The 66746-nt window shown below is 33.8% G+C and overlaps 2 protein-coding genes across 2 annotated transcripts; one reads left to right on the top strand and one right to left on the bottom strand.

Moving 5' to 3' along the window:
• Positions 1-35610: 35610 nt before the first annotated feature.
• LOC105327984 (A disintegrin and metalloproteinase with thrombospondin motifs adt-1) lies at positions 35611-51611 on the bottom strand. Its single transcript, XM_066087823.1, has 20 exons — positions 51590-51611; positions 51290-51373; positions 49657-49809; positions 48803-48982; positions 47796-47966; positions 47436-47606; positions 47058-47228; positions 46373-46543; positions 45756-45926; positions 45272-45442; positions 44679-44849; positions 41725-41895; positions 41131-41301; positions 40072-40242; positions 39693-39863; positions 39127-39297; positions 36879-37049; positions 36223-36393; positions 35903-35970; positions 35611-35706 (listed from the first exon to the last, which is right to left on the bottom strand). The coding sequence occupies exons 2-20, from the start codon at positions 51369-51371 to the stop codon at positions 35653-35655; spliced, it is 2931 nt and encodes a 976-aa protein (XP_065943895.1). The 5' UTR covers positions 51372-51373; positions 51590-51611; the 3' UTR covers positions 35611-35652.
• An 11981-nt stretch (positions 51612-63592) lies between these two features.
• LOC105341891 (uncharacterized) lies at positions 63593-64981 on the top strand. Its single transcript, XM_011448646.4, has 2 exons — positions 63593-63753; positions 64372-64981. The coding sequence occupies exons 1-2, from the start codon at positions 63652-63654 to the stop codon at positions 64852-64854; spliced, it is 585 nt and encodes a 194-aa protein (XP_011446948.2). The 5' UTR covers positions 63593-63651; the 3' UTR covers positions 64855-64981.
• Positions 64982-66746: the final 1765 nt, after the last annotated feature.

The following is a 66746-nucleotide window of genomic DNA, read 5'->3' as shown; positions in this document are numbered from 1 at the left end:
GTTATAAACGTATAGCGAATTACGGCTATAACGAAGTTTTTTCTAGGGTCTCTTGAAATTCTTTATAAACGAGTTTTGCTGTACAGTGAAATACGACTTTATTAAAAACGTAATTTGTTATAGTTGGTAGCCTTATAGCACAGCTTAGAGACATTATATATACTGATTTTTAGGTCACCTGAGTCACTCAGGTGACCTATTGCAATTGGTCTTCGTCCGTCGTCGTGCGTCGTGCGTTAACAATTTTACATTTTTAACTTCTTCTTGGAAACTACCAGGCCAATCGTTACCATTTTTGGTGTGAAGCATCTCTATGGTAAGAAGAATCTAAATTGTGAAATTTATGGCTCTACCACCCCTGGGGTGCCACGGGCGGGGCCAAACATGCAAAAAAAGCCAAATTTTCAAAAATCTTCTTCTCTACTTCCACACATGTGAGGAAAAAACTGAATGCATGGTTATGATGTCCATGAGGCCCTCTACCAAAATTGTGAAATTAATGGCCCCTGGGTCAGGGGTTCTGGCTCTAGGGTGGGGCCAATATGGCCATATAGTAAAAATGTATTAAAATCTTAGAAAATCTTCTTCTCTACTCCCATATATATTTGTTGAAAACTAAATGCATGGTTATGATGTCCATGAAGCCCTCTACCTTAGTTGTGAAATTCATGACCCCTGGGTCAGGGGTTCATGCTCTAGGGTGGGGCCAATATGGCCAAATAGTAAAAATGTATGAAATCTTAGAAAATCTTCTTCTCTACTCCCATATATATTTGTTAAAAACTAAATGCATGGTTATGATGTCCATGAAGCCCTCAACCTAAATTGTGAAATTCATGACCCCTTTGTTAGGTGTTCATGCTCTAGGGTGGGGCCAATATGGCCATATAGTAAAAATGTATTAAATCTTAGAAAATCTTCTTCTCTACTCTCATATATATTTGTTAAATACTAAATGCATGATTATGATGTCCATGAAGCCCTCTACCTAAATTGTGAAATTCATGACCCCTGGGTCAGGGGTTCTGGCTCTAGGGTGGGGCCAATATGGCCATATAGTAAAAATGTATTAAAATCTTAGAAAATCTTCTTCTCTACTCCCATATATATTTGTTAAAAACTAAATGCATGGTTATGATGTCCATGAAGCCCTCTACCTTAGTTGTGAAATTCATGACCCCTGGGTCAGGGGTTCATGCTCTAGGCTCAATAATTTACAAACGTATTCTTACAATAAAAGAACACTAGTACATTCAAATAATTTTCCTATTTTTAGAGAAGTTGCCTTGCGTTGATCGAATCATTTATTGTCACGAATTTGATGAGAGGATTTGTATCGAAGAAAGATACGTGGAATACATAAAGGAAAACTCAAAAGAAGAACTTGCAATCTTTTTAACAGGTTGGGTACACTACCTTATATGGATAGCATTATTTAACACGTGACAGTATTTTCGTCAAACAGATTCTCCAATCCAGTGAATGAGTTGCAATGCATGACGGTCTACAACGTGTTAACGATTCAACAGACGCACGTGGTTTTTGTCTGTTTTATTCACAATGTTTAATTGCTTGCCGGAATGTTTGTACATCTTGATTTTTACTTTAGAAGGTAAAAAAGGAAAGATTACGTACCATTAACTTTGTTCCATGCTCACATTGAAAAATACTGTTGTTTTAGTTGATCAATTGTTGCTTCAAAAATGATCAGTATCAAACGACTGACAAACATACGCATACAAGTACAAACAGGTTTTGATAAGAAAAAACTGCACAGTTGTGTATTGGTGACTTTATCATTGTGCACTAGAAATAAATACAGGTAACTGTACATTTTTAACATACGTGAATAGCCACGGTAGTAGAAATGCACAAATATACAAACACAGAAGCGCAAGCTGTGCAGCATTTAGTATTTTGTCCGTTAATTAAGCATTCTGATGAATGTCCCTGAAGAAAATATCAACGCGCATTCTAATAATGTTGTCTTAAATATGGGATATCACGTGAAAAAACGGTACTCGCTGCTTCTAATTCTATAGGACGTACCTCTCTTTTGAACATTGACAATGGGGTATTTAAATAAGTTGATATAAGTCCTCATATGCAATTTTTTTTAAATGTGAGCATAGAAATTAAAGTTTAGACATAATTGTCCATATTAATTTCATAAATTCTGAAAAGACAATTCAAAATGGTATATATTTTCAATACGCTTTGTATACACTGAAACTTGTAGTAGCCCACAATGCCTTCCATCTCATTCACCTGATTGGTTTGTCTATAAAAGTAAACAGATGGCTAATTTAGTATGCAAATTTATGCCGACGTCACAAAATATAGTGGTCTCGACCTGTTTAAGAGTATTTTTGAAAAGACATTTCCTAATAAATTAAACTAAATACCAAAAATAATTATTCAATAATTTAATGGAGGTGGGTATCATGTTACAAAAACTTCCTTGCAGCTCCAACTGAGTATCTAACATATCCAGAAACTGTTGCAACAACAGTACGTACGTATGAAATTATCTTATTTATAAGTAAACATTGAAAGTTTTTTTTTATTGACTACAGTTTAGCAGGAATTGCATTGGTAACATTTACTTGAGTACATGGCAACTACTTAACGGCAGGTGATCTTTGTGGACAATGTTATTTTCTTTATTCCTGGAAGTGCGTGTTGGAAATGGGTGCGGTTAATGTCCAAATAAAAGGTGCTAAAGAATCTTGTGCATATACCCCACATGCGTACAATACTAACAGTTCGGCATTTTCTATCTTTAAGTTTCCAGTTGGTGTTTCGACAACCTTACTTCCGCTTCCTGTTGGTACTATGGAGACCATCAGTGCATTGGCATCTACGAATCGTGGGCCCGTGAGTGTCGTCCATACCGCTGCGGATATTTCCAAGGTATAACGTGTCACATTACTCATTAATTTATAACAATAATATTTTTTTAACAATTATTTTTGGACCATGATGATTTACAAATAACGCAATCCTTCCAAATTGACTTTTCATGAACATTTTGCAAGTGAGAACAATTTCAAATTTTTTGCCTCCATGTGAGGATGTATAATCATATTGCAGCAATTTCGATCGTTCTCTGTGTACAATTTCATCATACGCTGCGTATATGAGAGAAAATTGCAGAAAGACTTGTCAGTTTTGTACATGTGCGTATGACCATTTTTTTTAAATGATGATTTTTAGAATTTGACTCCAATTTGTCAAAAACAAACGAAAAATACTAAATTAAATCTGAATGTCTCTATACGTTAAGAAATGTTCAGCCAAGATAGTTCATTTGAATGCTCAATAGATATACATATGCCTGTTTTGATTTAAACTTGTTTAAGCCACTTTCACAATTGGCGCACGAGGAATTTACAACACTTTGCGACCAAATTTTCTTTAGATTCGCACGAGCTCTCTCATACGTTGCACGAGCTCTTGCATACGCTGCGCGAGCTCTCGCATTAATTGCATGCGTTTTAGTGCTTGCATCAAGTCTCCTCAAAATAGTGGACATGCACACTATTCAGACGCGACCGAATGCGATCCAAATCATCGCAGTGCAACGCACGAACATTAGTACGAACGTTTTATAATGATTTGTGTACTCGCAAGAGTGATGCGCGATTTTTAAAGGTCGTAAGATGAATCGCAGTTGTTAAGGTGGCTCTATGCACCCACAGTTTATTTCAATTTTCAATAGAAGACCACAAAACATATACTTATCAAATATTAAAATGATGATAGGGATACTATAGGTATTTTTAAAGAATCTTTTAATGTTTTTTTTTAGTTTCTGTAAAATAATTTTTACAAACTTAACTACTATAGTATTAACAAACTGAGAGAATTTTTTTGGTCAGATAATGTATATTTCCTTCGGACACCTAAACAAAATACAACACTTCTTAACATTCAAAAATGTTATTATTGCATTTTTTTTAGAATTTCACCAAAACATAATTTTTCATATTTTCTTACTCTGTAGACAAATCATCTGAAAAAGCTGCTTGATATTATAAGAAAATGTATTTCAATAAATGTGACATAAAAAATTGAATGAAATAATTGCAAATAAACACAAAAAAATATTTTAGATTTTATTTGGTGTAAAAGTTCCTCAGTTAAGTGTTATCCTTCCTAAGTCCCAAGGCCCAAACACCTTGGGGACTTTTCATTTCTGAGTTGAAGAAAATTTCTTAAATATCATGTTGGAATAATAAATACCTATTTATTTCATTATAGGCCTATATAAGTGAATATATTCGCTTTAATGCAAAACTAAGTCAAAAAAATAAAGGGGAAAATCAACTAATAGGATTTATGTATCCCAACCTGAGATTTAAAGCCACCCTCGCATCCCCTTGAGGCGGTAAGGAAAATCTGTCGATATTAATGTGGATTAAAGTGTATCATAATTGAAATACTTTCACCGGTTTAGAATTTTCCTTCACAGTATTCAACCAAAAAATACGTTTTATAAAATTTTGGAAAGTAAAAAAATTTATTGTCCTCAACGGGATTCGAACTCATGACCTCCAGAATTTTAGTGAACCCACTTCCCCACTGCTCTATGCTGTAAGACATCGGTAATGGGAAAGAAACTACTATTTTAAAAACTATACTTGATTTTATTGTTTACTTCGATAAATAATACGACACAACGTGAAGGTGTCACATACCACATTACTTGTTAAGTAATGAATTTTCCAATTAAATTAATCTATTCATTTAACAAATTTTCAAAAGAGCGGTCCCCATATAATTCGCCTCAGTTTAAATCAGCCAGTACCGGAATTGCATTCTTCCAGATTTACTTTTTTGCATACTGCGTCATCAAAAAGTGGTGTGTAGAGCCACCTTAATGCGTGTATTGTGCGACCATGAGACTGTAAATGTTGCTCAAGAAGTCTCGTGTTATCATGCAACATTTTACTATCGTTGCACGACTAATCAGTAATATGCCATGCTTTGCAACTTATATATACCCTTTATTAGCATCTCTGTTTTAGACCACAATTCAAAAATATACATTTGTTGCATGATGGTGAGGGAAATATGAAGATTTATTTCATAAGAGGGCATCGCCCGCGGGAAATATGATTTTTCTTGGGAAATAAATCTTCATATTTCCTGAACATTAATGCAATAAACGAACAACATATGATTATACAAAATACGTTGATTTCTAAAAATTGGTTGATTGTTTGATGTCCTCTGTTACTCTCACCTTTCTTTCATAATTTCAAATCATGGATAGTTAAGTTGGTTTTGTGATATATAGTTATAGAGAATCATAATGATTAAATATTTTTGATTTAATCATACTTGTATACATCATGTGCTCATAACTATGAAATCGCCCTGTCACGTGACTTTCTAGACCAATCAAATATAATGGAATAATCATATGAAGTATAATATTTTTTTTTCTTTTTTATTATTATCATTATTATTCACAAGAGTAAACAAATATACAAAAACTTCAATTATTAGCGTACATACATCTTGTATAATTCCTTAATTTTTTATATTAATGCTATATAAATAAATGTACAAGTTTTCATTGAGAAGACATTTAAAAGTATCTTACTGGTTGTCTTAAAACATGTGTAATAATACATGTTTTATATATATATAAATATTTATACATAGAAATAATGTGTTTAATTTTGGTATATAATTGTTTATGTAATATATATGTAGAGATACATGTACGTCGATAATCTATAGATATGCATAACTATGACTTACAATATTTGCGTCTAATATACATGTGTGCACACACACAAAAAATTGTGTATAAAAATATGAAACAACTGGTACAAAGTAAGCTATCTTAGTAAGACGTAGAAATATATTTTAAGTAAATGTACATGTAATACCCTGGCTAACCCGGAGGACAAACAAATCTACATACAGTCCATCACATGGTCCCCGGGTTTAGCACATATACACATAAGCAGACACTAAGTGTCTAGGGTATACAATAGTAATAACTATATTTTTATTAATGTTAAAAGTTTAGATGAATATTTCGATGATTTTAAGTACATTGTTATGTAATTCATATCTCTTATTAATTCTTTACAAATTCGTTCAGACTTTGAGAGTTTTCATTTTTTCTTCAAATCTACATAACATCTTAAATTTGTAAATTCTATAAGCAACATAAGATATAATATTAATCAAAAATTGTACATTGAGGTAATTTTCATAATAGAGGCCTATGATTACATGTTTCCACATAATATCTAAATGCAAAATCGTAAACAGTTTTGACAATATTTCTTTGACATTGTCACATTCAAAAATAAGCTGTTCAACGTTTTCTGTTGCGTCTTGACAAAAATCACAACACTTGCTTGGTCTTAAAGGCCCTGTCACACCAAGCTGCGTCCCCACGGCGTGTTCACGGCGTTGTAAAATTCATGGAATCGCCGTAGGATCGCAAGGAAAATTCAGAAAAATGTACCGTTTTATTTGAAAATTTTACAAGTGGAGTCGTCACGGCGTCCTTACGGCGACCGAGGCGTTCTTACGGAGCTCCCACGGCGTGTAACTGCGTTTCCACGGAGTTCTACTTGGCGATTAACCGCGCTCTCATGGCGTGCTAGGAGATTTTATCGCGCGTCCACGGCGTGCTCTGCGCGCTGACTGCGTGCACAAGACGTTCTCTACTTCTTGGTAGGCTAATATTAATTTGTACAATTGTATGGGAAACAAACAAGAATTTACAACTAGTAAACAAATGATTAAAAAATTGTTTTGATTTTATGAAAAGGTACATTGTAATGTTGAAACATAGTTAATTCTTAAAAATTTGTGAAGGACTAGGATAAAACTTTTAGTAGTCAGGTCTACAAAAAAATCCGTTATTAGTTGTTAGAAAACATAGAAAAGATGTGAAAACATCAGAACCAAATGGCATGATTTCCATCGACGTCCATTGATAGGTCTTGGAATATTAGCAAATTCTACTTTTTACATAGTCATCTACATCCAGTTTGATAAATATTACATCGCTTGCTATTGTACAACAGCCATTTTTCGAGTTTTCGTGGTCTTGATGACAACGCAGTAGAAACGCCGTGGGAGCGCGGTATAAACGCAGAAGAAACGTCACGAGAGCGAGATGAACGCAGCAACAGCTCTTTGGGTTCGATGTGTGAACGCAGCCAAATGGAAAGCAACTTGTTTAAACGCTGTGGATGCGCAGTGAGAGCGCGATAGAGACGCAGTGAGATCCCAAAGTACTCAATGGGGTCTCCGTGCAAGCGCAATTGACTTATCACTGCGTCTACACTGCGATTAGCTGCGTTCCTTGAGCGCGCCGACGGAGCTCTCGTGGCGCTGTTGGAGATCTTACGGCGCTGTCACAGCGACCTCACTACGGCGTGTTAATCAGAACGCCGAGCCACGGCGCGTACTTTGTGCATGTTCAAAGTGCGCGCCGTCGCATGGCGTTCTTCAATGTTCAAGGCGATCCCACCGCGATGGACGAAGATGCCGTTGCGTTCTTACGGCGCTCTAGGAGACTCTACTGCGTTTACCTTGGCGTTTTACATTATTTAAGGACGCAGCGGGATCGCCGTGAGGACGCAGCTCCGGTGTGACAGGGGTTTAACTTACATTGATGTAAAAAAAAAATTGCAACTTAATATATTATTCAATAATTTGTAATTAAATTCACATATGTTCTTATCATAAATGTTTTTGATTTTGTTAATGTATATTCTTTTTCATTTTTTTTTAACGTTAAACATGTTCTTATAATAGGATTTATAAATGGGTTTTTGGAACTTAGTAGTCAGCAAATTTTCATAAAAGAATTTACATTTTTTGTCTGTTATTGTATGCCATCCTAAATGAAATGTATAACTTTTCTCAACATTACTTTTTGTGTATTGACTACATGTCATTTCAAAATTCACACATTGTTGTCTTATTACGTTTCGTAAAATATTATATTCACATAGCCAATTACATTTTTTCAACAAAATATCAGATAATTAATCTAGTGTTTCTATTTTGCCATCTTTCTTGAAAAAGATCTTTTACATATAATATACCACTTTTTATCCATCTTATAAAAACACAACGTTTTGCCTTTATACTTAAACAGTTCGTTGTTCCATAGGGTTTGCTGTACAAATGTTACTTTTGACATGTTAAGAATATTATTTTGGTTTTTTTACAACCATTAAAACAACAAAATATTTCTTGATAAAATTTAGGAATATGATTAATAACTGTAAAATTTTCTATATTTCTCTCAGTCGTTGATAATATGTAGTTCAAATTAAGGTTGACACTTTTCAAATAGGTATTAATGATCCATTAATCAAGCATGAGTCTGATAATCTATTAACCCAAGATGCTTTAAGTGCTTTTAACTTGAGTTCTATGTCTATTACACCGATCCCGCCTTCTTCTATTTTTCCTATTAAAGTATTTCGTTTAATTCTGTCATGTTTGTTCCAAATAAAATTCAAAATGGCTCTGTTGACTTTCTTAATAAAATTATTTTCGGGAAGTGGGAGAATAGATGCAATGTAAATTAATTTTGACACAGCTATTAACTACACACGATTTGCCAAATATAGTTAGTTTTCTCTTTTTCCATGACTCAAAAAAAAATTTCCATGTCGTTGTAAGTTTACATCCAATTTAACTCATTACATTTATTTTTATCATGACCGATGTGAATTCCTAAGCATCGCACTGCACTGTTTGTTCCTTTTACTCCTTCTAAAATTTCATGTTTATCTTTTGAATTGCCCATGAGTATACATTGGGATTTATTCAAATTAATTTTTGATCCTGCATGGCAGCAAAATAATTCAACAGTCTGTAATGCCTTTTTTAGAGATGAGGTGTTTTTTTAAAATAAGCTTTAAGAGTTATATCGTCTGCGTATTGCAAATATTTAATCTCTTTATGTGGATCTTTAAATTGAAAACCATTCATTGTATTAATTTTAAAGCTAAAATTTCTGCTATAAAAATGTAAAGCATTGCTGAAATTGGACATCCCTGTCTTATTCCTCTTGACATTTTACATGACTTGGATATCAATCCATTATTTTTTCACTTTAAAGACTGGATTTGTGTACATAATCTAAACCCAGTTAATAAAATTATCCCCAAAGTTATATTTTTTAAGACATTAAAGAGAAAATTCCACTCAACAGAGTCGAAAGCTTTTTCAAAGTCTAGAAATAATAGAATTCCATCATTATTATTTTCTGTACAATATTCATATATGTCCAATATTAATCTCGCATTAACGCCAATATAACGACCCTTAATGTAAGCCGATTGCTCGTTTCCGATTAATTTATTAATAATCTTTTGTAATCGTTTAGCAAATATGAATGCTATAATTTTGTAATCATATTAATTAAACTTAAAGGTCTATAGTTTTTTTTAGACTTTTTCTGTCGCCACTATTAAATAGAACTGTGATTAGTGCTAATCGTTGAGCTCTTTTTTTTTTTCATATACGCTTATAAGTAAATCAAAAAATATTGGTGAAATATACTCCCAAAAACATTTATAAAATTCACAGGGGAGCAGGCATGTTCACGAAACTTTCCTAAGTTATTACCTAAGTGTGGTCCTAAGATATGACTTAAGAAAAAAGTTAGGAACATCCTAAGATCAACTTAGGACACGTCTTAAGATGTAGCTCGACGGTTACTTAGGAACATCTTTAATCTGCAATATATAGAATACACGAACATGTTAAATAAGGAATAAGTTGTAATATATCTCGATAATATATAGTTTACTTTTTATAGCAAAGGACATTTAAATAATTGTTATCAAAAATTATTATAATCAAAACAATGAATGTAACTCATTTAGTGTACAATGTAGATAAAAAAAAATAAGTGAATATATTTCATTTGTCAAACAGACATAGTATTTGCGGAAAAAAATCTTAATTTGTCAACTCCAAGGCAAGCATGTAGCAACGGGGAAGTGGTGAGAGTTCGGGTCCCCCTTCACATCATTTTGTTAAAATGAACATACATGATATAATAATTGACTATGCCCCCCCCCCTCCCGGATTAGGAATTTGATGTTTGTCGAAAATGCTGGAACTGTGGAAAATATTGCTTTATTCTACCGGTCTTAAGAAAAGGCTTCACAACATCCCAATATCCCTAAAAACATGATTTTATAGCTTTAGGATGGTCTTAGGACAAGGTAGGTGATGTCTTGAAGTTAGGACAAAGTTATGGCGGTTCCTAAATTTAGGAGAGCTTAAAGAAACAGACTTAAGAATAAGACGTATCCTAAGACGTACTTAGGACACGCCATATTCCTAAGATAGCTTCGTGAACATGCCTGCAGGTGTGGTCGCTGTTTTGCTAACATGGGGCATTAGAGACTTGTATAGTTAGTACATTGTGGCCCTTCATGTTAGCATAGGCAATATCTTGCTGTACTAAAAGTGAAATATACATGTATGTTTGAACAATTCTGAAACCATTTTTCATTACTTTTTTGTCAATCATATTTTATGGGGGGTTTTTTGTGTTTTTTTTCAAATACTTTTTTTTTTACTTATAAGACTTATGTCGAATAATCTGTATGAAATTGTGCATGTCTACTTATATTCAAAGATCCTATACATCTATGTTGAAAAATTATGTAGTAAGTACTTTTGCTATTGTTTTGAAAACAAATGTCAAAAAAAAAAAAGAAACTATGTCTACTGAAGAGCGTCGGAAATGGGCGATATTATATAAATAGTGCCTGTTTGGGAGGGTAACAGTTGAAATTGACACCCCGAGAAAACCATTGTCAACCGACGCGAAGCGGAGGTTGACAATGGTTTTCTCGGGGTGTCAATTTCAACTGTTACCCTCCCAAACAGGCACTATTTATTTTGTTATACTGAATGTCTTAATTTTTAAGAAAATTTTACTGCTTTTATATAGGAATAACGTGAATTCTACAGCGAACCGTACGCGCATAATTTTCGCGCATGTAACAATTTTTAATGTTACCCGTTGCTAAGTGCGTTGCTAACGCTGTGGATAATAGAAAGGATTATGAACTGCGTCTTAACCAATCAGATTTCAGTAGTTAACATGAAAGTATAAAAAAAATAATTATCCCCTCTGACTCGCACGAGCATTCGTACCATGGAACGCATTATTGCACCTCCAATCGCATTGGCGCACGTTCGATCGTCCGATCACCTGGTCTCTCGCCCGATCCTATCGCATTATCTTTCAACAGTCGCTTTCATTGTACAACAGTCGCATATAGACGCAAGATATATCGCAAGATTTAAGGCGTTTACATCGCACAACGCTCGTGCGAATTTTGTACAAATATTTTTTTTCAAATGCGATTATTTCGGCAACAGTTTACGATTCATATCTCATTTTATCGGTCGCACAGATATTCAGTCGCTTCTGCTCATGCGCCAATTGTGAAAGGGGCTTTAGATCCTGGGCAGTCTCTTCCACCAAACAGTTTGCCTGATAACTTAATGACCCCTGTATCAGTCATGAACGGTCACATTCCGCAAACACTGGGATAGCTCCACTAGCCATCAATAGGCGTTTTATAATTTGTAAAATAAATAAATAATTACACCAGTACCCTATTTCTAAAATTGTGTTTACATTTGAATACTGATAAATATGCCGATAAAGTTTAAACATTGTACTTTATTTTTGATAGATAATAAATGACATAATATGTAACGATTAAAGTCCATCAATATTCTTTCCACTTATCAAAAACGCAGAAGGGAAGATGTTAATGAAAGAAAAAACTTGAAAAGAGTGGTCACGTTTATAACGGAAAAGGTAAGTATTTTTTAAATCGGTATAAACGATTATCTAATTACTACGTGACAATGACAATTGATAATGACAATTTCTTTATTCTCTGAACTGCATAAATTACGGTGTAGAGAAAAATCACCAAAAAAAATTGAACAATAATACATACATTGCATGCATTGGAGTGACAATACAAAAGTGAAAAAAAGGAAAAAGGAAAAAAGTATGATTAGCAATTAACCTAGAGAGCTAACTCTCTCAATTATAACTTTAATGAATTTACACAGATTAATCAACAATTTTTTATTATTAGTATTAAAGAGTTGTTGATATGTGTAAACATTTGGTTGTGTGTAGAAGTATGAAGGTATGTATAGAACTCTCTTATCTTTAATTGCTATATCTGTACAATGAAATAAATAATGAAATTCATCTCCTATCTCAATACAGTTACATGTACATACACGTATGGTACATATACGGTTTTCACGAGGTATATCGTACCATCTTCCTCGTTCTATAGACAATTTAGCATTACTTGTTCTAAAAGTACAAACAGATTTCTGATATTTGGAAGGCAGGTCTAGTAAGACTTAGTATTTTTCCAAGGATAATGTAGTTTTGAAAATTCTATAGTTAATACCTTTTGATGAATTATACATTTCACTATTCCATGACTGCTTGAATTGGTCTAGAAGTATATAAAAAAACAGTTTTTTAAGCCACTGGATATTTACATATTGTTGATACAAAATAAAAGATAGACCACAATTATCACGTGAGAAGAGTTTGTTTTAAAAAAAATGATAAGCATTTTATTGGAAATAATTATGTTGTTAAAACATAAAGAGTAATTTATCTCCATATACAGATAGCTAGTCACATCTACATGTAATTAGCAAGGAACTTCATTTCATAATAGATGCTTTTTTGTAGTTTTTTAGTGTTGATAAAAAAAATTACAAATGTGACATTTTCAATCGTTTGTAACCAAATCACTGGCAAATAATGGATCTCTATGCAATCAAAAACAGATATGGAATTATTTATCATTTGATTGCTCAATGGAACAAAAGATGGCTCAGTACTGTATGGTATGATATTTGAAAAGACATAACCTGCATACCGTAACACGTTAGGGTGGTTTACAGAAACGTACAACCAAATTGTAGATCGTTAATCATTAAAACGATTTGGTTATCTTATTATGACAAAGGAGCTGTAGATATATGATTATAACATGATAATCGCTCCTTTTCAAGGAGTTGCAAGGCTAGATATATCGTCATTTCGCTAAAATAACCTTCATAATCTGTATTGCACATTCATTCCATTTTTTTTATACCAACTTAACATTTCATTTGTATATTTACTACAAAGCCTCTTAGGACTAAAAAGAACCTGCTAAAAAAGAAATTACATAACACAGTTTCTCATCTGATGTAAATCAGATAATATGCTATCTAGGTGTCTTGAATAGTTAATGCTAGACTATGACCCGTGCGTGCAAGGGTTGACAAATATGATATCGGGCATTTACGAAATAGATAATCGACACACCGTATTGTTGACATTTACATAACCAAGCTTTAAAGGGGCATGGTCACGATTTTGGTCAAATTTTATTTTTCTGTTTTTATTATTTATAATGCTTTAGGAATGTATTTCTAGTGATCAAGGGGAATTTGAGGGCCAGTTGTAGAGTTATTAGCAAAATACAGGGCTCATAATTTCTTGTAATGTAAACAAGGCTCGTGCCCTGTTTTTGTTTACATAGGTTCATTATATCAATCAAATTTCCTTTTCAAGTTGATTTGTTTGTCTGCTTACTCATTTTAAGCATTAATAAACAGTTCCTAACGTTTAACATATTCATTTTAGGTCTACAACTGGAATTTTTACTTCAACATTCCAAACGTAAACAAAAGCTTTGTTTACATAGCAAAGAATTGTAAGTGTCATATACAACGCATGTGTGTGTGTATACTGTTTATTATATTCAGCTTCAATAACATGTTTTACATAATGTAGTACATTTTACCATATAATAAAACATTTGGTTGACAATGATTATGTAATTAACTTGTACTTTAAATATGTCACAGTAAGCTCTGTAACTCGCTTATAACTAAACGAATGGCACTCAAATTTGAAATGACCATTAAAAATGCCTTAGTGAAGCATTGTAAACATTGGAAAATGAATTTTGACCAAAATCGTGACCATGCCCCTTTAAGCCTACAATAATTCTATTAATTTCACTACACTCTGCTTAGTTAAAATAATCTAACTGCCTCAGGACAGGCCATCACCACAGTTAAAATGCCTGCCATATATCCGAAATGTAACAACTAATTGCAGAATCGCTCCTATTTTGGAGAAAATTAATGAAGATGCATTTAAAATAACTCAAATTATAATTTATATTGATGAAGAATTTAACACTATTGCATTAACGTATTTTTTCCTCGCTTCAAACTTACACACTATGTTGACACTCGGAACTCTCGGGATTTTTCTTATTAAATGCACTAAGTTAGAGTTAACTCCCGAATTTTCTTTGATAAACAGAATATAGCAAATTTCCAATGAAAATTTAAAGTATTTATACTATCGTTTCTGAGTTTATCCATGTATATATGATATTGTGGAAACAAAAACTAAAGAGCATCCCGTGAATTAGCGATAATGTAATGCGCATGCGCAAAATTATAAAATCCAGATTTCCGGATTTTTAAAAGGAATTTTCATTGATTATTAATTAGCGAAGCTTTTTTGAGAAAAAAAAAACAATTGGTAATCTGCAAGTACCAATGATGTTTAAAATATATAAAGCAAAAAACAGTACTTTTCCGATTTCTCGGTATTAAAGCCCAAAAATTCGAGTCTTTTATTTTAATATAGTTACTGCAGTATAGATGTCTTTGAAACGAATCTTTATCCTATTATGAGATGCTTAACGTTTGTCCAAGAGAACGAGACAACTTTCTCGTTATAAATTTATAGTTTAAATGAGATGATTTTGAGACAGAAAAGCGGGGGGAAAAGAAAGAGTGCATTTATCAGATAAGAAGTCTACAAATGTCAATCACACAATAAAATGCTGTCATTAAACCGGTATTATGTGCACAATTTAAAAACAATAAAAACAGCAATTTTTGTTTATAGAAATATGAAGGTGGAAAAAATTTAAATACTGTTGTTCCAACTTTGACACATATCACAGATAGTTAAAGTGCTACTTTTTTCTCCGAGATAATTGAACCAGTAGTTAGAGAATCAAAGAGAGAAAGGAGAAACTAAAAGCTGCAGGCGTGAAAAGGATAACAAGCTATTAATATCAACATTGTTTTGGAGAGAAGCAAGTCATATATTGATAAAGAGTGTGGAATGAATTCAAATTCAATTTTATTTATATTACACTTGATTGTGTATACATAAAAAGTCTTGTAGCCTTTTTAAAGACGTCTGAGTGAATGACAAAATGAACGTCGTTACCTTTGAACACAGTGGCCCATAATACTGATATGGTACCATTTTCTTTGTAAACAACTGTTGATAAATAGAATTTAATAAGAGAAAATAAATGATATAAATTTTAATTCAGCAAACTTCACAAACATTCGTAGGTAATTTACAAATTGAGCGATGTTTATAAAAACATAATACATTTAGAGAGAGTGGGTAAATTGACGTCCATTTTTAGACGGGGTCACGTGACCCCGTCTATAGCTATTGGTTTATTGTCAGCCGAAGTATTAAACCGGAAGGCACGCGTAGAACACATGAATTGAGTCTGCGCGTAATTATAAGAAAATAGTGCAGAATGTTTTCATGCATTTCAGTAAATATATATTATAAAAACACGCATTAAATCTTTTTACGTCCTCTGTGTATAAACCAAATTTTATTTAGAAAATAAACAAATAGTTATATTGATCAAAATATTCTTGCTCGGGTTCAAATGTGGAATGACTTATGTAACTGAATGCACAACGCCGTTGACGATTCAGTTGGTGTACAAGCTCATTAATCAATAGAAGAGGTTGAAGATTGAATCGAAAGAAAAGTTCCCCAACGCAATGTGCCATTTTTGAAAAGTCGTGAATTTTATTTTGACAATCTTTCACCTGAAAACTACCGAACGTCATGCGCAAGCCGAAGTTAAAATCAGTACGGATTATACAAAGGTGTCTTATATATGAAATGGGTGTTTTATTGGCTTCCAGTCTACTTGCGGTATGACTGCTGTTCGTCTTTGAAGGAATTTTGTACATAGAAATAAAAACAAGTTTGAATTTGCCTACTCGTTCGTTGGCTCTTTAATTAATTAAACTGGATTTAAATTTTGAACAATGGACTGTAAGCAAAATCTATATACATGTAGATTATACATTTTAGGTGACCAATACATCAAATAATATATACAATCTAATCGATTGAAGAACCAAGTTGAATGTTAATGTCCATGTCCGGTTTCGTTGGAATCAGGCTTGGGGTGAATTACATTGTAAAGTCATGCATTACATTACCATTTTTCATGAATTAGGACATTAAATCACTATTACCGTTATTCCATTTTCTTGAAGTAATGCATTACATTACCATTACATGAGTAAAGTAATGCATTACCAATACCACTGATTACTTTGTGAAAAGTAAGTAAGTTTCAAAAAAGTAATTTAAAAGCTAAAAAAAATTTTTGTAGATGTTTCATAAATAAAACATGCTTAGATAAACATATTGACAGGTTCATGTTCAATATCAGGTTCAAATTTAATGACTTAATTATACAAGATTACTGATGCACTTGTAGTGCCCAAAGTAAGGTTGGTCCCGTAACATTTACACGCTAATTGCGGAGTTGCCAATCTCTTTTATTTATGTCACTGATTTTCGGATTTTTAGACGGGGTCACGTGACCCCGTCTATTGGTTTACTGTCAGCCGAAGTCTTAAACCGGAAGGCACGCGTAGAACACATGAATTGAGTCTACGCGTAAGAAAATAGTGCAAAAAGTGTTCATGCATTTCAGTAAATGTGTATTATAAAAACACGCATTAAATCTTTTAAGTCCTCTGTGTACAAACAAAATTATATTTAAAAAATAAACAAATAGTTTCATTGATCAAAATATTCTTGCTCGGGTTCAAATGTAGAATGAGTTACGTAACTGAATGCACAGCGCCGCTGACGATTCAGTTGGTGTACGAGCTCATTAATCAATAGAAGAAGTTGATAGTGGAATCGAAATTAAAGTTCTCAAACGCAATGTGCCATTTTTGAAAAGTTGTGAGTTTTATTTTGACAATCTTTCACCTTAATACTACCAAACTTCATGCGCAAGCCGAAGTTAAAATCGGGACGGGTTATACACAGATGTTTTACAAATTGAATAGGTGTTTCATTGGCTTCCAGTCTACTTGCGGTATAACTGCCGTTCGTCTCTAAAGGAATTTTGTACAAAGAAAATAAAAACACGTCTGAATTTGCCTTCTCGCTCGTTGGCTCTTTAGTTGATTAAACTGAATTTAAATTATATTCACTGCATTGTAAGCAAAATCTATAATAGATAATGCATTTTGGAAGACTTCTATATGATTGGGAGTTTCATTTTGAAGTGTGATCAGGTTTCAGATTTTTTTTATTACGGGGATTGGTGGGCAACAAAAAATGACGTTTAAAAAAAAAAGGTATGGCCCACAAAACTCCTCTTACAACTTTTCAAGTCGCTACGTCATCTCTTTGGATATGATAGGGGCTGTCCTACAGATGTACAATAGGGTTTTGAAAATTAAAATTTCATCCCCGGAGTAAAATAATAGAAAAAAATTGACGTTTATCGCTAACAAAAAAACCTACATCCCAGAACTTATCTAATGATTAAATGAATAGACACACCATATCTTGGGATATAATAGGGGGTGTCCTATAAATGTGCAAAAAGGTTTTTAAGATTTAGATTTCATCTAAGGAGTCAAATAGTAGCAGAACATTGACCTTTATCACTCATATTTTATTATTTCCAGTTCTAAAATATCAGGATGTTTCCAAGGGGGCTCAACCATTATACCATTAGATGCGCAATGACACAATTCAAAGAGCCAGAATAAATACGGTTTGGGGATGGGGATCTCAAAATTTATCAAAATATATAGTGTATCATCATTTCCTATTTTAGAAGGGGAGGGGCTGACCCCATGAAACAGGAAAATACAAAATATCTTCTAATGTCATTATGATGCATCAAATGGTGTAAAGTACATGACTTCCAGGTGTTGTCTTTAACCCTTCCCCCCACCCCCACCCCCTTACCTTTATGAAATAGGAAATGATGACACACTGTATATTTTGTTAACTTCTGAGATCTTCATCCCTAAACCATATAACTTATTTTTGCTCTTTGTGTCATTGCGCATCGAATTGTATATAGGTTATGTCCCCTCGGAGACACTCTGATATTCTAGACTTAGAAATAATGAAGTATTTTATCTTATTCATTTCTTTTTTAATTTTTTTTATTTGGTGTTGAACAATCAAATACATTTGTATACAATAAGTGATTATAACAGCTTTGAGAAAATTTACTTCAAAACAAAATTTTTCCTTGGAAGAGAGAGAGAGGGAGAGAGAGAGAATATCGGTGAGAGAGAGAGAGAGAGAGAGAGAACTGGTTGTTGAACATGAGTTAGAAATTGATATATAGTTTTATATCATCTCTACTCTATACAGTCAGATAATTGTTCAGTCAAGTCTATTAAGAAGAAAAAGCCAAGTTTCCCATCTCTTATAAAAATCATCTAATCTGCAATTTCGTGTAGCTATATATTTTAGAGTCGATATCTGTGTTTTAATATCTATAAGTAATTCATGAATTGTTACTGCTTCATTAATACATCTTTTTCTATAGATATAGAATTTCATAACCAAGACGATAGAATAAATGTCTGTAGAAATAGGGTCAGGGTGTTGCCCGAATATAAAAATGAAAGGATCTCTTTGGATTGTAATTTTCTTTGATTAACAGAATTGAAAAAATTGCTGAAAGAGTTCTTGAACATTAGGACATTCCCTTAGTACATGAAAATTTGTCTCATCGTGTTGTTTACAAAAGTTGCACAACTTACTACATTCCTTTCCTATTTTAAATAGATATTTATTAGTTGTTAAAATGTGGTGGTTAATTCTGAATTGCAGCAATTGAAATTTGGTACTTTTAGTGTTGACAAAAGGTAATTGATATATGGTTTTCCACTGTAAATCTGACAACATAAATGTAACATTTTCCATGTTTAGAATATTATACATGATATTAGATCCTTTTCGAGGTGAGCAAAATAGTTTAATGTAAAAAGGTATAAAAGGCCTTGGTTTATCATATTTTTTGAGATTCCATGATAATGTAAACTAGTTAAAATAAATTTCTGTAGACCAAGATAAGTAATGAAGTTTGACTTGACATCAAACTTACTTTGAAGGTCTTGTAAACTTAAAAAGGGCCCCTTATCTAATGCATATGTAGTGTTTGATCCATGTGGGTAATTCCTAGCCTAATTATGACACTGCTTTGTTTAGGAGACTTTACAATTGCCCTAAATAGGCGAATACACATGCATATAAGATTTTGTTTATAAATTTGCTACTGTACACATGTAAAAATGTAAAAAGACTGAATCTTTAGAACCAGGTTTGATTGGTGGGGTGTGGGGAGGGGTTGATATGGAGTAATTTCAATCATTTAAATCATTTATTGTTATTAATATTAACTTGTCAATAAATATTAGTTATTGATCCCAGGATAGAAATATGACTTTGATCATATCTCAATAGATCATTTGTCAATTATGCAAGGTGTAATATAATTTTTTAAAATAACATTTTTTACCAGATTATAAAACTTTTTAGACCCCAAATTATATTATGATTTTAATAGACTATTCGACAATTAAGGGGGGGGGGGGCTACAGTTTATATTTGTTTATACACCAATTTTGTAATATAATTTAAAATAAAACTAAGCCATACTACAGTCATGAACACCAATAGTATGAACAAAACACAAACTAATACATGTATATATACATAGGAAGTATTACAAAACATAGATGATTGATCTATATCTGGGTTCTTAAATTGAATCACATATCATGTACATATATTATTGTTTCTTTGTACAAGGCATTTCAGGTGGTGTGTAGGTCATGATCCGAAGTGCTCTTCCTGAAATTATCAAATATCATAAAAACCATTGAGATCCCCACCTTAATCCAAAGATATTCATGGCGCATCAGACCATTATGGTATGAAAGTCATGACCCCCTTAAAATCAGAAAATATCAATTATCTTTAAATTATTGATGTTTGATGATCCTATCGTTATTTAATCTTTATTCTTGAGTCTCCCGAATGAAATCTGGAGACTTATTGTTTTTGTACGGTTCTTATTACATGTATTTTTATTAAGGTCTTCCGCTTCCTACGGAAGACCTTATTGTTTTTGCTTTGATTTTTTTTCGTCTATTATTATTAAGGTCTTCCGTTGGAAACGGCAGACCTTATTGTTTTTGCTTTGTTTCTTTTCCTCTATTATTATTATTATTAAGGTCTTCCGTTTCAAACGTAAGACCTTTTTGTTTTTGCTTTGATTCTTTTCCTTTATTGTTATTTTTTTCTCCCACGTTTTCTCAAAAATGCTTCAGCCGATTTTCATGACATTTTCAGATCTTATATAAGACAAAATTTCTGAGAAAATTATTTGAGCTTTTTTGTGATCATCACTTCCGGTACTGAGATATCAAAGATTTAATGTTTTTGCTTGTTCACAATTTTTCTCAAGTATTTAAGATAGAACCTTCAAATTTTCAGAGATGTTAGAGAGTGAACGGCCGCAGTGCCCTTTGCATATCCGAACATCCACCGTCACTTACGGTCGTTACCGGAAGGATATGAAAAACCTTAATTTTCAAGTTTTTTGGACTTGAATTTTTTTAATGTTACTATTCGATAGAGACGCTCTCAAAATTTCTGAATATGAAATCTGTTTTAAAATCGATCCATGCATTTCCAAGATTTTGGGCTCCAAAGCTCTGAAGCGAGAGTATCCGTAGCTCAGTCGTCAGAGTGGTTGACTTGTGCCCAGGCGACCCGGGTTCAGTCCCCGAGTGCCGATTATTTTTTCTTGCTTAATTGTGTTTTGTGTAAGTAAACGATTTTATCTTTATAATGATGGATTTGAATGTTTTCCGTTTTCTTTTTATCATAAAAAAAATAATAGTGGTTTTTTTCAGTACATATATAGAGCTCTTTTCTGTCAGCAGCTCGCTAAATTCGGACGCTTGTCGCATTGCCGGCATCAAAGACATGCCGCCGAATCACCCCTGCAGTTCGACCGCATTAGAGTTCACTGGATCGCTTTGCCGGCATCAAAGAAATGCTGCCATCTCAATGATTGTATACACACAACATTTAGCAATGCACCAACGTTTTTAGTATTTTACATGGCTTTAAAAGAAGGGCTGTTTTGTATTTATTCAAACATTTAGATATGTATGCATGTATACACGCGTTTATTGACAAATGTTGCGTTTATATTGAATTCCTGAACACTAAGAAATCTCTCTCTTTCTCTCTCTCTCTCTCTCTCTCTCTCTCTCTCTCTCTCTCTCTCATCAAACACATGCAGTTTTTAGCGTATGGCGTTTTATATATCTTATTTATGAAATTGTGACCGCGTAGATATTACGGTGCTAGAGAATTCTTCTGGATCTGCATCGGTCGTTTGCAGTACGAACCGGGTGAGGGAATGTTGGCGTAAAGGGTATAAGGTTGTGGCGCGCTGTGGGCCGTAAGGTAAAAACGAAGGGTAGGTTTGCCGTATTCCCGAAGGTCCACCAGTATACAGTTCCAGAGAAATAAACCAAGTGATGAAGGATTCCGTATTTATTGGACGAGATTCAACGATGGCAACATTATAACATTTTAACAGACAGACATTTTACAAACAAGTCGGATATGGCCAGTAGTGGCCTCCGGACTCAAGACTTTGGGTGAGTCGGACGTGGCCGAGGCTGGCCGCCGTATTCCAGACTGCCGATTGACAATTGTACATAACTATTTATAAGAATCTGAACAATAAGTATAAATTGACAAGTGATGACATAAGTAAGCTGAGTGAAAGGTTTACAGATATAGAATAATTAAATAAACTCAATGAGTCTTTGATGTCCAAGAAATGAAAAACTGATAATTGCACAATGTTGTTTTAAGAGATTAACAGTCCTTGAGACATGACACTCTGTCTCTTTGAAATCACATTAAGAGTCCGAAAAGTGTCAATCACTAAATAAATAACTTTGTAAGAAATAAAATGTGAGAAAATATTACGAAACAGATGTTGAATTTAAAAAGAAAAGTCCAAAATAAAGTTATAATTAAACAGTGAATTTTGCACGGTGATAAAACCTTTAGAAGTGAAAAATAAATCCATAATTTAACGATCATTCCTTGATTTCGATCCGGTTTTTTTTGTGGAAATTACGCAAAAAATTACGCCGCTTAATATAATCACTGATAATGTTTAAAATTCTTAATGTATACTGCTGTAGGTGTTATTATATTAAATTGAAACACGACATTTACAATGTATTATCAAGACTGCAGAACGTTAACTGGCAAGATAAGATTTGAAATATACACATTGATTTCACCGGTTACAGTCAAATGCAAAACATTTGAATTGGGCGTGAACAAATTGATGCGGACGTCTGGGAAAACATTGGATTGGAACTGTAGCTACAGAAAGTGTATTAGTGGCGACTGATTCTCTGAAGTCATCGGACAATGTTTTGCCTTGCGATTTTCTCATATTTGCTGATTATATACCTATTGATGAAATTAAATGTTTTTCCATCGGTTTGTTGATACAAAATAAATTGTATTTTGATCGCATAACTTATATACTTGTAGCAAGTAAGGAACGCTGAGGTGAATTGAAAGTACACTTCTTATAACAACAGTTTCAATCCAACGTTTTCTCAGACGTCCGCTCAATTAGTTCCCGTCCATATCAAATGTCTTGACTGTAACAGGTTAAACTGACATAAATTGTATATTTCCAATCTTGCCAGAAGTAACTATATAGCTTTAGGTGTATTCAAACGGAAGACATCTTGTTGCTCGCAACGAGGTCTTAAGTTCTTCTTCTTGTTCTTCTTTCCCGCTCTGAACTTGTTTATCAGAAATCGTTGAACAGAATTGTACAAAACTCTAGGATACAATAGGCCTGCATATCTAGTTGTACACCCTAGTTTGATTTTTTGGAAAAGGTTTTTAAAATAACTAGAATTTTTTAAACATGCATTTCGTGTGCTTATCACAGGAGTTGCTACAACCTGAATTCAGTTTTTGTAAGAGAGACCCCATTATAATTTATTTGAAATGTCTGAGTCTGTTCATTTTAAAATGAACTGAAATTGGTATTCTATTTATTAACTATCAAGAAAGTAATAATGTGTTCCGTTTAGAAAGTCCCTTTTACATCGTAGTCCATGATAAACGTAGTCGGGAGAAGATTTTGTTGTTTTCAGACGACTTTGATGCATACTTTAAAAGATATGGTGTACTTGTACCAAAATAATCATCTCATTTTTTATTTTCTTTCAGATGCTCAAAGTAATTGTTTTCAAAAATTTCGTCCATTTTAAAGACAAAACTTTCATTTCACTTGATGTTGCAAAGAGAGGACAAGCTAGGGACTCGAATGTAGGTGGAAATCCAACAACTGGTAATAATTTTCTAAATATATTTGTTGGAGCTAACTTTAGTGGGAAAAGTACCGTGTTAGAGTTGATAAGAAGATGCATGTCAGAGAAAATAAATACATCTGTAACAAGCTCTTGTGATGATAATCTGGTTGCATATGCATTCTGCAACTTTGATATGGATTCAGATCAGAATATCATATCTGGAATTATCAAAGATCCAAACACAGATAAAGTTTTCAAAATTATTTTTTTATCAGAAAAGCTTTATGTTATAGTCTTCTCCAACTCAAATCCAAAATTATGCGATTTCTATAGATGTCAACCTCGAGTAGATGCTGACATTACGGCGATTTTTAAGGAAGAATACGACGATATTAGTGTAAATCAACTTCTCAAAAGCATTAAATATGAATACCAAGAAAATAATAGAGTATCGAGAAAATGTACTGCATCAAAATGGAAATATATTACGAAAAAATATGTCACAACGTTTCCCCTCAGAGGCATTGGGAGCTTACAGTGGTCGAGAAGTATAAATATTGCAGAAGATCGCAGGGAAAATAACTATAAAGCGGCGTATAAACGAGCAGAAATTATTTCAGAATTACTTTCAAAGAAGCAAAAGCAGTTTGTCAACCCAGAGGAAGAGAAGAGAATATTTAAACATCTCACAGATTCAGAAGATTTTGAATTTCAGAAAAAGGATGATACAGGTATGATTGAGGTAAAGCATAATGGAAAACCGTTTCCTTTGTTGAAGATATCTGAAGGAATATTTGAGGCAAAATCAACGTCCTTGCTCCTTGCACACACACAATTTAAAACTCTTTGTCTGGAAGACCCTGATAGAGGGATGCACCCTCAAATGATTGAACGGTTGAAATCAGTTTTATACGACAGTGGCTTTAAAAAAACAATCATTGTTGTTACACACAGTCCGTATTTTATTGACAGCATGACCATTGATCAAACGCATGTTTTCTTTCGAATAAAAAATGATCCTGTTGCTTGTTCTGTATTAAACATTGGAAAAAGCAACGAACTCTTAAAAGTAGCCGATATTGAAATAAAACGAACGTTGCTGTTTGCAACTAGAGTTTTGTTTGTAGAAGGAGTGACAGACAAAGAAGTAGTTCAAGGCATTCTAACTGAAAATAAATGCCAAAAATTAGAAGAGAATAAAAGCAGTCTAGAAGAATTTACTGATATATCCATCCATCAAATTATCCCTGTTGGTGGTTGTAGCAACGCTGCAAAAATGCGAAAGTTTTGCAATGATATCAATTTGCCGTGCTTATGTTTATTGGATCTTGACGCAGCTGTTAAATTTAATTTCGAACAAATAAAAAAATTTGAAGACTTTGATATGGAATGGCGAGAAATGTTTAAACAAACCCTCAAAAGCTACGAAAAAGAGTCTAAGCAATTCTTTGAGAAATTACAGTCACAGCTGAAAGTATTTATTTGGAAACACGGTGCGTTAGAACATGCCATTTTGAGTTCTGCCAATTGTAAAGAAGGAATCGCCAAAGCACTCGGTGAATCTGTAAGTGAATTAAATCCAAAACGCCTCAAAACAAAATTGAAAGAACGAATTGATGACGAAAAAAGAAAAAATTTTTACACTGAACTCATGAAAGTCGGTGAAATAAAAAGATTTATCAAATTTATGGAAGATAATACATGTACAATTAAACCAACTGGGGCGGGCGTAAACACCCAATGAAATCAATATACAGATGTCCCTTGAACTCTCAAAAGTCGTGTTTTACAAAAGAACATACAGAAGTGTGAAGCGAAATATTGCGACCAAAACACCTCCTGATTTGATCATGTTACTCTCCTTTTTTATTCGAAATCAATTTGATATTTATGTGCATCATTATTATACGTCACACAAGCAATTAGATATATCATATTATAATCATAATATTTATGTTCACATGTAAACTTTTAACATTCTGTATCCTTCTATTTTAAATAATTGCCTATAATGTAGTAAATTACATTTCTAATATCATCAGACTTATTTAGAACGGTGTTTTGAAAAATGAGACATTTATCTTAACATGTGTAATAGGTAGATCTTTCTCCGAAGTTTTCTAATCGTGCAATCTATATTTCATACGTTTTAATTTGTACATGTACGTATAAAACTGATATTAAAATCTAAACAATAAAATTGAAATTAATTATTTTATAAAGTTTAGATACAATCCATGTAAACTACTGTATCATTATTGTCTTCCTTGGAAGACGGTATACAGAAATAGAGTTGAATAATATCTTTAGAGTCTCCGGATTGTGTAGTTCCTTTCTTTTGTGATTGGTAAAAACATCATGTGAAAATGACATTAATTTTATTGGTTGAAATGTTGTTTGAAGTTCTGATGATCTAATTTTTGTAAAACTAAACAAGTCGTCAATTTCCAATCCTAAAAAAGAGAATTTTCTTCCATAACTTCTGTTATTCTAATTAAATTAACGTGTAATTCTTATTCGATAATCATGTGATTCCTATTCGAAAATCATGTGATTCTTGTTAAGGTCTTCCGTTTCTAACGGAAGACCTTATAGTTTTCGTACTGTTTCTTATTAAGGTCTTCCGTTTCCAACGGAAGACCTTATTGTTTTTCTTAGGTTTCTTTTACCCTATTATTAAGGTCTTCCGTTTCCAACGGAAGACCTTATTGTTTTTCTTAGGTTTCTTTTTCCCTATTATTATTATTATTTTTTTTTTTCTTACCGATTTTGTGCACGCGATTTCTCGGAAACGGCTCAACTGATTTACGTCAAATTTTCAGTTCTGATAGGTATTGATCTGAACCTTGTTGGAAATTTTTTTTGTTTATGACGTCACTTCCTGTCTTGAGATATCATGGATTTATCGGTTTTTATAGGGGTATTTTGTCACGAGAACTCCTCTTTTACCATTTAAGATATGATGTTGAACTTTTCAGGGCTGATAGACGAAAGACTGAAATAGTGTCTAATGGTCATTAATCATCTTTATCTGAAAGAGCGCCGAAGCTCGCCCGAGCTTGAAAATTAGGATAAAAAAGGTGTCGTGATTTTTCTTGGTTTTCTTTGAATATCTCTTTTCATGAAAACATTTTGTTAAAACATGTAGAACAAATAAACTTAATTAAATCAAGAGCTTTCATTTGAGATCATGAAAAAGGGGCTGGCCCTTCAAATAAGGGGCTGAGGGGGCTCTAAAGTATTTTAATAATAACTTTTTACCGTGAAATATTTTTTGATACGTTATAGAAGCAATTATGTTTATTCTTAGGTTATTTACCTATACATGGCAATCATTTACTTCTATGTTACGTAATTAGGGATTTTAAGGGGCCAGAAGTCCAAAACTTTGATGCTCAATATCTCAAAATGAAGAAACATTTGGATAAGCAATATTTAACAAAAGATGCTCAAAATATAGAGCTTAACAACCTGAAACCATAATTTCCTTGTTATGCGGTCCCTAAAAGGAGTTACAGGGTCGGCCCCTAAAACGACCCTCTCAAGATATCTCGAGAACGGTACATAATTTGTAAACACTTTTTGAACAAAATGTGTTTGAATTGACAAAAGCTTTCGTTTGAAATCAAGAAAAAGGGGCTGGCCCTTCAAATTAGGGGCTGAGGGAGCTCTGAAGTCTTTTAATGATAACCTTTTACCGTGAAATATTTTGTGATGCGTTATAGAAGCAATTATGTTCATTCTAAGGTTATTTACCTATACATGGCAATCATTTACTCCTATGTTACGTAATTAGTAATTTTTAAGGGGCCAGAAGTCCAAAACTTTAATGCATAATATCTCAAAATGAAGAAACATTTGGATAAGCAATTTTTAACAAAAGATGCTCAAAATATAGAGCTTAACAATAATCAACTATAATTTCTTTGTTATGCGGTCCCTAAAAGGAGATACAGGGTTGGCCCCTAACACGACCCTCTCAAGATATCTCGAGAACGGTACAAAATTTGAAATTACTTGTTGAACAAAAAGTGTTAGAATTGACAGTAGCTTTCATTTGAAATCATAAAAAAGGTGCTGGCCCTTCTATAAAGGGGCTGAGGGGGCTCTTAAGTCTATTAATGATAACTTTTTACTGTTAAATATTTGGTGATACGTTATAGAAGCAATTATGTTCATTCTAATGTTATGTACCTGTACATGGCAATCATTTACACTTATGTTACGTAATTAGGGACAAGAGGTCTAAAGCTTTGATGTTTAATATCTCGAAATAGAGGAAAACTTTGGAAAGCAATATTTAACAAAAGATGCTCAAAATATTGAGCTTAACAATGTACAAACATATATATTGTTTTTATCTGGACCCTAAAAGGAGTTTTAGGACCGGATATCAAAACGATTTTTCCCAGATATCTCAAAAACGGTAACCAATTTCTAAATACTTATTAGTGGTACACAAAAATACCTTTTGACTAAAATAAATGAAAAGGAGCTGATCCCGCAAATAAGGGACACCAAAGGGATAGATAGTCTTTCACCCATTACTCATAGATCCCGCCTCCTTTTCCGACTACGTTTCGTTGATGAAGGTCAAGAGTAAGGTCATTGCATATTCTAAAAATCGGACGGAAGACCTCCTCGTTGCTCGCAACGAGATCGTGTCTAGTTATTATTATTATTATTATTATTTTTCTTACCGATTTTGTGCACGCGATATCTCGGAAACGGCTGAACTGATTTACGTCAAATTTTCAGTTCTGATAGGGTATGATCTGAACCTTGTTGAAAATTTTTTTTGTTGATGACGTCACTTCCTGTCTTGAGATATCGTGGATTTAACTGTTTTTATAGGGGTATTTTGTGCGGAGAACTCCTCTTTTATCATTTAAGATATGATGTTGAACTTTTCAGGGCTGATAGACGAAAGATTGAAATAGTGTCTAATGGTAATTAATCATCTTAATCTCAAAGAGCGCCGAAGCTCGCCCGAGCTTGAAAATTAAGATTAAAAAGGCGTCGTGATTTTTCTTGGTTTTCTTTGAATATCTCTTTTCTCGAAAGCATTTTGTTAAAACAAGTAGAACAAAAAAACTTAATTAAATCAAGAGCTTTCATTTGAGATCAAGAAAAAGGGGCTGACCCTTAAAATTAGGGGCTGAGGGGGCTCTAAAGTCTTTTAATGATAACTTTTTACCGTGAAATATTTTGTGATGCATTGTAGAATCAATTATGTTTATTCTTAGGTCATTAACCTAATCATGGCAATCATTTACTCCTATGTTACGTAATTAGGGATTTTAAGGGGCCAGAAGTCCAAAACTTTGATGCTCAATATCTCAAAATGAAGAAACATTTGGATAAGCAATATTGAACAAAAGATGCACAAAATATTAAGCTTAACAATCTGAAACCATAATTTTCTTGTTATGTGCTCCCTTAAAGGAGTTACAGGGTCGGCCCCTAAAACGACCGTCTCCAGATATCTCGAGAACGGTACAAAATTTGTAAACACTTTTTGAACAAAATGTGTTTGAATTGACAAGAGCTTTCATTTGAAATCATGAAAAAGGGGCTGGCCCTTCAAATTAGGGGCTGAGGGGGCTCTAAAGTCTTTTAATGATAACTTTTTACCGTGAAATATTTTGTGATGCGTTATAGAAGCAATTACAGCAAAACTCGAATATAACGAACACGGATATAGCGAATTTACGGCTATAACGAATTATTATTCATGTCCCGGCAAATTTCTTATATAAACCTATAGAAAATTGATGTATATAACGAACACGGCTATAACGAATTTACGGCTATAGCGAAGTAATTTTAAGACCTCCGCTGGCAAAATTTTAACGTATTTTATCATTTTTATAACGAATTTTTTCCATTTCAAATTTCATTGAAGAAACATACAATTTTCAGATACATATATAGAATACTCAAATTCAAAAAGTATACGAAATTTTTTTTAAAAATTAAAATGAAATGGTTATATTGACATTTTTTGTAAATGACAGTAATACTAATTTTATAAATTACGATAGTTTAGAAAACTGTTAGCCGGAAAACCCTTAATCATTTTATAACGAATTCGCAATAATATTTTTTTACGAATTCGTTATAAACGTATAGCGAATTACGGCTATAACGAAGTTTTTTCTAGGGTCTCTTGAAATTCTTTATAAACGAGTTTTGCTGTATGTTTATTCTTAGGTCATTAACCTAAACATGACAATCATTTACTCCTATGTTACGTAATTAGGGATTTTAAGGGGCCAGAAGTCCAAAACTTTGATGCTCAATATCTCAAAATGAAGAAACATTTGGATAAGCAATATTGAACAAAAGATGCACAAAATATTGAGCTTAACAATAATGAACTATAATTTCTTTGTTATGCGGTCCCTAAAAGGAGTTACATGGTCTGCCCCTAAAATGACCCTCTCAAGATATCGCGAGAACGTACAACATTTGTAATTACTTGTTGAACAAAAAGTGTTTGAATTGACAAGAGCTTTCATTTGAAATCATGAAAAAGGGGCTGGCCCTTCTAATAAGGGGCTGAGGGGGCTCTAAAGTCTTTTAATGATAACTTTTTACTGTTAAATATTTTTTGATACGTTATAGAAGCAATTATGTTCATTCTAATGTTATGTACATGTACATGGCAATCATATACTCTTATGTTACGTAATTAGGGATTTTAAGGGGCCAGAAGTCTAAAGCTTTGATGCTCAATATCTCAAAATGGAGGAAAACTTTGGAAAGCAATATTGAACAAAAGATGCTCAAAATATTGAGCTTAACAATGTACAACCATATATTGTTTTTATCTGGACCCTAAAAGGAGTTTTAGGACCGGATATCAAAACGATTTTTCCCAGATATCTCAAAAACGGTAACCAATTTCTAAATACTTATTAGTGGTACACAAAAATACCTTTTGACTAAAATGAATGAAAAGGAGCTGATCCTTCAAATAAGGGACACCAAAGGGATAGATAGTCTTTCACCCATTACTCATAGATCCCGCCTCCTTTTCCGGATACGTTTCGTTGATGAAGGTCAAGAGTAAGGTTATTCCATATTCTAAAAATCGGACGGAAGACCTCCTCGTTGCTCGCAACGAGATCGTGTCTAGTTATTATTATTTTTTTCCCAAAATTTTGTGCACGCGATATCTCGAAAACTATTCGGCCGATTTCAACCATTTTTTCACAGATGATTGCCAGTGGTCATAATTCTAGAAGTTTTTTGAAATTTTGAAATCGGCACTTCCGGTTCCGATTTACGGCCGATTTTGTCAGTTTTTACGACCCATTTTGTGCAGACATAAACTCAGAGACTATCAGAGATAGGAATATGAAATTTTCAGGATAGGTAGACCATAAATTAAAGTTGTGCACAATGTGGTTTTTTAGCGCCAGTGGCGCCATTTCTATGAGCTCGCCTAGGCTCGAAAATTGGGTACGAATTTCGAATCAAATTTTTCATACGTTTTGATCTGTATCTTTTTATGAGTTGATATTTTGTTAAAACATATATAACAAAAGTGGTAGATAATCAAAAGTCCTTTCCAACAAAATCAAGAAATAGGGGCTGGCCCCTTAAATTAGGGGCCAAGACACTCATAAACTCTATTACAAATAACTTCAAAACGATAAAGATTTTGTAATGCATTACAGAAGCAAAGTTGTTGACCGTAACAATATCTATCAGGCAAGATCGTTGCTACGCCCATTTATAACGTAATTAGAGATTTTTAGGGGCCAAAGTACTAAAACTTTGACACAATTTATCTAGAAAAATAGACATATTTTGTTAAGCATTGTTGAAGAGAAAATGCTTGCATTGATGACTTTAATCGATTCCATTAATCAAAACACCAATGGATGTCCCCATTAAGGATCTAGAGGGCTGGCCCCTAAAATATTCAATCATTTGTATCTAAAAAATGAACAACAATTCTAGATAAGTGTAAGAACAAAAAATGTTAGTATTCGTGAAACCGTTCAAATGAACTCAAGAAAATAGGACTGGCCCCTTAAATTAGGGGCCAAGATACTCGTAAAGTCTATTACAAATAACTTAAAAACGATAAAGATTTTGTAATGCATTATAGAAACAAAGTTGTTGGTCGTAACAATATCACTTTGTAAAACGAATTTCTAAACCAATTAATAACGTAATTAGGGATTTTAGGGGACTAAAATCTTAAACCTTAAATGTGCTGTATGTGAAAAAGCAAAACTCTTTGTTAAGCATTTCAAGGGATATTGACAATCGTATGCATTATCTGAAAGGGAGTGGTTGAGGGGGAAATTTGAAATTTCATTTATATTTAAATCGTATCGTTTAAAATTGAACGGAAGACCTACTCGTTACTCGTAACGAGATCGTATCTAGTTCGTTAATATTGTTGATTGTATGCGACATTCGTGTAATTTATATTTAAAATATTGCAATTCATATTCATTGATACTGCGTTTCATTTTCTACTTGAATAAATCGAATATAAGTATTGCAATGTGAAAAATTGTATGTCGGGATTTGGCTGGTAGTCTGAAATTGATTTAAGGAATGAGGAATCATTCTTTAAGTATTATGAGGTGATAATGTTGGTCGGGCGTGATCAAATCCAATAAAGCCTGGATATTTCGATTGAGATTGGAGAATTGTGCTGTAAGTCTTAAGCTTGAAATTTTGCTATAAAAACAATACGATTCCGCTATGAATAAAAAAAACTGCTTGTGAAACTACTTTTGAGTTAATGGTTTCTTCAAATGGGTGTCAAGGCGATTTAAGTTGACAGACCGACAATATTTCGCTTGTCCACTTGAGAAGTGTGAATATTTACGAGGCAGTTTTAATAACTTTATTTTTTTTCTCATATTATAGAAAATGTTTTCTTGAAACATCCAAGAAAATTTTAGAAATTCAATTACACTAATTAAGATAAAATATGTAGAAAAGGAGAAACATGTCCATGTTTAAGGGTCAGATGTACCTTATGATAATAACATATTATAACAAACTACATCCCATTAAATGATATTTCTAATCTTTATTAAGGACTTTATTAAGGTCTTCTGTTTCCAACAGAAGATCTTATTATAATAGTGATTGTAGTTGGGTTTTTTTCTTTCTTTGTTTCTTTCTTTTTATCCCCCCCCCCTTTTTTTGTCGGCAGAATTTCTCAGAGATGGTTTAATAGATTGACTGATTAACTGAATGATATAATCTGGAGGCGTTTAACACATTGTTTTTAAAATTCATTTTCGGTCGTCCGTTTCCCGTCCCGCGTCAAAAAACCTTGTTCCCTCGAGATCTCAAAATCGGCAAACACTTGACCATCCAAACTGTGTGGGATGATAGACCTAAAGTTATAGATGTGTTAACACTATTTTGTTTTGTTCATCGTAACCTCAAAAATAATAATTTTTACGCATTAAATTCCTTTTCCATAGAATAAATATATAAGTATAGATCTATACATAAGTTATCTATGCGATGTTATATCAACAACAAAAATTCTACTTCCGGTGAAATATCTCAATTATCTCAAGTAGTTTTTTAAAACATATTTTGTACCCCCGAGATCTCAGAAACTATAAGTGATCAATTGCAAAGCACGAAACTTTCATGGATGATAGACATTTGAATGAAGATGTGTTTAACCGGTTTCACTTTGTCTTCCGTCACTTCTGGTCCACACAGGAAGAGTTCAAACAAATTCAAATCGATTTGTTTATCAGTTTAGCTTTTTTCCTTTGATATTTGTAGTTAGCTCGATGAACAATAATGTACAAAAGGCAAGTATACAAGAAATATTTAATACAATTTACATTGAGCACTTCCGTTTGTCCTTTTCCTGTCCCGAGACAAAAAACCTTATTTCGACAATATCTCAAAAAGGTAACGACTTCCTAAACCAAACGTTGTGGGATGATAAGCCTATGTATGTACAGGTGTCAACACTATTTTGTTTTATCCGGCGTAACTTTCAGTCGTCACAGAAGGTAAACCAAATTATGATTTTTAAAAAATATATCGGTTTTTTAGCATTGAAGTAACATTTCAGCTATAGAAATACAAAAGGTTATATACACAAGGTAAAACACAAAAAAGTTCTTATTTCGGTGAAACATCTCAAATATGTCAGGTAGCCTTCTTTTTTAAAAACAAAGTACCCACAAGATCTCAGAAACTGTGAGATATCAGGACAAAAAACTTATATGGATAATGGACATTTGTTTGAACATGTGTTGAACGGGTTTCATTTGGTCGTAGGTCACTTCCCGTTCTCACTCGAAGCGTTCGAGCAATAGAAGTTTTTTTTTAAACTTTAGTTTTTTTAAAAACATTTTTCTCAATTTGATGAACAGTAACGCACTGTAGGTAAATGTACTAAATTATCTACTTCCAATTTCTTAAATCACTCCGGTTTGTTCGTTTCTGGTCCCGAGACAAAAACTTTTTCTCAACGAGATATTATAACTAACAAAAACTTGAACATCCAAACTTTGAGGAAAGACAAAACAATGTATGAAGAAATGTTTACTGTGTTCTGTATGAGCTGGCGTAACTTCAGTTGTCACAGAAAGTACTCAAAATTTTGTCTTTTTGTTTTTTTTATTTCTTGGGAATTCCTTTACAGTGTATATTATATCCATTTTCTGTTTACAAGAGAAGTGGATTTTTGTACAGATTAATACATGAGGAACGGAAGACTTTTTTGTTGCTACAGCAACAAGAGTCTATTTTATTTTATTCTTTTCTGAGATGTGGAAAGAAGATACGAGTACATTTTATGTAAAACAAAACACGCATTTTAACTGCAGTGCCACATGGTTAAGTAAACGCATGAGAGCTACATGTATGTCCAACTCTATTATAAGATTCAATGCATCTTTATACTAAATACTGTGAAATACGACTTAATTAATAACGCAATTTGTTATAGTTGATGGCCTTATAGCACAGCTTTGAGACATTCTATATACTGATTTTTAATAAATTAAATAGACAAGCGTAAATTACAAACAAAAACAAGAAGCCCAAAAGCTTTAACTGTCACCTGAGTATGACGCAGCACTGTTAGTGATCTATAGAATGGCAATGGTCAAATTGTTCTCTATATGGCTGGTGGATCCCCCTCCCACCCACACACAACGGTCATGGATTTCACAAAATAAGTAGAAACATTATTATTAATCCATACCATGCACTAAGTTTGCCTGATAAATGCCCGTTATCAGACAAGATGATTTTTTAAGATTAATAGAATCATTCATTATGACGAGTATGGGATAGTGAAATTCCACCGAGGGGACAAGATTTACGGTCTAGGACGAGGCTCTGCCTTAGCTGGAATTTCACCATCCCAAACGAGTATATAATGAATGATTATTTTTCTCGCATTATTTTACATTAAAAAACGATGTCTGACAACTTTCTGTTATGAGGTTCATAAGATTAATCTCAGTTTATCCCTCCGCGTGCTTCAAATAGTGCTAGTCAAAATGAGAGCATACAACAGTTCTTTAAATATATATATGGTAAATTTTAATTTATTAAACATAACAGTTACTTAGTGGATAATATCAACCAATTAATTCCCATCTCCCTAAACTAGACAATGTTTGTTTACGTTCTAAATCGGTGTAGTGTAAGTGTAAGACAGTAAGATAGTGTAAGACAGAAAAATCTCACACTGCTGTCTCACACTGGACAAACCAATCTTACACCCATGATATTTCGAGAGAAAAGAATATGAACTTCATGACCATTGACAATCCTCGCTAGGCAAACAAAAGAAGTACGACACAAAGATCACAGGTATCGAGTTCATGCCATAAAATATGCACTAAAATGATTGCATTGTTTAATGTATCAATCTTTATCATTTAAACGACGTACGTTGAATTTCGTCTTTGAGGCTTCAGCATTTTAATACTTCGATAAATTTAATCCAAATATACTTTTTCATTAAGAATTTATGTACGTTTTCTAAAAAGGATGATTTTTAGATATTAAAAAGTTTGGTATATAAAACTAAGAGTTTAGATTATTTCTTATTTATTATCTTTTTAATAAACCAGATTTAATTAGATCCTCGCGATTCCATCTCTTCTTCTGAAAGAAAAAACATAGCTTAGTTAATATAATCATGTGAAATTTGAAACAAAAGCAAGCACAATATAATTTGATTAAAGGCAATATTAAAGTACCTGTAAAAACCAATTGTTTTTATGAATATGTTTAGTTTGTTACAATTTTTATATTTGATATCTTTTGAGTTATTGTAGAAATTGATGATAACGTTTCCTACCTTTTTACCCACAGTCACCCACTGTGTTGCATGTTCTGTTGGCAAAGTAATCCAGCTAGGTGTTGTGACTGATTAAAATACGTTATAATCAGCGTTATAGCAAATATCAGTTGAAATCTGGTTAAAAAGAATCTTAGGACAGTCAAGTACAGGGGCAATAAATTTGAAATTCGAAACTATAAAAATGTATGAAATCAAAGAATTCTTATTGTGGAACGGGGGTGGTGGGATGATTCATATTCAACAGCATTTGATTCATGATAGTATTTTTATTATTCTATATGGTGAATTGCCTTTTGTAAAACAACTTGGTGCTTTACCTTTACATGGCGCTGTTTCACACACTTTCACTTCGTTATCATTTCCGGCACAGTGTAAACCATCGTTAGAGGGCGCTGGGTTCGTACATGTCCTTTCACGGGTTTGTGAGCCCGGTCCGCAGGAAGTGCTACAGACACTAAATTCACTCCATTGACTCCAATGTCCATCAACTTAATGAGAGAAAACAACATGTTTAGAGTCATTCAACACCTCGAGACTAATTATCATTACTGATAGTTTATCAGATATCGAATTGTAAATGTGATATTTCAACAACTGGGCTGCGTTTTACAAAAGAGCTTACGACTTAAGACCAAATTAATGAATGCTAATTAACAGTGGTGTCGAGGACCTTTTTATGAAAAAAGATACTTATGAAAAGTATTTGTGATTTGAACGTCACTAAAAGTAGTCATGCAACATTCATTCTTGCATTATGACATTTATTATACATTCCCCTTTGTAACAAAAGTAGAAGTTATTTTTAACATTTAATATATTATCAAGACTGATGTTTGGACGATATGTTTGGGATAAGTAGAGTTTGGATCTAAAAATCATCCATTCCCCTAAAAAGCCAAAATCATTACTATTAGATATTCATAATGATGTTGAAATTAACAGATCGTAGATAGCTCATACTTGACTCACATACCAGGACATTCACTTTCAGTACAGTTTTGTGTTTCACTGGACAAGCCGACACAATCGGTACCACCGTATTGTGGCACAGGCTCAGTACAAGTTCTCTCCCTTTTTTGAATCCCTACACCACATGTCACCGAACAGCTGGTGTAACTTCCCCATAAACTCCATCCTCCATCCACTAAAATTATACATCTTTATTATAAGTACCAAAATCAAGATTAATCAAAGTACTGAAGTACTGAAAGCCGGGTTCTTTTGGTGTGTCTTTATGCATATTCTGTAGTAAAGACTGAAAATCTCTCTCTCTCTCTCTCTCTCTCTCTCTCTCTCTCTCTCTCTCTCATGCTTTTAATGTCGGCAAAGCATCAGAGAGCGACCAAATTTTGTAAGCGGCTATAAACAAAAAATATGTCTGTCTAGTAAAAGTTAAAAAGTTTAACAGTTGCTGCCTTGAATTTTGCAACAAGCATTATATATTCAATCCCTGTTTCTTCATAGCGCAGCAAAGTAATGGAAATTCATGCGCATTGTATGTGTCCAAAATGCAAAGTAATGTTTTAAAAACACGTTATTAATAAGAAAACTAAAAAAGATAGACAATTCATTCGAAATTTTAAAAAAAAGAAACAAAATGCCAACACTTTTGACAAAACGTGGCTCTTTGTGTAACTATTTGGTATAGCGGAAGCTTTACCTTGACGCTGTTTGGTTTTTTGTTTATTTGTGCTATTTATAGTAACATTGGCGATTTGCCTGCCTATAGCCAGGACTCTGCTTTCAGCAGAGCCCGGCTAAAAATGAAAATAAAACTCTGTGCACTATCATATCTTAAAGTTTATGACAGATCTGATGCATAATTTGTTGACCATACAGCCTCCTGAATGAATAACAAGATATTGATTAACCCATGCCCAATAAACTTGTTTGTCTCTAGCAATTATAAGACAAGTACTCGCAGAAACCTTGCAAAACATATTAGCGAGCGCAGCGAGCTCTAAGAACCAGTGTGCGCGGGAAAAAGAACGAGCTAAACCTACAGTTCATCAAACAAAATTTTTTGTCTACGTCCCATAATGCTCTCTAATGTTTTCACCCGTGGTGCTATGCCAAAAATGGCCGACTTTTAACTCGTAATTTACAGTGATTTAAAGTTTGAAGACACGTTTTGAGTACCGCATATGCTTTGGCGAGACTCAAAAGATTTGTTACATGCTTCCATACCTCCGTATTGAGTCGAGAAACGTAAACAAAGATGAACAAAATCATGGATGACGTCACAGTGCACCCGCGCTATATTTCCCGCGATAAATTTAGAGGTGGATCAAACATCTGTAATGCGTGTACCAGCTATTTCAGTATAGACTGCGATACCTGCCTCATTGACGTATGATTTGTTTTTAATCTTTTTTAATATAGAGATTTTATGTATATATATTATTAGCAAGAGCCATACTTTACTGTCATATCGATCCATTTCTAAGCTAATTGTGCATGCATGAGTAGGGAGGAAATAAACAATAGGAAATTTTGAAATAAATAAAAAGGAATAAAATGAAAAAATAAACAGTTTAAAAAAAATTATGTAGATATTGCATATAGTCAGACCATTAAATTTAAAAGTGTGAAATTACACACCTACAAACAGGTACCTCTCTCTCTCTCTCTCTCTCTCTCTCTCTCTCTCTCTCTCTCTCTCTCTCTCTCTCTCTCTCTGGGAAGGGGGTTGCACTGTATGTATCATTACCATTAAAATTAGTACCTTTGGTATATACTTATTGTAGAGCAATACTATCTCAAAAATTCTTTGACGTTCGTTGATACCTAAATAAAACTATAAGTTGACAATGATGCAAGGTATGTGTAACTCTTGCTGCGCTCGCACGAACGGTAGCACCGTAAAACATATTACTGAACAAATGACTTTTATGCATGTTACATTCATTCTGTTGTTTAAAAGGTGTTATAAAGTTATACAAAATAAAATGAATGCATATCAGGGGTAGGTATCTATTCACCATCCAGGTGTAATTATTCATTTCAAATTTACAAAAAAACAATTGAAATTTAAATAGAATGTGAAAGGTACAAACAAAGCAAATGTATACCCTACTAGTATATCGAAACTTTCACAACTTAAGTCATATATCCGATAATTATGTATATACATGTATAGGGATTTTTTTTCGGATCTCTGTTTTTTTTTTAATGTAAAGAATGTTTTCAATATTTCAGTCATATTAAAAAAAAAAATAGACCTGGGCATGGTCCATCGCTACAAGTCATAGTTTCCGTTTTAGTTCCTGAACAGAATTTTCCTCCATGTAATGGAGCTGGGTTTGAACAGGTTCTATGGCGAGATTTTATGCCATCCCCACATGTATTTGAACAGGAGCTAAAGGGGGTCCATGCGCTCCAATTGCCATCCACTAAAAAGAATAGCTTTAGAATTTTGAAATATTTCAATATCAAAATTAGTCAAAACTGTTTTACAAGGAACAAAGAGTGTCCAAGTTAACATTGACTTCAGTTTTGTCAATGCCTTTCTATTCAGATACAAATAAAGGAGATCTAAATAAACTGTACGATCAAAGTACTCTTAGACTGCATTACGATGTTTATAGAGTATAATGTAGAGCCATCTTTATTATTCATCCTTGATACACCACTGTTTGGGTTTCGTCAAGAAGCTTCAAGATTTTAATACTTCGATTTAAAAAAAAAAGGGTTGTTCATCTAATAAAATCAGGGACAAAAAGTTTGGGCAACCATAACATGAAAAGAACTAAATTAATTCAAATAATTAAAAAAAAATATTTTCGACCTGGGCATGGATCTTGATTGCAGCTTTCGGTTTCAGTGTTATTTCCGTGACACGTCATTCCCCCGTGTAATGGCGCCGGATTTGAACACGTTCTTTGGTGAGTTCTTGTGCCGCCTCCACACGTCTTTGAACAAGAGCTGTAGTGACTCCACGCACTCCACTGTCCGTCCACTTTCACACAAAAAAACCATGACACAAATTTTAAATGAATTCTGATATATTCTGAGGGGGCATAATTGAAAGCTTTTATTTTGAAAAGAAAACTGAATTTCAACGAGGAAAAAAATCAGACATTTACATGAATTTGACCATGTAAATGTAATACACAATATTTATAATAACTCTTTTTGTATAACTATCAAAAAAAGGTAGGATGTACCAGGACAGTGAGGTTGTACACACGTCTGACTTTCGTAGGCAGGACCGACGCAGGCTGCTCCCCCGTGTGCCGGTGCGGGGTGCGAACAATGTCTGACTCTTTTTTGGATTCCCTGGCCACACGTCACAGAACAATGTCTCCAGTGCGTCCAATGGCTCCATTCTCCATCAACTACATACAAAAGTTTTCAGCGTTTTAGTAGTTATTTTTTGCTTAAATAATTAGAATAATCTGTTTAATTTTTAAAATGACAACAAGTGCAAGTCACCAGGTGACGCTTTTTTATAATTCCAAAATTATTCCAAATTCCGTATTGCAATTGCTACTTTGTCTGATTTTAAAACAATAAAATTACCTATCAGTGGTTTTAGTCTTACTATTTGAAGAATAACAACAAAATCAACTCGGGTTTTTGTTTAAATATTTAAATGAATTTTATTTGAATTTGCTTGAACTACTGAACTACCGCCGAAACAAGTCTGAAATAGATGACTTATATTCATAAAGTTCATAGCAGCAATATTACAAAGTTAAATCACACATAATACGCTGAAAGATTTCTAACATTGTTCTTTGCGATGACAATTTTGGAACCTACACACTACCGATCATACAGATAGTGTCAATGTTAGTGTCGAATGGGACTATTAGACCACCATTGATAATGTATTTGTTTGAAATACGATGTTGTTACAGTAATGTATTCTTAAGTTTATTTGTCTTTTCAGTTGGACCAATTACCAATTGATGTTATAATGATAATCTTGTCGATGCGAAGGGGGGGGGGGGGGGGGGGGGTCCGTGAAAAATTTCGTTTTCCGGGTGGTGGTGGGGGGGGGGGGTGTTCCGAGGCTTTTTTCGCGAATGTTACTATGCGAATCTAATGAATTATAATTTTTCAGAGGGGATCGGGGTCGCGTTTAGATCCGCGCATGGAGTCCGTTCAACACTAATTCGTTTATTTTTTCAACAAAATATAAAAGCATGTACTCGCGTGTTATACAACCTATAAATGGTTGATTGAGTTTGTATTCTTCCTTTACATTATGGTAGGCGAACCTGGACATTGTGTCTTTTTGCAAACTACGGTTTCCGTTTCATTTCCGATACAACTTTTTCCTCCATGTAATGGCGCCGGGTTTGAACAAGATCTATGGCGAGTCGTTGTGCCATCTCCGCATGTCACTGAGCATGCGCTGAAGTGAGTCCAGACGCTCCAGTGGCCATCAACTAGAAAATTGTCCAGAATTGATAAAGTTAAAGCTTCTTATTTTCTTTTCATTTTAAATTTTTGTTATTTGTGTTATACATGTATATTGGCGAAGAGAATATTTAACTTGAAGATGTTTCTCCTTATTTCCACGGATCTGAATGGTTCTCTATTATTGTATACATATTAACAAAATGTTTTTGCATTGATATTTATACTGCAACAAAAATGTTAAGAAGAAACAAATTTATGTTCTATATATAATAATGTTATCTCATAACGACACATTTCCAATAAATTGGCAAAGTCTGCATGCGAAATTTTAAACGAGAAAAAAAATGATCATGATTTAAAAAAAAACAAACCACACAATGGTTTGATATTGATTAAAAGTCAACATTTTTTGATAGATAAGAATAAAACATTGAAATAAAAATATGGACCTGGGCATGGATCTTGATTGCAGCTTTCGGTTTCGGTGTCATTTCCGTGACACGTCATCCCCCCGTATAAAGGCGCCGGATTTGAACATGTCCTCTGGTGAGTTCTGGTACCGCCTCCACACGTGTTTGAACAAGTGCTGTAGTGACTCCACGCACTCCACTGTCCGTCCACTTAAAAACGCATCACATAATTCAGATTAATTAAGTGTTTTGCAGTATAACATGGTTATGTTTGTCAGTGCAAATTTTTGCGCTTTCATTCAAATAAGTACATTTATTTATGGCAATTAATTTTTGGTGTGTTCTCAATTTCGTCGTTTAGGATATCATTAATCATTATTTACGATAGATTTTGAGGAAAAAACGCAAAATTACAGCTGCTTGGTGCGATTTTATATCAAATTTTATGCATGCTATGCTAAGTATATATATATATATATATATATATATATATATATATATATATATATATATATATATATATATATATATATATATATATATATATATATATATATATATATATATATAATAGACATTGCAGTAGTTTTCCCAGTCAATTTAAATTTCAATGAAGAAAAAATACGTACAAAATTTGCTAACAATACAAACGACATAAAAGGGTACCGCGTTATTTCGCCTCATGTTAAAGTTCACCCCTGACGACCAGACAGGTATGGTTGTATTACGACTTTGACATCGCTTTAAATAAAGGTCGAAATGATCAGACAAATTACAAATAAACATGTGTACGTTTTGTTCGCTAATATTTCTGAAGTTTGCTTTCTTTACAATCGATGCATAGCATGCGGGTTGAATAACCCCAATTATTCGGGGGACGAACCAAACGGTTTCCTTTTCTAAACATTCCCGTGATGCATTTTGGTTTGTTTTTTCGTTTGCCCAAAAAGAAATTATTTTTATTTACTTTGAATATTTCTAACTTTCAAAGGAGACTGATTCTGCTGGTGTAAATAGGAGAAAGTCCATAACTTTCTAGGATAAATGGTTTGTATAGAAAAAAAATTGATACTGTTATAACAACAAAAAAACCGGACCAAGCAGCTTTAACAAAAATGATGCTATTTCAACAGTTAAAACACTGGTGTAGCAAAAATGGAGTAATTTTAATCAAAATTCACAGCTGCGTGTAAATCACCGTTTTATTATAATACTTTGAATTCGTCTGTAGAAAAAACAAGAGGCCCAGGGGCCACATCGCTCACCTGAGCAACATTTGCCTTAATTCTGATCAAATTAGCATTACAGTATCAAAATATCTTGACAACTAAGTACAGTAGATCTTGCTAAAAAAAATTGAAAATCTGCCAATTTTTATCCACCTCTTTCTTTTGGTAAATACCAAGCCCCTTTTGTTGTTGTACCTGTAAGATGATTTTTCTCTTTTCCTATATACCCCCCCCCCCCATTTTGTTGCCCCACTTTTCTTTAGGGTATCATGGTTTCATCAAACTTATATCTGCATAACCTGTGCTTTCACACTAAGTACTGAGTTTTGGACCGAAAAACTTTCCCAGAATATTTTTAAAGATTTTCTCTATACATGTATATGTAAAAATTCAAACCGCCATCACGGCCCCGCCCTACCACTAGGGACTGTGATTTTGAATTTACACTACCCGAGGATGCCTCTACACAAGTTAAAGCTTTTCTGGCCAAAAGGTTTTTAAAAAGAAGATTTTTAAAGATTTTCTCTATATATTCCTATGTAAAACTTTATCCCCCAATTGTGGCCCCACCCTACCCCCAGGGATCATGATTTGAACAAACTTGAATCTACACTACCTGAGGATGCTTACATTTAAATTTGAGCTTTCTGGCCTAATAGTTTTTGATAAGGAGATTTTAAATATATATTCCTATGTAAAAATTGATCCCCCCATTGTGGCCCCGCCCTACCCCCAGGGATCATGATTTAAACAAACTTGAATCTACACTACCTGAGGATGCTTCCATTTTAATTTGATCTTTTCTGGCCTAATTGTTTTTAAGAAGAAGATTTTTAAAGATTTTCTCTATATATTCCTATGTAAAAATTCATCCCCCTATTGTGGCCCCACCCTACCCCCGGGGACCCTGATTTGAACGAACTTGAATCTACACTATCTGAGGATGCTTCCACTCAAATTTGAGCTTTCCTGGCCTAATAGTTTTTGAGAAGAAGATTTTTAAAGATTTTCTCTATATATTCCTTTGTAAAAATTCATCCCCCTATTGTGGCCCCACCCTACCCCCGGGGACCATGATTTGAACGAACTTGAATCTACACTACCTGTGGATGCTACCATTTCAATTTGAGCTTTTGTGGCCCAATAGTTTTTGAAAAGAAGATTTTTAAAGATGTTCTCTATATATTCCTATGTAAAACTTTATCCCCCAATTGTGGCCCCACCCTACCCCCAGGGACCATGATTTGAAGAAACTTGAATCTACACTACCTGTGGATGCTTCCATTTTAATTTGAGCTTTCCTGGCCCAATAGTTTTTGAGAAGAAGATTTTTAAAGATTTTCTCTATATATTCCTATGTAAAAATTCATCCCCCTATTGTGGCCCCACCCTACCCCCGGGAACCATGATTTGAACAAACTTAAATCTACACTACCTGAGGATGCCTCCACACAAGTTTTAGCTTTTCAGGCCAAATAGTTTTTGAGAAGAAGATTTTTGAAAAATACCAACAAATTTTCAATAATTCTCAATTATCTCCCCTTTAAAGAGGGCGTGGCCCTTCATTTGAACAAACTTGAATCCCCTTCACCTAGTGGTGCTTTGTGCCAAATTTGGTTGAAATCTGCCCAGTGGTTCTTGAGAAGAAGATGAAAATGTGAAAAGTTAACGACAACGACAACGACAACGACGACGACAACGACAGACAACGGACAAATTGTGATTGAGCCTTTGGCTCAGGTGAGCTAAAAACGGAAATGTTACCTGGACAGTGAGGTTGTACACATGTCTGACTTTCGGTCGCAACACCTACACAGGTTGCTCCTCCGTGTGCCGGTGCGGGGTGCGAGCAATGTCTGACTCTTGTTGTGACGCCATGACCACACGTCACAGAACATTTCCCCCAGTGTAGCCAATCGCTCCATCCACCATCAACTACAAATTAAACTTTAAAGTTAACTTGAAGTAAAACTTAATTCAATTTTTTGCAATTCTTGTTCAGTATCGGCGATTGTCGATGCATGGTATATTTGAGGTAAAATGTTTCAGTTTGAAAATGATTGACAAAGGAGACTATTATTAGAGGTAGCGTTAAGCACTGAACTATCGGAAACCTATGCCGTCAACGTGTTGCAATGCTGCAATTTATTATAAAATATATACAAGTACATGTACAACACATTTTTACTTTTACTGGGCAATATACTTAAGCGACGGAGGCCTTGGAATTTGTGGATTTTGGCTTTTGAACAAGTAACAAGTTAAATCTTTACTGGCAATGAAATTTACTTAGGCACTGGACATTAATTTAGCTATTATTGAAATAATATAGTGCAATAAGCGAAGAAAGAGCTTACTCGGACAAGCATGATGGTTACAAACTACGAGCTGCACACGGGCGCCATGGCAATGATGTCCGCCATTGGCTGGTTCTGGTTGGTTGCACAATCGTGACCTAGACATACCTCCTCTCCCACAAGATTTGGAGCATTGAGTAAAACTGGTCCATTGACCCCAACCACCATTTACTTTTTTAAGGAAAAAAACAGTTTTTTAAATTCATTGCCGATGTTAAAAAATTATAGAAATGCATACTAGTAAATAAATGTTAATGAATCTTAACATGAGAATTTCATCCCCAAGTACCCAAACTCCGTCATCACATAAAATGAATTCTTGATAAAAGGACCATAAACAGATGTTAAGCAGAGACTATGGAGGCGGTTACGGTTGTAACAAAATTATTTAAAAACCAAAAAATGCAGATATACCTAAGAAATATTCATGTTTCTTTATCTTTTTTCATAATAATCACAAATGGAAACGTAATTAATACATTACTTGGACAGCCATGGTCATTGCATGTTGCGGTTTCCACCGATTTTCCAACACAGATATGTCCGCCATGAGAGGGCGCTGGGTTGGTACACGACCTTGTCCTGGTCTGGTTTCCTCCCCCACACGACACGGAGCAGTGGGAATAACTGGACCAGTTACTCCATCCACCATTTACTGACAACAAATCAAAGAATACATATAAATAAATTCATTCAAGGAACAAGCCGATTTTGCCAACTTTATTTTCATCTAAATACTTTTTGGGAATAACTGTACCAGATGGTCTATCCACCATTTACTGACAATAAATAAAAGAATTATTCCGTTGAAGAACAAGCAAATTTTGCAAGTTTTTCTTAAAACTGTAGAAATTAAGGTCAGACGCGACCTATCTTTCATTATTTTCAGTTTCCACTGTCTCCGTAATGTAAAGATTTCTGCTACGTTATTCCAACATTGTATTTTCATGCCATTGAACATTTCTCTATTTGGAGAATTAGACACAGATTTTTATAAGATCTCAACACTTAGTATACACTTAACCTAAATAAGTAATTATTTCAATTTCTTAAATAATAAGCTTACAACATTATTAATTTTGATCAAATTATATATTTTACCTGGACAGCCGTAGGAGTTACAATCTGTTGTTTGAGTGGCCTCCCCTTGGCACATGTGTTTTTCATCAGATGGCGTCGGGTTTGAACACGACCTTGATCGCGTCGAATTTCCACCTCCACACGTGACAGAACAGTGCGAGAATGCTGACCATTCACTCCAAGCACCGTCCACTTGGTGCAAAAAATAAAGGGTATGTCTTGATAAGTGATTAAATTCAATTTAATTAAAAGCACTCTGAAATTAGTGTTTATTGAATAGCGGGTCTTTTACATGTATTTAAGGCGTGATGGATGTGGCCATTTTTATACTGTATTGATCTCCTTTAGAAGAAGAGCTCCTTGTATAAATATATATGAAAATACCCAAGTACAGTAGTCAAAATTGTGTGTGTGTGTGTGTGTGTGTGTGTGTGGGGGGTTATTTTGTTAATAATAGTCTATAGGTACATGTATACAAATCAAATCTTGAAATTTTAGGTAGATCTGATAGTTAATTTGTTGACCATCAAGCCCCCTCAATTTAATTAAGATGCGTGTAAAAAAAAAACAAAGATACACTACACGTGCAAGTTACATGTATAAAGAAGGCCCTTCATCACAAATTTCTAGTTTGACATTAAGATCGGTGTGATATTTAAGAAATCTAATAAATTTTAAAAACTATGATAAATCACTGAACGAATACCTGGGCAGTGTTGGGTATGGCAAAGGTAAGTTTCGCGCGAGTTGCCAGGACATCCGATCCCGCCATGGGCAGGCTCTGGGTTGTTGCAATACCGATAGCGGTACCTGATTCCTCCGCCGCAAGTCACATGACAGTTAGTTAACCTACTCCAATGGCCCCACTGTCCATCAACTACGATTTACAAATAAACACTCAAAATCAATATTTATGATATTGATATTATTTTCCAAAATAGTTTAAAAAAAATGTAAATGATGATGTTTGTTGTTAAGGTTTATATTTACGACTTTTTTTTTATTTGAGTCAAAAATACAACTTTGGAGGCCCTAAGCGGATTTTTGTGTAAACTACCATGTATATATTACTAGTATACGTTACTTGGGCAGTCCTTGTCATTGCATTGTAATGTTTCCCTTGGGCTCCCGTGACATGTTTGGCCACCGTACGCAGGTCTTGGGTGGGAACATGACCTAAATCGGGTCTTGGTCCCTCCTCCACACGATACGGAACAATGAGAATACCCACTCCAACGGCTCCAATCACCATTGACTTGTAATCAAATCATAGCAGAATTAGGTCAACCGTCATCCATATATTACTTTCCACATGTGCCACATTTAATTTAGAAAACAAAATATATGAGAGAGAGAGAGAGAGAGAGAGAGAGAGAGAGAGAGAGAGAGAGAGAGAGAGAGAGAGAGAGAGAGAGAGAGAGGCTGGAATTGATTTTAATATTACTTGGACAATGATGATCATTGCAATGTGCGGTGTCGTGGGATTCCCCTGGACAGGCCAGTCCGCCATATCGGGGTGCGGGATGGGTGCAAGTCCTGATCCGGGTCTTGATCCCTCCCCCACACGACGTGGAACACTCAGAGAACTCACCCCAATGGCTCCAACCGCCATTGACTGCAGTGAAAAGGTAAAACTCAGGATTCAATAGAAAATAAAACTTTCAGAATATAGACGTATGTTAATATGTTTAACTCTTTAACTATGGGATGAATAGAATTTATTTCCATTGGCCATTTTGAATTTTTTAAAATATTTCTTTTAAAAAGATGCAACTCTAAAAATAGACTAGTTTTCAATTTTCGAACAATAGAGTATCTGGGGAATATGTTGAATTAATTGAGTTATCCTATTCACATACAGGAACAAAATTATCAAAATTAAGACGCGGGTCCCCTTCCAGGAAACAAACTCCTTCTTTGGTACCCACCCCCCAAAATTATCCTGGTGGCTCGTTTCGAAGACCTCAATAAGTTTGAGAAATACACTAAACTACATACATGTAAATGCATGCATGTCTATTTGAAACATTATTAGAACCATTTTGACAAGACATTGAACTCTCGGTAGGCTGTAACTATCTTTTACTTGCGTCAAAACAAGTAAAATGACGCTGGTTTCGAGTGAGAAACATGAACAGATTGCGTCGTCGAGATCTTAGCTCAAAAGCCAGACAAATCTTATTGATTTTAAACATGCAGGCCCAAGTCACATTGCTGTTAAACACAACTACCCAAAGTCCAAGCTCTTGTTAAAATGATTTAAACTTTTGATCTTCTGTTCTGCTTCTCAGATATAGGAAATGAATTAATTTTCAAATGTTCATGTATATATACAATGTAACCTGTACAAACTTCAAAAAAAAAATTCAACTATAGAATATGGCTCTCTAATATACATGTACAATGCATTGTTCAGGGCATTTTTTAACCATAAATATTATATGTAGATACTTGGACAATAATGATGAACGCGGCAATAGTGTGTCTCTGTCGATAGGCCCTGGCAATCGCCCTGTGCAGATGCAGCAAGGTGTGTGCTGGTGGTGCACGTGCGTGTTCTACTCATGACCCCGTGCCCACAGGTCACCGAACAACGAGAAAATGCAGACCAGGTGCTCCAACTTCCATTTTCTATCGCAAGGAAAAGAAACAACGATAAATGATCGCCGCAGAACTGTAGCTCTACGGGAAATTCGGGTTGACGGTCCCTCGGCTTGAATTTCCTCTAGTGCTACAGTTCTGTACTTATAGTTACTGAAAGATTATTAAACATGAACTTCTTTTCATCAGTAATCACCCTCGTACTCTACCCTTTTATTAATTTTACAGCCACGTGACACATATTTTTGACAATTGCTATAAAATATAATCGTGTTATTTAATTGATATGGTTTCCTTCCAACACACAAGAACCCTTTAAAACATAAAAAAATACTTTTTCTGATTGCAACGCTTTATAGGAATTGCATTTTATATATACTAAATTGTTAAAAAATAAATTAAATTCATTCCCTTTGTTAAGAAAGCGTAATAGTCAACAAAAATATATTACGCTTTCGCCTTTAAATTTATGATATGATTATCTGGCCATAAAATTTCAAACTTGACCACATGTAAAATTTGAATAATGGGGTTTTTTTTAATCAAATTAAATTTCATACTTGACCAACTGTAAAATTTGAATAATGGGTTGGGTTTTTTTCTTCAAATTTTCTCCATTTAAAAGAGATAAATAAAGTCTTAAAATGGCCACAAGCATTCAGCTATATTAAATACTTTGTGCAAAAATCATCTCACTGATGCACCTTTGCAATCCACATGGCACGTTCGCGACTGATAACAATAATGGTGATCAGAACAGCCGGATAGCGTCCTCCATTGTTTACCGTAACCGCAGTCATGGTGTCCAATGTGACACGATCCCCAAGCCTGCCAGTGGCTCTCTCCAACTGTTAACCCTGTGGGGTTGACATTGTCCATAATTAATAAATAAATATGCCATCAAAGTATCGCTGTATCTAACTGAGGACCCTGTAGGTTTGACAGTGTCCATTATTAGTAATTTAGCAGTTAAATCTAGCTAAACCCTACTGAGGACCCTACGGAGATGATGATCGCTATACTCTATTAAGCACTATTGAGAAACTGTTGGATTGAAAAGTATCCATAATTTGGAAAATAACAATAAAGTATCATTGTACCTAACTGAGGACCCCTTAAGATTGACTATATCCATAACTAGAAAAATAACAATAAAGTATCACTCTATCTTACTGAGGACCCCTTAAGATTGATTATATCCATAATTAGAAAAATAACAATAAAGTATCACTGTACTCTATTGAGGATCCTGTAGGATTGACTATATCAATAAATAGGAAAATAACAATAAAGTATCACTCTACCTTAATGAGGACCCTGTAGGATTGACTATATCCATAATTAGGAAAATAGCAAAATGAGTATCGCTGTACTAAACTGAGAGCCAGGTGGGATTGACAGTATCTATGATAGTATAATACTGATAAAGTGTAGTTGAACCCTTCAAATGAGAACCATGTGAAATTGACAGTATCTGCAATAAATAATTTGCCAATAAACTAGTGCTGTGCATTACAGAGGAGCCTGTGTGATTTGCAGTTTCCATAGTTGCTAATTTATCAATAAAATTGAGCTATAACATACTGAGGACCCTGTGGGGATTCACTGTCGCTGTATTCTACGACGGGGCCTGTTAGATTGGCAGTTTTCATAATTACATATATAGTAATATACCAAGAGTCTTGCTATGCACCGCTAATGGCCATGTGGGATTTACAATATTCACAATTTGTAAAATAACAATTAAGTATCGCTGTACCCTACGCAGGACCCTGTAGGATCGATAGTATCCTAAAAAAGTAATGGTGAATGAAATAAAGTCTTGTTGTTCTCTACTGAATACCCTTAAGGATTGACAAAGCCTTCGACTCCTGCACTTTGTTTCAAACTCCGACTACTATTCAGACATAGTACATTCACAACACAACGTTATCATATAAATACGTCAGTATTTTAATCCAAACCACCAATTTATTGTGGGTTTTGATAACTATAGGCACGCCTGTATCTTCTTTTCCTCAATATTTCAACAAGGAGCTTACAAATATTCACAATTGTCATAATGTTGGTTCTTGATTTCCACAAATTACATTTCATTTGGTAGTACCTGGATCTTTTCTGTTATTTTGGCGTGAATCAAAAATAGAGATAAGAAGAGAATGCGTTGTATATATAACTTTGGACAAGCTTAACGAAATCGTCAAACTACAACAATGATGATATGAATATAATTGTTCTTTTCTTTAATTCAATGTTTTATATTACCCATTTAATCAAACGGTTTAACTCATTCAAAACGAAAGAATTATTTCATTATTTAATTAATTTTCAACTCACCAAACAGCCATATACTGTGGATGAACAAAGTCGCGACAAACGTGGAATAGAAGACACGACCCATGGCGAATTCTCTTATCATTCCTAGGTGACAATTGCAGACCTGAAATCATTCTTTAGGTTTATAATCAAAACTTTGCTATCTTTCGAAGGTCACAAATATATCGTATACTTTTGTCAATTTCTTACTTATTTTACGATGTTTGTGTCGTAAGATTCAATTTGATTTTTTTTAAAAAGCTTTATCGAGAGAGAATAACATGAAATTAAAACTTAAAAGACCAAATGAAGCATCCAAACCAATATTCTCACTCTTTTGCTGTCTTCATTTCCACCGTCCTTGAGTACATGTGTACCTATACTATCACTAATTCACCTCCACGACTTTATCAAGAATGTTATGCTATGACTTTGGGATTAATTGCGTATTGTTTTGTAACAGCTCCTTATTGAATAATTCTAATACATGTGAAGTGAAAACTGCAAGGCATAGAAATAAACGTTTTTTAAACAGATGTGTGCCTGTTTATCTTACCAAATTACCAGTATCGCACGTAGACCAAATTACCTCATGTGATGCATTTTGGAAAATATTTAGCCATCCACGATTTTTTCTTTCCACTATTTCTTATAATATAATCGATTATAATTCATACATGCATGATGAAATAGAAATGTACGCGATGCAGTGAAACGCATCCGATATCGGCGTAGGAATAAACACAACATTTTAGCCTGCTTTTTGGTGCATTGTTTAGGTTTTGAAATGCCAACTTTTATCAAAGTAGCTATAATTAATATTTTAAAGCTAAGCTATGCTTAGCGCTTTATTGTCATTAGATCTCTACTTCCGATGCACCGAATATCCGCCTCCTATGAGCAGGAATATACATTATTTGAACTGGTTAGGGAACCAGTTTCAGGGGTTTATGCACATAACCCCACGGGCTATTGTGAATCTAATATACGGACTATTATGAATTTAATGTACGGGGCTTACATACATCATCGAAGGGCTGCCACGCACTGATGAGGAAATATAGTGCGTATACAGAAGCTGCAATGTTATATACATATATCTGTTATATACATACAGAAGCTGGGTTAGCGCTTTTCAGTACTATCAGTACTTTGATTATAGTATATTATATTTATTATATTGGTGTCTTTGTATTTTTTTCTGTGCGTTGCATTTTACATGGATTATTTCTTGATTGATAAAAACTAAAGCTACATAAAAAGCGCAAACTCCACGAACTTGCACGGACTGACCTCAGACTTTTAAGGAGATGTAGTTAATACATGTACAATGGTAACCTTCACATGATAAGGCTACAAACCACACTTCGTTGTACAATTCAATAAACTGATAACATTTGTATTTGTAAGAGGCCCTAAACAGGAGTGTCAAACAACATGACGTGTTTAACATCTTCTTGTCAAAGTTTGCACTTTGTGAAAAAATATTTATATGCACTGAATTAATGTGTTATAGATCTACGATTCTTTGGAAATTCTGTTGTGTTTCATATAGCCATGAACAGACCATAATACGGTCAAACTAGTTTCCATCACTTATTTCTTAAAAAAAATACGTTTGGATCGTTCATTCATACGTATGCACTTTTGACATTGGCATTTCTTGAATTATTTAATAATCGATCTAAATTATAAAACCGTTTTCACAAAAGCTTGTACTTAGGGTAAAATTGTCAAACGGCAATGTGACGTCACGTAGGCCTATCTATTTCATTGCTGACAACTCGGCCATGGCTGTTTGAAATTAAGGAGTCTTTTGAGCTAAGACTACACAAGCTGTGTACATTTCACTTGAAACATGTTTTACTTGCTTTGAAAAAGACAGTTACATCAGGTTCTACACACATTGAGAGCATGACCTTTACGGACTTACAAATGTACATTGTACTTGGGCTGACCTTAGACTTACACGGGTTGGCCTAAGACTTACACGGGCTGACCTAAGACTTACACGGGCTGACCTAAGACTTACCCGGGCTGACCTAAGACTTTGTGTACATATAGTTTCCATTGTTATCTTTACATATTCTGTGTAACGTGCTTATCGACCATGTATTTTACTTCATTAAATTCATTCACATTTCATGGAAAAATTGAAGAAAGACTCAGAGATAATATGTAAAGGATCACTTGTATATAACAAAAAACTTGACCTATAGGACTGATATTGGTTTCAGTCTTTACAAAAAAGCATATCGGTTTGATTTTGAGCAATACACAGTAAACTAATTGGTTATAGTCCTCATAATGTTCAGTGATTGAAAATAAACTTTCACAGTAGTTGTCCGAGCAGTATGAGTTATGGACTTTTTCTTTTTTTATTATTATTATCTTTAAATTTTATTTTCAGTTTACTTTCTATAATACCTTACATGTTCTTTATATGCGTTTATTTATAACCAAGGACATATTATCAGCTATCGAAAGTCTCGCGTGACGCGATTTCAAAGGTAGCAAACCCTTTGACTCTTTGCGACAAATAATGCATGTCGGCTTAGTTTTCCCAACAGAAATAACAGGAAGAGTGATGTTTGTAGATGTACAAGGATTTTTACGAGGCGCTCGAGAATTATTATTCATTCACCTGAACTCGTTTCCGTATTAACAGTTGCATTATTTGTATAAAGGGACGTACATGTACCTGATGCCGGGGTAACAAGGGGACGGAAAACTTTAATTGACCCACCCCAATTTTTGTCTAATCTATAAACCTTCCTCCAAAATGTTTAAGATTTTTTTAGGGACAGGCCAGTCCTGGTGGATATCTAGGTTAAAAACCATGCAGATATATGCCTTTTTACTCGGAAAATGCTGTTTTAGCCAACATTTAAGATAAATCATAAAATTGCAAGAGCAATATGAGAGGTTCCAATTTAAAATTTAAAAAATTTGAAATATGTACGATAGAAAATAATAAAGAAAAATTGATTTTCATAAGTGATTTTCCCCCGGAAAATTTATCTCCCCTATAGGTCAATTCTATGGTGGCATAGATCTGCCACCACTTGTCAGATAATTATGTTGACTTGTCAGATCTTGATGTCGACTTGTCAGATAATTATGTGGACTTGTCAATTCTTAAAGTCGACTTGTCACTTATCCATGTGTTTAAGAATTTAACACTACAACCTTTCCACGCCCAATTTGTGCCCTCAAGTTGAAATAATATTTTCTGACAAGTCGACTTAAGGATCTGACAAGTCGACATAAGCATCTTTTAAGTCGACATAATTATTTGACAATACGACATAGCATCTGACAAGTCAACATCATTATCTGACAAGTCGACTTATAATATGAATGATAATTTTCTTTAAACTAGTGGCCATAATATTTTTTCTGTCAGATAATTATGTTAACTTTTCAGATCTTTATGTCGACTTGTCAAATAATTATGTTAACTTGTCTGATCTTTATGTTGACCTGTCAGATATTATGATGCCAAGTAAATGGCAGTTAGTGGCACTAACAAGCTTTAACATCAAAATATTGAGTTTCTAGTCAATATGGTTATTTTCTGACATGTCAACATAAAGATCTGACAAGTTGACATAAATATCTGACAAGTCGATATAATCATCTGACAAGTCGACATAATCATCTGACAAGTCGACATAATTATCGGACAAGTGGTGGCAGATCTATGCCACCATACAATTCTTTTGTTATTTGCGATATATCCTTTTACAGTTTGTCCCTTTTTTATTATCATGCTAGCAATGAGGGTTGTGGTATTAGTAGGAATTAACATGATATACTTTCAAGAAAGCATTACATATTGTTATAATCATAAATGCATGCACGGACCCAGAAAAAAAAATATCCGGGAAACGGGGGGGGGGGGGGGGGGGGGGAGTCCGCGGTCTGACGGTTATTTGAGTTCTCCGGTCGGAGGGGGGGGGGGGGGGGGGGGCTGACGCACATTTTTGGTAATTTTGGTGTGACGCATATTTTTGGTAATTTATAATGTAATTAAATGTAAAGAAATTGAATTTTTGGGGGGGGGGGGCGGACTTTCTATGGACTTTTATCGTTTTCCTGAAATTTAATGTTAGAATTTAATGATAAAAATTTAACATTTCCAATATATGGTGGGTCATCGCTTCAAGCATTTGTTGACTGAAGTATATATTAAATTGGAGACCTACTCTGTAAAAAGATCGGGTGTAAAGTTCTAAAACACCCGATGCTGTATTTGAAAATTTTTGAAAGCATTAACTAATTAAAACGGTAAAAATTGATGTTTTGATATTCAACAAAACTTCTAAGTGTCCACCCTAATAAATAGAATAATTTCAAAATTACGAAATAAAATTTCGTGAATGATATATCTTATTATAAATAGCACAGATAAAATAAAACAACACCGATCGAAATCATTCACCCGTGATGAATAAGGAACGCCAAATAAACATATATTCAAATATTTGTACCTATCTTCAAATAATTGTACCTATCTTCAATTAATTGTACCTATCTTCAAATTATTTGAAGATAGGTACAATTGAATTAAAGATAGGTACAATTGAATTGAAGATAGGTTTAAATAATTATACCTATCTCTAAATAATTATACCTAGGTAAAAATGAATTATACCTAGGTACAAATGAATTATACCTATCTTCAATTCAATTAAAGATAGGTTCAATTGAATTATACCTATCTCTAATTCATTTGAAGATAGGTAAAATTCATTTAAAGATAGGTACAATTGATTTGAAGATGGGTTCAATTCAGACATATCTACAAAGGATTTGAAGATAGGTACAATTCAATTATACCTAGGTTCAATTCGTTTTGTGTATTGTTGAAAATAATGAACGCTCCCTTGAAGACATTTCAACATGGATGGAAACGAGGGAGGCACCAATAACCCCTCTATTTCTATATCAAGTGCCTATAGAAAGTTTTGAAAATAAAGATTAAAAATATTAAAATCATGCATTCTGACTGTATTTTGGTCTAAACGTTCTACATAAAACAATTAATTTAAGAAATGAAGATAATAATTTTTCTATTGATCGACGTACGTATCGCATATTGATGAAAAAGTTTTCCGGTCAATTTTTTCTTTGATACGTCGATCAACAGAAAAATTATTATCTTCATTTCTTATCATTTAATAAAACATTTTCAAATCAAAAACTTTGAAGTGTCATTGATCAAAAATGTAAATAATGTAAATGAAGCGTCGCGTATGAATACAAAACAACAACAGCAACAATATTCAAAATGGATGCGCCTTCATCTGATGCAGTACTATACAGGGAGTATTCATTATTGCCAATATTTTAGTAATTGAAGATAGGTTCAATTCAATTGTACCTATCTTTAATTCAATTGTACCTATCTTCAATTCATTGCATTTGTACCTATCTTCAAATCATATTGTACCAATCTTCAAATGAATTAAAGATAGGTATAATTGAATTGTACCTATCTCTAATTCAATTTGAAGATAGGTACAATTGAATTGAAGATAGGTACAATTGAATTGAAGATAGGTACAATTGAATTGAAGATAGGTACAATTATTTGAAGATAGGTACAAATATTTGAATATATGTTAATTTGGCGTTCCATAGATGAAAAGTCAAAACATAAAATTGGTATTTTTCTGCGCATGCTTGATATAATTGCCATTATCTTTTAAATTGATTTTAGTATTTGGTGATAGTTTAAAAAAGAAAACCACTTATCATGGCGAAAATGATCAATGCAAACACAGCGAGAGCCGTTGGAATATTGGTGTATGCAATGTTTTCACAACAGATCCTATTCACCTTAAATTTGCTATTTGTTTTGACCTTGACATTACTGTAAATATCAAGGAATCCGAAAGAAACGTTATTTTGATATAATTTATCTATTTCGTAAGCGTAATACCGTTTTCATTGGCAATTTAAAACGATCCAAAAGCTCTGAGCAAAATTAAACCAAACCGGAAGTGTTAGTGATATTTAGCAAAGGTCAACATCTCGGGTCGCAACCTGAGGTCAAGGTCAATGCATCGTTTTTAACAATTTGAAAGCTAATTATATAAGTGAAAATCAGTCACCCTTGTGCCAAGACAAATACATGTGCTTATTTCTGCATGAAATACATTATACTGGGTGAACACTTAGAAGTTTTGTTGAGTGTATATAGTTTTGTACGGATTCACAAAAGAAATGTAACATGTACGTATAAATATACTGGTTTTAATTATTTTATTAATTTTTTATGCGCTCACCCTCTTTGCACAGCTAAAGAAGATTAAATGTGTGAAGAGCTTTTAATTATAAATAAAATATCAAAATGAAAATGAAATTTACGACAATAATCGATAGCTACTGACTTTAATCAATACGATTATCATATATGCATATTTTGGGAAATTACCGGTATGCGAGGCGTTTTTAAAAAAGAAATAAAATGTAAACTCTTACAGCTCAGTTTTCGGGTATAATTACTCTATCAATAAGTACAGAAGATAACAATTGAGCTTCCTAATTAATTTAAAGAAATGTATACATACGACATGCTGATGAAATACATAATTCACTTACTCAATTATATAGAACTTTATAAAAAGATGGACAATTAAAAATATTCCTCTTTATTTGGTTTAAATTGATAAACAATAAAAATTGCAACGTATTGTTCTGCCAATTCTGTTCCGATTTCTTTATTTCAATGAATAAATAAAATTAATGTCCCATTAATTTTCATACAAATATTATCAAAAAAGCTATTCTACTCGTATTACTCCCCTTGTTTTCGTAGACATATACTAGTATTTCACTTTTTTTATTTAGAAATATGACCATTAGAATTGGGATTGATTTAACCTAAGGCTGATTAGCGTTATAAAAGAAATAAGTGTAAAAGTCAACTGTGTAATAAAATCGAATAAATTATTATTAGCTTTTAAATCAATATTGAATTTACATGAACATCAAACATCATTCCTTTGCAAATGCTGATAAATATCATTTGTATGTAAACTTCAAAGTAAATCTATAAGCATTGCAGTGAAGTGCACTTTTGTCATCAAACATCGAAAAGAATATTACATTTTATACACTGAAACATTGGAAGATTTCCATTGATGTTACACATATAGTAACTGTAGATTTTCACAAAAAAGAAAATAAAGATAAATGCTTCTGTTTCCAAATTTTAACGCAATATATAAAATTTTATAGAAGATGTGAATCAATGTGATTGAAGTTGAATTAAATTTGTGTCAATTAACTTCGATATCGATTTGTGGTCTAATTCCAGTCCGACATCTTATCATACACGTGTTGGTTGCCACTGCGGCTGCCCACGCGGTGACTAGTGGGGTCCTTCATGCCCGCTCGGTAAATGTTCCTGGAGGCCGAGGTGTCGGGGCGATACGGCGGTGGGGGTGACATTTTGCTCCGGCCTGTAGGCGGGTGTTTACTCAAGGACAAATCAGACACCTGTCTTGTTAGAGTTGGGGTTTTGCATCGCTTTTGGTAGAGCATGTACAATCCCAAACCACTTCCGGTTAAAAGCAGGGAACTTAATGCTCCCACAGTTCCCGCCAGAGCTTCATTTCCGGAAAGATTTTGCTCAACCTCTACCTCTTCCCCTTCAATGGCGCATGTGCACTTTGGTGTCTCACAAGACTGTAATAACCAAAAACCTATTATATCATACACATGTAGGAACTTAGTCTAGGTATTTCCTTAGAAGATTACACAATAAATCAGACCATTCCATAATTTAACCCAAAAAAGTGTTTTTCTTGTGGGATAAAGTTAAACCACACTAACAAAAACTTACATCATTTTATATACTGTAAAAGTTATTTTAAAACCAAAAAAATTAGAATCATTTACATTTACATGACAACAAAAGGCAGGAACTAGGTTGATCATCTAGAAGAGACAATAACCGGAAATAAGATTTGTACAATAATACTAAAAATTCAACCGATTTTAATTCATCATGAATCATCGATCCAAAGATAATAGTTCAAAGATCGTTAAATATTCGAAGGTCAAACCATTAAAAAATCGATCCACCGCGACCTAAACGTGCGTCTTGTGTAATTCAAACACATGATTTCGTTGGGACTCTAGACCTGAAGAGAAACCTTCACACAACCACTGGGCCATTCGAGTTATGTTATTGGTCTCTAGTTTATTATACAAGTTTGTTTATTTTCTATATCAAGGTTGATAATTAGATATGTTTAATGGCTTTATATTATCAAATGTCTTTTATATTCCACGTATAAACGAAAAATCATATTTTGGCTTTGAGAAGCTTGTTTAAATGATGTTTATAAATGACTAACACGAATTCTAATGTTTAGTTTTGTTTCCCTTAATTTTGCTTTAAAATGTTCAAAGCAAAAAGTTCTTCTTCACTTTTTAATTTCCTCATTGATTTTGTTTCATTTTTAATAAAATAAATCTTATAATATGTGCATTATAGGATTTCTTTATTATTTCCCACAGATAAGTAACTAAAAATATGTACTTACGGCATCGGCACTTTCATAATATCCATTCAATATTAATAATAAAAGGATATATACATGAGGTGCCATGTTGTTTCTCAAAACCAATTTGACTGACGACAAGCAGTCGAGACGAGCACAAGATTCAAATTATTTTAGATCTGTTGGCATGTTGCCAATTCTTTTTTTTTTAAGAATTAAATGTTTATATCATTTGAACAAGGGCCTTTAACTTTACTACAAGTTAGTAAACTTATTCTCATTTACTTTTAAATTTTATTGAGAAAGATGTTTGCTGACGATAAACGAATAGGTATATGTCCTATCTATAGATAATACATTACTAAATAATAGAAAAAACCGAAGAATCCCGTTGCTTTGAAATTTCAAACTATCTGATAAAATGATTAAAAGATTTAGATCACCTATGACCAATACTCATCGACAATATGTATTGATTGATGGCTTCATGACGTAAGGAAAGTCGTCCATCTTGAAAAGAACTCCATTATCCTTTATATTGTCACGCGGAAATATAAATTACACTTCGCATCTAACCTCTATAAATAGGGTATGTAAATCTCAGCAGGTATTATGTAACGTTTTGAAATAAAGTCCCTTTTTCATCCCCACAAGGGTCAAGTTTAATAATTCTCTTCCCCGACGGCAACAGAATCTCTGTCTTTATTAATATTTTCTGTTCATAGCATCGAACTGTCAATTTCCCTATAAAGTAAACAGCGAATAATTAATGTACTTTGGAAAATTCTTCGAACCGGACAACATAAGGTCTTTAATCAATTTTCTAATCCCGGATTTTACCGGTAATGTAGATGTTTCCGATAACAACATGGTCCCCCGGACAGACAGATAGATACTGCAATAATCAATTTCTGACTTCTCCAATATCTATACATGGACCGAAGTCGTTCCTTAGACTATATCGGGTATCATTCGAAATTAAATACAAAATAAATAAAAGCAAGGAACGGGTCGTTTACTTCTGACATTGTTGGAACTCTTTCATTATGAGGTATCTGCCAGGTGCTATTCTATTTATTTATCTATCAACACTGAGCATCGAGCATCGACTTGATAGAAGACGGTACAAATAAAAATCATACTAACCTTGAAATTTATAAGGAATATATCTTTTAAATTTGCAAAATTTGAATCTGATGTTTAATTTGTCCCGGCTTTAATTTTTTTTTGGCTCGTTTTATTTCTATTTTGAATAAAAACGGACGGAGTTAAGAGGAATAGATATTGCATATATAAGAAATTCGTTGGCAAAACAAAAGAAATACTCGCAAATTGACCCGAAATTCTATTCGGAAACCTCCAAATCTATGTAATTAATCGTGAGGGATACTCTCGAGTTCATAATATTGATTATTAGGTAATTAGTTTGTCCTTCGTTTTTGCAATATGCACAAAAATGATCTGATAAATGAGCAATTCCTTTATCATGATATATTGCAGTTTATTTTTATCTCCTTAAGAAGAATCCAGTTGGTAATATGTTCCTATGCGCCTACATAATTATCTACATCAAACTGATCAAAGTTTAGAGCCGTTATAAATGGATGTTACTATTGGAATGAAAGCGGGATTTTTTCCATCAAGCTATATATATAGTTATATATAAATATATTAGCAGCAAAAATTCAAGTGAACAGACATTTCAGAGTAATAATAATTAATTCCTTGGGAAAGGGGTTGGGAGTTCGATGCGTGATGCCGAGGGCTTATTTCTTTTATTTATTTATTTATTTATTTATTTATTTATTGCGTAAAACAAGATTACGATTAGTAACTCTGTGTTTCGGAACTTTTTACAATGTATATAAAATGAAATGTAAGATAAAAACAAATCGACGTTAAAATTTTCCAATTATTAAATTTGGCATGCGCATATCCAGTTATCCATGTGTACGCATATATAGTGACACTTTGTGCGCAGGTCAAAAAAATGAGCAACCACCACCGCCGACAGGTATTTCAGCAATCCATGCAATACATTATTAAAAACAGTCTCTGTCATATTTTTGAACTTATGTATGAAAATTATAACTTATTGCACATACAGTTTTATGATAAAGATGGCACCCTTGACTGCGACTTTTAAAAATTGTATCTTATTTATTAGTTTGTACGAATTTTGGTTTGTCTGTGACCCTTGAAATATGAGGTTTTCTGGTCACAGCAGGCGTTTGCATGATTTAATAGTTAAGTGCTTACATAGTCAGAAATTCAGAAATCCTACCCCTGCACGTATCTGCCAGTAAAGCTCTTGACAGCCGTGTCAATATATTGATGTATTTTTTTTCTTTCTAAAATTGGCAACACATTAAGTCTTTTTTAAAACTTCAAGATCACATTTATCATAACAGAATATACACGTAAAATTAAAATATTTTCCAAACACATTATTTCAGAATGTGTTATTGATCCAGCGTCGAGAAATTTTAATCTTTCGTCTTTTAACAGGTTCATTTTTATTTCGTTTTTTTTAACGCCCATGCGCTGATCAAGATTATTTTTCGGGGTCAGGGAAGGGGAGGCGAGGGATAGCTTTGTTTGCCGGATGAAAAGGGGTGAGGCTTATTTTGGGGTATTTTACCACCGGTATGTGAATGTAAAACAATTAAGAGAAAAGCTGTCAATCTGACAGCAAACCGGGTTTTCTTTAGTGTGAACTGTATCCATATTACATATCCAGAGAAATGGGGTACGTTATATATGCAATGTTTTGCTTAAAAAATACATCTCTAATATATGTATTATTGGTCTGCAAAACAACAACTTCCTATCTCGAAAAACTGAAGGAGGATCGAGTTATCCGTAAAATATGGATAATAAATGGGTACTCCACAGTAAGCAATATCTATACGAAAAAATGACTAAGTTCAACAGTGGGTGTTTTTTTTTTTAGCTATTTATCAAAAATTAAAATCCAAGTAATATGCACATCTCTGATACCGGTATATGTACAAGTGATCTGCATAACAACAACTTCCTATCTAAAAACTGTAGGATGAGTTATTTTTACCATAGGGATACCCTTTTAGCAAGCCCCCCCCCTTTCACCAGCTCAAAAACCTGATTTTTCCTATGGAAAACCCGGTTAAAAATTGAATATTTCAAGATGGGAATTTTAATCCTCAAACGACCCCTTCCATCTTCGCCCCCTCCCCCTCCCCGATTCGCACATGGCACAATTTATTATTTATTTTTTCCAACACCACTCCACCTCTTCAAAAAAAATAAAACAAACGTATTTTCAAAAAGTATAAGACCCCAATATATTAAAAAAGAAGCAATCACACACACCACAATTAGCGAAAAAAAATAAAAACAGAAAGAGAGATACAGAAAATAAGGGAAAAATAAAAAAGAATATGAAACCATTTCGACCCTTTGTTTCGAAGGTTACCAAAACAATGATAGAGATTTATTGAATAAATGCACACAATTACAGATTTGGCGAGTTATCTTAATCCTGATTGGCGATAAAGCAAGACCAAGCTCGGCTTAAAAAGTTCTTCCTTCACCTATGTTCACCTGTGTTTACCTGTTCATTTTACCTTTCTGACAAGGGGAGATTTCTACGCAAGCAAAAACAAACCTGCCATGTGTCTTACCTAACTGTATCCTAAAGACTTACCATATAATTCATTACAAGTTCAAATTGATATTTCTCCACATTTGGAGGAGATTCTTTAATCCTAACAACTCTTGACTGGTCTGTAATGTGAATCTTGATCGATTTCTTGGGGGGCTACGTAGATATATTACACGTGAAAATCAATACACCGGGATGGGTTGAACTGTCTTGTAAATTCGATGATTGAAAAATCAGTTCGTGGGAATTTGATGAACAAACACACATTCAATATGTTTTTGGTATATTTAACAATAATATTTGTTTCTCTGGCGCAAACGAAGGTGGGTGTTTTCATTTTATTTTTAATTGAGATGACATTTTTTTTTCCTAATTTTTTAAAAAATATTTTGTTCATTTCCTTTTTTAATTAATCTTTGGGTTTTTTTAAGGACAACTTTGTTTTATATAGAAACTTCATACAGAAATCGTTAGTCTCAGGAACTTTATACTTTTACTCTCGGAATATTTAGTGTTTTTCAGCCTTTTTTCTTTTGTTTGTACGTTTGTTTTTTATTATTTTTTTGGAAGGGGTGGGGACGGTCAACATGAAAAAAATTGCCCCTCCCCCTCCCACACTTACTCTAATTATAGACATTTTTACTTAAATTTACATAAAGAAATTCAAAATTAAATTTGAAGGAGCTGCCCTCCCCAATTTTGGGGAGAGCAGCAAAAACAATGTTCAGTAAATTATTTAACAAAAAATGATATAAAAATAGAATTTAGTTTCGGGTAGAAAAATTGTATACTTAATTGTTTATCATTACCGTGCTTGGACAACGTTAGAAATAAAAAGTCTATCAATAAATATCTGTTTATAGTATTGCGTAATAGTTATAGTATTTTTATGTGATTACTCAGATATAAATGAGTTATGTTAATTCGGATTATTTTTTTAGGCTGCGTCCTCTTGCCCAGTGAAACAAACAGGATGTAACTGTACGTTTGCGGAGGAGAGTCCATTTGACACGAAGGCGGAAATCATGGCCGCCTCCATTGGCGCCATGAGCCCTCTTCTCCTCACTGGAATCGGGTTCTCAATCTGGAAATACATTCAAAGCAAGAGCCAGGATATTCCATTCGAGCGGGCGCCCTCGGAACTCTCGGACGACTTCGCCGAGCCGAGGCGTGGATCCAAAGGAAGGGTGAGCCCGCTGGGGGAATACAACAACTACGCGCGTCGTGGATCCACCCCTCTATCTCTCACGGATACGGAGAATGAGTATTACCTATCGGAAACGCCGAACTCGGAGACTCCGATGGCGGACTTGAATCAAGACGATAGATGGAGCTCACCCTCCCGGGCGCCACCGCCTTCCAACGCCGGACGGGCCATGGTGGCTCCAGCCAAATCCGAGTCCCTGAATGGGTGGATGTTCTGAATTATCCAAGCCCGATGACCGTATTGTCCATGTGATAAAAAGTGGGCTTGTGAAGAGGGGGAGGGGTGTATTAATTTTTTTAAAGACGAATGAAAAAAATACTGTGTGATTCGGTTATAGATGTTAAAGCATAATTTAACTACACCCCTCCATTTTTTTTTAACAAAACGTCGTTTCGATTGTTTATGGAAGCCTTGGAAGGCTTTGAATTTCCACAGTGATTATCGATTTGAGTATATTAAGTTTAATTTTGGTTTAATAAACAATAATTCATAAATTCATTTTTATTAAACTTAAGTTTGATTATTGTCATCTTTGATAATTTCCAAATATATTAAAACAGTATTATTTACAGTGTATCAAACGCGGTGCTAATCTATCGCTGTTTATGCTATAATTTTGTTTTTATGAAGTAAACTTTCAATGAAATATTATTTGAATGTGATATAAATTTTATAATATTTTGAATGAAATATTGATAAGGTACCTGATTGATTTATTATATAATATTGCTTTTAAAAATATTCGGCTGTTACGTGTACACGTACGTATACGGTGATACTAATTTATACTAAGATGCCAATCAATGTCATGTATTTTTATTTTGACAATAAAGGAGTTGACCTTTGCATAAAATTATATTGTTGTTAAAATTAGAAACTTCAGACGAAAAACATTACTATTTCTCTTTTGAATCAGCATTCAATATACAGCAAAGTATAGATCTTAAGACATTTTCTATTCTGATTCAAATATCGTTTTAACTACAAGTTTATGTCATAAACGTCTTGTGATTGAAAAAAAAATCGAAGATAAAATAAAAGTATAATTTGTTTGCCTTATTTTTCTGTATAAACTTTAAACTAAAAGATACAAACTGAAACTAAAAACATTTTATTTCAAATGGAGTCGTTTCCCATAAATTCATGCAATTAATGTTAAGACAGCCTTGAACATGTATATATCTTCTCTCGCGTATTAAAGAGTATATCTTGGAATTAATTAAATCCTAGCCCAAATCTCAGAAGATAAAGCATTGTCCCATATTTATTTGTCAAGTTTTATATATAAAAAAAAGGGGGAGGGGTAGGTTGTCATGGACGCCTACGTGTAGGTAATATATCCGAGTTTTTATTTCCGTTTATTCAATAGGACTAAGAAGTTAACAGATCATTTACAGGATGACGAAAAAGGACTATTCACTTATTGATATTTAAGAAAAAATAGAAATGTTAAATTAAATTTTCAATTGCTTGAACTGAAGAATAGTTAAATAAAAATAATAAATACAAACTTATCTTTTAAAAAGATTGGTACTAAGTTTCCGCTGTAGCCATCTTTAATTACAAAAGTCTAACTGTGCTTTAATCATTCTATATTTACTGTAAATACTTTCAATTAAGAAGTAAAACAAAAAAGAAGAGAGACCAGTAGAACCATTGGTACTGTTCTGGAGCGATCGTATCTTCTCGGGCCTTTCCGACAAGCCCGGAAAACATATCTAATGTTGTTTTTGAGCTTGAAGAATATTTCAATACCCCTTTCGCCACTCCAATCTCACCCACATTCTCTCTCTTCTGATTCCAACTGCTCATCCCGCTCTATTCCTCCACTGTCTCCCCCCCCCCCCCCCTCTTTCACTTCACTTATTCACTCCACTCGCTCACCCAACTCTTTCATGAGGTGTCCAAGTAGCGTAGTGGACAATGCACTCGCTTATCACCGCTGCGACCCGAGTTCAATTCCCGTGATCGACAGTTGTTGTTGTGTTAGGGTATGGCGGTCGCCCGCTTGGACACGTGGGTTCTCTCCAGGTTACCTCGCGCTAACATCCGTGCCAACGAGAGATATTAATATAAGTTGTAGAACTTTCTTATCAATCGTTGTACAAT

This window comes from Magallana gigas, chromosome 6, assembly GCF_963853765.1.
Source record: "Magallana gigas chromosome 6, xbMagGiga1.1, whole genome shotgun sequence".
NCBI classification, from domain to species: Eukaryota; Metazoa; Mollusca; class Bivalvia; order Ostreida; family Ostreidae; genus Magallana; species Magallana gigas.
This window is presented reverse-complemented; position numbering and strand designations above follow the sequence as displayed.

Coding starts and splice junctions, on each gene's coding strand:
- LOC105327984 (XM_066087823.1), bottom strand. CDS start 51,371: ATGATAAGAGAATTCGCCATGGGTCGTGTCTTCTATTCCACGTTTGTC. Junction 44,850..45,271: donor TAACCATCATGCTTGTCCGA/GTAAGCTCTTTC, acceptor TTTAATTTGTAG/TTGATGGTGGATGGAGCGAT. Junction 35,707..35,902: donor GGGTGACTGTGGGTAAAAAG/GTAGGAAACGTT, acceptor TTTTTCTTTCAG/AAGAAGAGATGGAATCGCGA.
- LOC105341891 (XM_011448646.4), top strand. CDS start 63,652: ATGATTGAAAAATCAGTTCGTGGGAATTTGATGAACAAACACACATTC. Junction 63,754..64,371: donor TTTCTCTGGCGCAAACGAAG/GTGGGTGTTTTC, acceptor TTATTTTTTTAG/GCTGCGTCCTCTTGCCCAGT.